Here is a 72089-nt window from a genome sequence, read left to right on the forward strand (position 1 = left end):
CCACCCACAACATAACGAGCCCCGCCCAAATCGTATACGGGCCCCGCCCACCACATAATGGGCCCCACCCACAATAATATATATAAACATACATACACATGCAAGAGTCACAAAGACAACAAACATACACATACATATCATCAAGTATCACAAAGACCACTATCATCCTACACGCATGCTCCAGTGGGTCGACATTGGTGCCTTCGACCGACGAATAGACAAATTGCACTCCCGGAATGCTACTACCACGACTCCTCACACTAAAAATTCCAATTAACCCTAGTAAGTACTCGGGGTAATAACCCATAAAAGGTCTAGACTACCATCCAACATGCTAAGGGGTAAAAGACCATTTTACCATTCCCTTAGTGGGCCTCTCAACCCATGGATCAAGCCCAAAAGACCTAAGGCCCAACAAGGCCCAAGATACCTAAATCCCAACAATGGCCCAATGTAACTGTTGGGTTTTAAGCATTCTAACACTCCTAAGTGTACATGCAACCCTAAATACATTGGATCTATGTTTTCTCTATTATACATGCAAATATGAACTTTCCAAGGTATTCATCCTAACTAGCATAATAACATTGATTCATATGAATATATCAAGTTAGAATTACATACCTCTTTGATGTAGAATGTCTTCATGAAGCTTGAGTGCCTAGTGCCCGAAGTGTGACACCTCAAATGGTTCACACAACACCAAATACACTTGGAATAGATTAGAGAGAAATCCACACTTCATAAAAATCGGCTAGCCCTTTCACATATAATCTAGTGCCGATTTTGTCAACAATAAGATGCTTATATAGTTAGTGACAATTAGGGTAAACGCTAATTGTCATGGCTTTCCATTTCCTTGGATCCATGGGTTCAAATATACCATGGAGCATCCATGGAGTATCTTATGGGTTTTAGCCCAACTTGACAATCCATGAAGCATTAGCCCACTATACAAGTATGGATGATTTACACAATCAACCTATATATTTAATTAGTCTTCTTTTGATCACTTAATTAATCCTAGATTAATTCTTGATCAATACTAATTAAATAATCTTATTAATATATTAGAACTTATAATATATTAACAAACCTTAAGTGTTATTTCTCTCATTATAGTCTATCCAAATGCATGATGCCATGCAACCCAAATGGACCATGTCGAGTCGGGTCAAGTCTTACCAATTATAGTTATGGACTTAGACATTAATCCAACAGTCTCCCACTTGGATAATTCTAAAACTATTATTGCAAGTATGACTTCAAGAAGCGACTGGCAATCGTAGCTCTCAAAAGCTTCTGTCGAACTCTGACCTTTGTCAATGACTTGTCCATTAGATAAGGGGTCATATATTCCTCCATTCTAGATATCATATGGACTGAGACATGGATTATAATCATTTTCTCTGTCCATTTGTTGCTTACCGATTTCCGATTTATGACGACTGACTAATTGAACAAATCAAATTAGTCCAGGCCCGGCCGAGCACTTACATTTGTCATCACTAAATCATCGATGGGCCCACAGATATCGCTTTTATCCCGAAGGTAAAAGGAATGGATAAACTTCGACTCATATGACTTGTTTTACTACTTGTTGAATCATATACAAAGGCACGTTTTACAACATCGAGTTACCGAAAGCATTTTTGTGCAATCAATGTACAACCAACTCATAGTAACAACTCATATCTCTAGGTTTGAAGAATATAAGATATTATCGTCTCATGATCACTCATGATAAAATCAATGAAGTGATTCCAATGAGCGTGGGTTGAATCCAATACTCATAACTTATGAGCACTCATGAGTGTTATAGCCCTTTGTCCAACATCTTAGACCTCTACAAGCCAACGCATGACAATCTTAATTCATTATAATCATTCTCTCTGTCCATTTGTTGTTTCCCGATTTCCGATTTATGACGACTGGCTAATTGAACAAATCAAATTAGTCCAGGCCCGGCCGAGCACTTACATTTGTCATCACTAAATCATCAAGGGGCCCACAAATATCGCTTTTATCCTGAAGGTAAAAGGAATGGATAAACTTCGACTCATATGGCTTGTTCTACTACTTGTTGAATCATACACAAAGGCACGTTTTATAACATCGAGTTACCGAATGTGTTTTCGTGCAATCAATGTACAACCAACTCATAGTAACAACTCATATCTCTAGGTTTAAAGAATATAAGATATTATCGTCTCATGATCACTCGTGATAAAATCCATAAAGTGATTCCAATGAGCGTGGGTTGAATCCAATACTCAGAACTTATGAGCACTCATGAGTGTTGTAGCCCTTTGTCCGACATCTTAGACCTCTACAAGCCAACCCATGACAGTCTTAATTCATATCTACTTCCAACATATGACCGACTGTGGATGGTTTGAATAACTTAGTCATATAGAACAATGACTTAGTTATTCAGGAAGTTAAAACATGCAAAGTGAAACACAATAATAATTGAATCCAATATGGTATCAAAACCTATGAACATAAATAAAACACCTTTTATTTATCACCATATGATTACACATTATTCATTGTATACTGTTTCAGCTATCAACTTTATTCTTGAATTTAAAACAATAGTTGTCCCATGCTCCAAGCATGTACACTATGTTTTCTAAACACTAGTCATGTCATACACCAAGTATGCATACTATGCTTGTCTATGATCTTTACTTTGTGAAATAGATCAATTGAACATAACTCCAATGATCCTCTTTTCACAGTCCCAAATCCTTACTGCAAATGCAAGAATTCCAAATTCATGTCATTTACTGAAATCTATTAGATTCTAAACTTATATGCATTGATCCACTTGTAATGATTATGCACAAAGTCAGAAAGACTTGAAAACAACCATTACAGAGCATTCCAAAGGAGATCAGCTCCTTAGAAACATCCTTTTTGCATTAAGTTTCCTAATCTTACACAGATTGAATAATTTCTAACTTTGAAACATTTCCAGATTCCATTTTGACTATCACTTCTGAACAAGAGTTGCCTCCTTATAGATTATGTCAATATGGTCCTTCCAGAATTATCACTATACTTCCAACTGTCCTTGAGCAACTAATCTTTGGTAAACCTTAGATTGTCTTCGACAATTATTTAATCCTTTTGGTCATATCCAATTCTAGACCTTTTCCCTTCTTAATGCCCCAGGCATTTGGAAATTTTTAGAAAGGATGAATATAGCACATGTAATCGATCCTATATCTGAAGCATATGGGACACGATTCATGATGTCTCACATAAAGACTAAACCAGTCTTTTGCTATAACATTTCCATTTCTATTTGCCAAGTTCTCATAATTCAGATTATGAAAAGGGATGACGTAATCATAATCGAATTTGAGAACGCAAATAATAGACCCATATATAGAATTTCCTTATGTTGAGCCATTCCAACATGAAATTCATATATATATATATATATATATATATATATATATATATATATCCTTGACTAAATACGATTAAAACCTCAATCTAAGCTTTTAGATTTGAGATGAAGTATAATTTCCTCTCCCTTAATTATAGCAAAACAATTCTTTCCCAATTGAAACTTTTTGTTTTCTATAATTAACATTGCTAACTTGTAATACTTATCATAATTATCATGCTCCCACTAACATCATGATTATTAACATAACCCTTATGCTCCCACTAGCTTTGACATGTACTTAGAAATCAACTGGACTTCTAGAAATCAATACTTTATTGACTTTCTTACCAAAGTTCAGATTTCTGATACTAGATTGCTTTGATAAAACTTTATCAATATCATACACCTTATCTTAGATTGCTCACAGGTGTGTCTAAACAATTTTAAGAACTATGAAAAGGGATGCCGTAATCATAGTCTCGATTGTTTAGACCTTTTCTACTTCTCAAAAATCCATGTTAGTGTGTCGGTTAACCACACACGCTCCAGTAACGACTTTGAGAATGCAAATATCACAATCGCTATCTAGCTAAAATCCACTTAGTGAAAGTGTTTCCTCACCATCATTTTCATGAATCGGAGAGAAACCTTATGACAATTAGATTTAATAGTGTATGTGTTCTTATCTATGTGAATTGTCAAAACCATAGTCACATGAAAAGGATAATGACAAATTCAAACTCATATGGACTGAACTCAATCTTAATTTCTTGTCATCTGGCAGCTCAAGGGCATGCCATTGCTTCCAAGTTGTTGTGTAACCAATTGAGAACTCTAAGAACTCATATGCAAAGCCAACTTTAATTGGAATGGGCACAGAATATGTCAACACGATAGGTTATAAACCTCAAGTCGTATGCTAGTGAAGAACTTCAGGTTTTATTCTTGATTAGTTCTTGAGACTTTCAAGACCTTTAAGACTCCCACTGTCCTCTTGACATATAAGACTTTCTTGTCAGATATTCAAGAGATAGTGTGGACTCTAATCAAGACAAACACTTCACACAATTGGACTTAGTTGGTCTTTGTTTTATCCAAAACATCACAACTTACCAATTTCAAATGTACAAGAGTAGAAAGCTTTTACTCTTACATTTGACAAGTGTTTTAAACCTTCTTTAAGACATGTCACTCAAGTTACAATTTTAGAGTATAACTCTAAGAATTGTTTTTGGAACGAAGTATGAATCATCTTCTTGATTTAACCACTTCAATAATTCATAACTCCTCTTCTTAACTATCTGAATCCACTTAGAGGATGAATTATGATAAGGTATCAAAATCATTAAGATGGTCTTAAAACATGATACTAAAGTACTTTCCCATCTTTTCAGATTTGAGAAACTTTTATCTTTCTGCCTAAGTTGATTCTTCTTATTCGCTCTGTCATACATTGGAACCTTTTCCAATGTCTCAGAATTACACTTTAGCTTGTAAGTATAACCATTTTTACTGAGCTATAGTAAATTATGACGAATAGTCTTATCGATCTTTGTGGTGGACTTAACCAGTGCACAAGAATGTGTACTCGATCCCTTAGTCCTTTACTTGACTCACACAAGAATGCCGGCCCTTATTGGAATTGTATCCGGGTTTATTGCGTGATATGTTGTTTATTACATCCTGGTATTTAGGATGGTTGCTATATTAGTGATTGGTTAGATCAGTATCCTGGGTATAGGATGGTTGCCATGATTAGTGATCTGTTAGATCTGTATTCTTAATTGTTTATATGTATGTGCACATGTTTATTGGTTTGAGGGGAAAGGGTCGAGGTAGGTACTGCTGTGTGTAGTAAGCCAAAACACCCTGGGCGGACTGGGTAGACTGTAGGCTCGGGCCGGGCAAGAATCTAGTCAGGCCGAAGGCGCAACGAGCGGTCCGGATAGGTTGTAGGCCCTGCGAGGTGGTCCAGACGTGCCGATGGCTCGGAGAGCGGTCCAGATAGACTGAGGACCGGGATTTGACGCAGTCAGACTGTTGGCACATTATGTATGCTGTATTTGTATTTTGATATGGTTATATTTGAATGGCGTTGGTATTTTGGGGTAACTCACTAAGATTTCAGGATTACAGTTTCAATTTATTGTTTCAGGTACTTTTGGTGATTGCGGGAAGGCGAAGGCATGATCGTACCGCTCCTCCTGCTATTATGATTTTATGATTTGATGCTGGGATACTCAGAAAATTATTATTTTGAAAACAAACTTTGTAAGGTTAAATGATTTTAAATGGTTTGAAAAAGTTCAAATTTGGCATGAATTTCCTGGGTGTTACACCCAAAAAGGCATAAGACCCAATAATGGACCAAAAGTCCTAAAACCCCAAAAGGGTTATTGGTGAGTACGCTAAACATACTAAATACGCCCCACGTACTTACTTCGCCAAAGGGAATCGAGGACTCATGCATGTACGCTCAACGTACGCCCGACGTATGACCTAGATATCCAGAACACCGTTAAGAACTTAATACATTAAGTCCAAACATCCATTTTGTAGATCTGGATCTTGGGGGATGTATTAAATGATAAAGTAACTAACTTGATGCCTTTGCATGGCTCAAAGAGACTCAAACTTTAGATTTAGCATTCTACTTCCATTAAATGATCATTAACTCATGCATGGTTGATCTACACCCGTCAAGATGCAAACTTTATGGAATAGGAACCTCAAAAACATCAAAGGAACATCTCATAACTTATGAAGTAACATTACTCACAAGAACTCATTCATGGGACCAAAATATGCTAAAATATCAACTAGTTCTAGATCTAAGCATAGAATAACCAAGGTCAAGACTTTATACCTTTAGGAAGCCAAGGAAGATAAGTAAAAACCTGGATCTATAAGCTCCTACTTGATCATGCTCCTTCACCAAGCTTCTTCTTCTTCAAGATACACCAAACACACACAAGGACCAAATCTTTCTAGAAACGGGTTAGGGTTTTGAGATAGTGTTTAAAGGGGAAATAAAGGTTGATAATGAGAGAGCCTTGGGACATAATGTGTTTAAATAAGGTGCAAACCCTAAAAGTTAAGGTTTTCCCCTGGCTCACGTACGCCCAGCCTAATAGGGGGTTAACCCCATGTCCAACATCCTTTGAGGTATGCCTAACGTACCTCATTACGCCTAATGTACAATGTCTTCATACAAAATAAATAAACATTTAATAAATAAGACATTTACCTGAAATACCGGGAGTTACACAATCCCTTGTAGAATGGGGTCCCCCACAAGCTTCACATCTATCTTGAATTGTTCCACCCATTTTTTTTATCCTTTTATCCATTGCGTTGAGCTTTTCAATTATTGAACTGATAGCATCTTGACCTCTATCTTTACTTGATTTTCCTCTGGTGAAATCTCCTTTAGGCTGTGATACTATCTTAAATGCTTAGCGAATTCGTCAATCAAAGCTTTATTTGTTGTCGTATCCCTCTTTGTCATGGACCCTTGAGAGTCTAGAAGTTGGCAAGTGCACACATTGAGGTCATCATAAAATATCGAGATTTCTTGTTGCACATTGAAGTCATGTTGAGGGCAATGTGGTAACAATCTCTTGTAATGCTCCCAAGCTTTGTGTAGCGACTCCCCTTATAATTGTTGAAAAGTCTGTATGTTTCTTTAAGCTTCGCCACTTTTGAAAGAAGGGTAAACTGGTTTATAAACTCAGTCTTAAAATCAGCCCATGTCGTCATTGCTTCACCTTCAATGTGACTGGCAAAATTTGAAGCATCACCGCATCTTTACTCATGTTTGGTGCATGGAAATAGTTAGAAATTTCCACCATCTCTTCCATATGCTCATAAGATTCCTCGTGATCCTTCCCATAAAAAGGTAGTTCCTTTATCATGCTAAGAATGTGTCCTGGTAGTTCGAACTTTGTAGTTGTTGGGTCAGATTATTGGTGGATCAAGACCCCATCTGTTGTCATTCCTCATATGTCGCTTATATTATTCCATTGTCATGGTTGTGATGTCCCCCATCTTTCTCTGCTAAGACAAAACTAGAAAACACGTGTAAAACGAACAAAAAAAATCAAATAAACTAGAAAAAACTAAAACCAAAAACAAAACTGCCAGTGCCCATGTCGTGGTAAGATATTACCCCACAAAAGGGATCGATTAACTAGAAGCAATTAAATTATAACTAGAGTAAGTCGTTCTCTGACAACAATGCCAAAAAATTTGATGTGCACAATAGTACCTACTTCTTTTGAATTTATAACCTAACTAACTTAACTAATATATGCACCTATAGTCAGTGTACTTAGTCGGATTATAGAATAGCTTTGGTAAGTCAGGTGTCGAACACAGGGAACGAAATATAATTAATTAATATAACTACTTCTAATTAAGCTAGAAAACAAACTTAAATTGAGGGGTTTTTACTGATTTTGAAAGATCAAAAGAACTTAAATTAAACTATCAAATTACCAACTAAGCAAGCAAATAAACACAAATTTACTTCAAGATTAAAGAGTACTTCTGTTCAGTTCCGATTTCACCTTCTCCTATGGTTGATTTCTAGTGGATGGAATATATTAATTACCAATTTGTTAACTACTATTATGATAAAATATCTATACATACCAGTTCATGAATTACTATGCAATGATCAAACACAAGTTAAACACCAAATCGATAATGAGCACAAATTGGACGATGAGTGATAGTAGTTACTTTCCTATGATCAAGTTAAGCAACCAAGCACAAATTAAGATTAATTATGCTCTCTAACACAATTAAAGTTACTAGCTTTAACTACTTTATCTAAAATGTGATTTATCCTAGCTCTAATTATTTAATTATCATAAACAATTAGATTATAAGTTCATGCAATTAGAATGATCAACTATCATACAAAAGCTGATTATTAAGCAATAAAAACTAAAACTAAAACATGTTAGGGTTTTAATTATCAAACACAATTAAAATCAACATACATCATCCAATAATTGAAATCAACACATAATGATTAGGTTCATCTTCACCAAAAACTAGTATAAGTTTTTTAGCCTTTCATAGTAGCAGAAAAACACACAAAATCCATGCAAATAAGACTAGACATGAGTATTTTTAGCAAACCGAATAGATCTATGTAGAATTCTTCCAAATCTTCTTCAACTCTTGAGCTCCAATTGCTTCTCGATCTTCTTCTAAGTTTTCAAAGGGTTTTAGTCGCAATTCTCCTCAAAAAATCGGCCAGAAGTCTCCCCATTCGACCTAATGATCAAATACATATAGTTGCCTAAAATCTTACCACCACGGCATGGTAACCGTCACCATGTCGTGGTCTTCATGAATATCCTGTATTATCCAAGTTAGCTTATTGGTCAGGAATCTTCCAGTCGCCACGTCGTGGTGGAATATCACCACGTCTTGGTCTTCTGTCTTCGAGCCTTCTTTGTCTTCTTTTTTCCTTAGCCCACATTTTCCTGATTCCAGCTCCACGTTTGCTTCCTTTTTATCCTGAACATGTCTTTGCTACCACAAAACGTATTTCAAACTTAATAAGTACCTTTTTGTCCCAAAATAAACATAATTGTGGTTAAAAGTATTAAGATAGTGTATGAAATATATAGTTAAATATGTACATATCATGGACCACCACTACCCTTCATGCTCCGAGTATTAACCATCTTCAAAGTAAAATAACCAAACTAGTTCAACTTAACATGATACATTCGTCTCGATAATTGGTACATGTCATTTGTTTAAAATTAGCATTTACCCTACTAACTAATATTCTAACTTCTACAACAACTATCTTAAGATAAGCAATCATTAGCAATTTTCACGGTTCAAGTCTAGTATCCTACACTTAAGGACCTAGTTAACTTAAACCACAATGCTAGTATAATTTATAACACCCGGTAATTTAACATAAAGCACAACAAAAAAATTTCACTTTTTAAACAACAAAACACTAGATATACCTTTATATTAAATCACAATATACAAGTAGTTATCAGTGTATACAACAAAATATATCTAGGAATTGAGCCGGGTAAGAATTATTTTTACATCCAAAAAAGCAAATTTATATGGAACTAATAAGTCTGCTATCACTCAATTGTGTCCTTACCTCTATCAATGTTACTTGGCTCTGAAAAACAATTTAATCAACAAAAGGTAACTTTGCAAGCTTTGTGTGTAATTATGTCACTATAGTAACACAAATCTACTCTAATAAATAAAGATCTGTTTACCACATGTCACATTCTTATTTATTTTGACACATATAATTTTGTGGTTGTTTTAAATTAATTTTTATTTCGCATGTTATTTTATGATTTTTCCATTTTATTAAATTCCATATAGTATTTAAATATAATAATAAATACATATCAATTTCATTAATGAACTTTCCTTTTTAATTTTAAAATTACTAAATTAAATTTTCATTAATTTCTTTTTTCTATTTGTCTAAATTATTTGTTTAAATTTAAATAAGAATAAAAAAATTTAACTTTAATTCAGTATTTTTCCCACTTTTCTTATAAATTCAAACTTCTCAAATGTTTAGAATTTTATATTTAATTTTTCTTTTAAATAAACCCATGTAATACATGGGTCTCACACCTAGTAATAATATCTAATATCAATATATACAACAATGACATACATAATACATCTTTTCGGTTACTATATAAATTTTAAGTATTTACAGTTCTAATCAACTATAACTGACCATGTATAGCAATCTCAATTTTAAATTAATACAACTTGACAGTTATATTCCACTATAACTAATTGTGTACACCAACGATAGTTATATTCTCCAACTATATAAAATCTCATTTGCCAACGTGTACGGTGGTTACATTCAACTATAACTATTTGTTGGGAAAATTAGGGTTTACGGTGGAGATCTGGATACCAGCTTGGATCGTGATATCACTTTCCGAACTGATATTTCTACCCTATGCCTGGGTTACAAGAAATTCAGCCTAGGATAATCCAAGCGGACACCTACGTTTCTAGGCATAGAAAACATAAGCTATTATGCTAAAAGGTTTTGTGAATGTGTGATGAAAAACGAGAGCTAAAACTGTGCGTCTTCTGGAAAGGAAGAGTTGTTTATATACTAAACACGATTAGGGTTTCATTAGGGTTGGGCCGTCATTACTTGCTTAAGAAGCAAGTAATATTAATCCGGATTAGGGTTACCAAAAACTAACGAGTTTCGTTAGGGCGGACCCCAGCCAGGGGCTCTGCCCCTTGGACCCCGCTAGGGGCGCTGCTCTCGGACCCCCGACTAGTCGTCGAACCGGCTTCTGACTCGATCTTATACATGCGTGCACTCTGCACAAACCCGTACATGTATTAGAGTACAAATCATGAAACCCCTTAGCTCACATGTTAGTTCCAGTTACTTAAAATGAAATGGTGACACTAAAATCACCAACACTATTTGTGTACAATAATGATAGTAAAATTCAACTATAATTATTCATAACTATTCATGAACAAGTATTAAATTACTTATGCTTGTCCACTGTTAACATTTCTTATACCAAGTTATATTATATGTTATATCATAATATTTGTCCCATATGTTATAGCATAATATTTGTCCCATACAAAAGGAACTTTGTGATTGATTACTCACCGTTGAGTAGTTTGATCACTTGAGGCTTCAACGCTTGTATTCCCGTCTTCAAACTTTTTTTTTTCAAATGTGTTACAAGGATACATATAGCTTGAGTAACATTACTCAATACACCTTCCATATATTCATGAACTTAACTTACATTCTTTGGTCGGGTTGTCAATAATGCAATTTGATGCAAGTGCAGTACAACTTAATACCAAATTTTAAACAACAATTTAAATGCTACTACTACTAATAATATGTATGTTATATTTATTAAAGGCCAATTTTCATATTTTAAATGTAATATCATATATAAAAAAATACATATATAAGTAATAGACAAAATAAACAACGATTCTAAATATTTTAAAACAAATTATAAGTATAATTACAGAATTACCAATCAAATTAAATGGTTATCTTTTAAGGGATAAAAAACTATAACAATATTTAGTTAATTGTTATTTGATGTCCATAATTAAAATATAGCATTTAACTTTTATATATATATATATATATATATATATATATATATATATATATATATATATATATATATATATAAAGCATTTTAGACATTTCTTGAAATTTAAGAGGTACCAAACCTAGTACATCATCATGTACAATAAACTTATGCTTACCATTCAATACACATATTATATTTGTATATTTAGTAGGTTGAAAATCTTAATTGGTATCAAATCTATAACCATTATATCATGGTGTTTGTATATTTAGTAGGTTGAAAATCTTAAATACGGGTGAGATACGTTCCGATGGTTTTCTTCACACCATAGGATTTTCCGGAGAGGTAATGATAAAAAAAATTGAAAAATACATTGTTAAAAAATAAAAGTAAAATGCTATAATAAACAAATAAATAGATAAACATTTGCGTTAATTTTATAAATTAAAATGGTTTCTGGACTACAAAAAACAACTTAAAATAGATTGAAAAAAAACGGATTGAATTTACAACCCAGCAAACTGGTCAAAGTTGTGAAACAAGTTAAGATGTTACGGTAATTAGAAGTTAACATTATAAATGAGTGATTAATTGCAATTTACAAAGAAGTGACATATAAATGGATTTTTCAATGTTTGAGGATTGTAAAAACGAAAAAATTATCAATATTGTAACTTGGTTATACTTAAAGCTTTTTATGGTTTGATCCGATAGAAATAATGAAACTATTCACCGAATTAAATTAATCACTGTCCGAACACTATTTGTCGCCGTCGCTTTGCGCGGGCACACGTCTAGTATCTCTATATATATATATATATATATATATATATATATATATATATATATATATATATATATATATATATATATATATACTATCTTATAAAAGAAATCTCACTCTTTCTAAAAATAGATCGAATATAATAATAATATTTTTTTAAGACGTCCAAACCATTAAGCTGAAAATACAATTAACCACTAATAAAATAATATTAAATTTAAAATGTTCAAATAACTAAGCATAAAATACCATTAACCAATGCATATTTGGAATTTATCTCTTCCTCTTCCTGCCGTTTGACACAACCCTTTTAAATCCCCATAATTTCGTTGATTACATATCACAAGTTTAATTTTGAATTCCGGTTTCTCGGCATCTATCTCTCGAATTTGGCATCATCACTCTATATGGTGCGGCTCAACACTTGGAGAAACCCCCAAAAAAATCGCCAATTTTTCTTCCTTAACCTTACTCTCAATTTCCCAACACGAACCTTTTCTTCCCTTTATGTATCTCGGCATTCCCGTATATCGTCATTTTCTGTTCATGTAAATTGGATGTCTTATATGATGAATGGATAACCAATTAATTTCCAAATTAGATTGAATCATCTGATACATTTGGTTCTAGGGTTCTAGCTTCATCTCATAATGCAATGCTCTCAATCATCCACATGACCACACACTGAAAACCCTACATCCATTGGCTCACTTCTCTTTAAAGTCGATCCCCTATACTGCCTTCAACTACCCATAAATACCCACACATAGACACATAAACACCCTCTGGCATCCACATCTTTAATTTTCAAGCTACAGCTTCAGTAAATCAAAGGCATGTTTGCTTTTTTTAGTTTATTTTCAGTATTCATATAATTGAACACAAATCTCTACTAATCGGTTAATGTGTTTATGAATCAGTGTATGTGAAGAAGTATCAAAAGCTAATGTTTTTTTTCATGGTGGCATCTTCAACTGAGTATACCACCGAACAGATGTCACCACACACCAGCAGGAATGCCCATAGACACATAGGCCCATCATCATCGACCATCTTCGTATTTTCTCTTTGTAACTGCCATTTTCTCTCTACCCTCACCCCCCATTTTAAGGTAATATTTAGAATTTTAGATGTTAGGGAGTTTTATGATTTGGTATTGATTGATTTATGTTAATTAGTATTATGGGTTCAAATTTCCATCCCTAAATGTATGTTAACTTGATTTCTATTAAGTTGGATTATAGGTTCAAATCTTAAGGGCCAATATCTGTTGTTATTGAATAAGGTATGTCCCAATTTCATCATTTAGCTTATGATAACGTGTTTTAAAGAGTATAAACATGATTTCATTTTCTAATAACAAATTACATATATTATTTATTCAATTGAGTTATCTATGTAATTTACTTACAAGTTTAAACCCCAAAAGCTAAAAAGTTGGATATACATTAGGTGATTTTCATCTTGACCTACATCTGGACGATTATGCCCTTGATGATGGTGTCCTCTTTTTTTGGAAAATACTGATGGATTATGGGTTGTGTCTTAACTGGAAGTTACATGATGTTTTTGGTCCTTGGTACAAGTCAAATAATTGGGTGTTTATGGTGCAAACACGATATGGTTAAGTTACAAGTCATTTGGTTGTGAGGTCTCATGGTGCATGCGTGGCATATTCAAAAAAAATTAGTGCAGATTGATTTTAATAGGGAAATAAAATTATAAATTTGTTTCTCCTTTGATATTATTTACTGATGATGTTGATGGATCTTGGTGATAGTAAACATTATATGGTGAATTTTGAGAAAACATAAAATGCCAAGTGAAATTTGGGTACCAAGAGAGGTTGCTTTATGGTGATAAAGATTTCAGATGGTATCTACTTGGTATCTTTCATAAGATAACATTACTTGATTGCTATTTCCAATGCTAATCTTAAACACAGTTGATATTAAAAAGTGTTTTGTCAATTTTTCTTAAAATTATCTATTTATTTTTGTGATGTCCAGAGGACCCCATTGCTAATTTTATATATACTTAATTATTAATTTTAATACTTTGCAAGTTAGGGTTAAATGCAAGAAATAACAACTGACTTTCATTTATTTTTTATTATAGCATCCTACTTTCGTTTATTCTTATTTCATTTATCCTTACCTCAATTATTCTTATGTTTTGGTGTTAAAATAAATGCAAATGCCTACTAATTTTGTGTTATTGGAGAACTAAATGAGGACTCTTCTACATCAGGTCCCGAAGTCAAAGCAGATGCCCTTGTCAGGCCTTTGTCAAGCTCTTTCAGGAACTTCTATTTTTATAGGTTGGTTTGTTAACTTTGATTATGTATGGCTTGCTTTCCAAACTAAATGCATGACAATATATATATATATATATATATATATATATATATATATATATATATATATATATATATATATATATATATATATATTTGTCATTGACTGAAGCTAATCATTTTCCAAATTAAGTGTATTAAACAAAGAATTTACAAGTTTATTTGGTAGCTTTGCTTGATTATTAACGTCAAATTAAGTGGAAACAAATAATTTTATTTTTTAGTAATAGATATGACCTTTGTTTATTTTTTTTAAATAAAATAAAGTACAACCAGTGGCAGATTTAGGGGGGTTCCGGGGTGGCACCGGCAACCCCTAAATTTTCCGGCTGCAGTGGAAAAATTTTCGAAATTTTTAAATTTTTTTTATTTTTTCTACTATCGTGCAATCCCTAATCTTCCCGTGCAACCCCTACTATTAAATCCTGCATCCGCCCCTGAGTACAACTTATAAATTTTGATAGAATAAAGTACTTTTTTTCTTATACAAAATATACTAATAAAAATGTAAGTTAGTATTTTAAAGGTCAATAACCATATTTTTATAAAAATAAATATTTTTTAAAAAGTTTTTCCACTTCAATATTTGAAATATATTTTGGGAATTATACATGAACCGCTTTTTTTTTCTTTCAGAATTTGATAGTGCGTTTTCAATTGTAAATCATAATCTCTTAATAGTGATATTTATCATTTAAATTTTAATGTCATAAAGAATATATCTTTTACTTAATTTGTTGTCTTCGAACAATATTTTCTAAATAGATTCTTCTGGAAATTTGTTTTTTTTATCGTAAACAACTTACATTTATTTCTAACAAACTATAATAACATATTTTTACTTTTAACCCAAAGTAATGTAGTTAATCACTTCTATTTTTACCCTAAATTAACAACGTACATTGTTTTATAATTTTAACCCAAAACAAAATACTTTTATTTTTACCCAAAATAACAATATACTATTAATCTTAACCTAAAATCACAACATACTTTTTATTTTAACTCAAAACAACAACATTCTAATCGTAAGTCGAAACAATTCAAGGGAAAAAACTATCCATTGTGTTACGAGTTTCATCTTATGTAAACTCTACCTTATAGCATATCAATTTGGATGAACTTATTCTGTTATGTTTGCATATTCTGATGGTGGTAAAGAGCATAAAGATGGTTATAACGAAACCGACATCTTCAACTGCATCTTTGATAAATGTCATTTTGATGTTTATTTGAAGTTGATTATGCAAATGTTTTACGATCATTTAATGTATTTTGGATTTTTTTTTATTTCAATCATTTTATTGTATGATGCATCAGTTTTTGTATCTTATTTTAGATTTCATTGAACACATAGATTGCATAGTCGGTACTCAGTATTACTACCCCTCTTGAAATTTATTTATTTGAGTATTTCATTTCAATTTTCTTGATTGTTTTAGTGCAGATTTTCTGTTACGACATTGTTCTTAAAAGAATATTCAATTATAAAGTATTGTTGTAAATAAAATGAAAGTATGAATCAAATAAAATCCTAATGATATGATAATTGTGATAATTTGTAGTTTTTGTTTTTTTTATGTTGTTTAGGGACAAAAAGAAGGCGAAGGCAAATATAGTTGGATTTTTATATGGTTACATAAATTAAATGCAAAGTAATAGTTGGATTTTCAAAATAAATTGTGATAATTTATATGGTTACATAAATTAAATGCAAAGTAATAGTTGGATTTTTCAAAATAAAAATTGTTCTAGCGAATAATATGACATGCTTTAAAAAAACGAAATGTTATACAGAAATTATTCAAAGAAAGAAAACTAATTAACACTTGGAAAGTATTTTCCAAAATGAAACTAATTATCGCCCATTCTTAAAAACCCTATCAACTTTATAATGGTGTTATTTGGGATAACTAGCAGCATATGAGAACAATGTGTCCGACCTTTGTAGAATGCAATTGAATTTCGATACCTTGCATTTTTTTTGAAGATGACATGTTTCCGTATAGAAACTAATCGTTGAAACGAATATAAATGCCAAAGGAAACTATTTGGCGAAAGGAAACAATTTGTTGTCGTAAAACCGACAAATAACAATATGTATATGTTGTGTGTTTCTTGAAATAGAACATGTTTCCGAGTAGAACTAATCGTCAAAGGAAACTAATTACCGAATAAAACTATATTCACCGCCGCCGCTTGTGCGGGCAGATAGCTAGAATGAAGTTTGTTTGCTGGTTCTTTGGCAGCTAAATATTATTTGTTATTTGTTGTATCTATGTCTAAAGTTGGAAATTTTCTTAATTTTTTGGTTAGTTTGTCAAATATATAAAAATATGGAGTCAGAATTGTGGTCGTTTGCTTTTTTTATTTGAAAATGTTAATTATATATGTAATAGGTTACTCATATTTTTCTTAGTGGTTCTCTCTTTGTTCAACAATTATATATTGGTATTGCCATGTTAGGTATATATTGTTATTTTAGTAGATATCATGCCGGTAACAATATAATAAACATCTCCAAAATATTATGTTGAATAACAATATAATAACTTTCTATTTTAAACCAATCTTGCATTTGATTATATAGTTACCAAATTTAATTAAGCTTTGAATAAAAATGATAAAAGTTGTACAATACAATTGGTTTTTTTAATATTTTGATAATTAACAACAAAATGAAAATAAATTTTCAGACAAGTGTTCGGTTCTGAAACTGTCCAACTAAAAGTGATGGATTTGGAGAATCAAGATTCCCCTACCTGGTTCTAATTACTAACTGAAAAATAACTGAAAATAAAAAATAATGGAGTAGGGAGAACTGAGAACCACATCAAATAAAAGGTTCCGGTTCCGGTTTAGTTTCGATTCCTATTAGATTTTTTTGGTCGAAAAACTCATTCGTAGACATCTATATTAAGGAATTTTAAACTAATGAAACATTTTCCTTATAACTACTAATGTCAAAGTTGGATTCTATTATCTTCGACATTTACTTTCTTTTAGGGCATAACATTTTTATAAACGAAACATATCGCCGAAAGAAATTATGCACCCTGCCGTTTTTCGCGGGTCCACCATTAGTGTGAGTATATATATATATATATATATATATATATATATATATATATATATATATATATATATATATATATATTATAATGATTCTTGTTTATTATGATTCAGGTTTTTGTGTAATTAAAATATAGCATCAAATTTGTAAAAATTATTATGTTTCTTGTTTTTGTGTAACCTGTAGGTGTGCATTTTATTCTTTTCTTATTCTTTTAATATTAACCACATGTGTCCATCAAATAATTAGACAGATATCCATCTAAAACGTATAATATAATCTATATAAAACTTTCAAAAACCAAGGGTGTCCATGGACACCCTTAACCTTCACGTAGGATCGCCCTTGACCATAGCATATCGTACAAGTCCCTTAAGCATAACCTGTTAACATATCTTACCACTTTCCTTCAAAATAATCATACTTCATGTATAAGTTTTTTAAAAGCTTCGATTCATCCATTTACAACTTCAATTTCACCATATTATGATTTACCAATTGTAGGGTTCACACTGTTCTTCACCAATACCATATTTAACATGATTTTCTTAACTTAGAATCATCAAATCATGTTTATTGAACACAATTACATCGTCATATCAAAACTTCTTCCTTATCAATCATAATCATATGAACTCCACAATTTTCATCGTATACGAGTTTTCACCATGGAAACTCAATTACATCAATAAAGAGAAGAGTTAACCTTGAGATGAAGTATAAGGAGTTAGAATCTTCCTTTTATTATTAATTCATTGTTTAAACACCAATCCTTCGTGAGAATCTCTTCAAAATCGCTACATAAGCTTTCGAAATGAGGTGTGGGTGTGTTCTAGAGCTAAAGAACGACATTGGGACCTTTTATCCCCTGTTTAGGTGACCTTGAAGGTAAAACACGATCAACCCGTGGTTGTGTTTTTGGGTTACATAATCGTGTGACTCAGGATTAGGCCTATAATAACATCATACTTTATTTAATCATCATTTCTTACTTTGAAATAGAATCACTATCACAAACACACAACATAATTTTAGGAACATACTTCTTATTTGAACATTTAGGCACCTCGTCATACTTACATGATCGTGTATACCGAATACTTATTTAGGCACACACAAACTCAAATTTTGACGCATTTATATCCACACAACCACATCGATGTCAAATACAACTTTGTAATAGATAACCTTCATCAAAACATTCTACATTTTTTTTACTTATAAGAGCATATGGTATGGACAACTTGAAGTGGTGTTATAATAAGAAGCAACAAGATGAGGGGGTGGTGTTTATGGTGTTATAACACCATGTTAAGAGGAGAGAGATAGAGAGCGATAATTTGACAGCCAATAGGTGATCACGTTTCTTCTTGTCATGGAGATAACAAGATGCAACAAGAAGGGGATGTGGTGTTTTTGATGTTATAACGGCGTTATGGGTTGACAACTCAGCCACAACAAAAAGCAACATGACCCACACCGTATGCTCTAATGTGATGAACATAATTGTATTTAATTCTTAAAACACCAAAAGTTACCAAACATAATTTTTTTTTATCTTCTTATATACACCACTAATATTACCAAAAACGAGTGTTACACCGACACCTTTGTTAAATGCGTTTATATCTTGAAGGTGTTAAATGCATTTATATCTTGAAGTATTAGAATGAGGGATGCTCCACAATAGGGTGCAATGAGATGAGGTGACTTGTGGGCAACACCACCCCTCCTTTTTCACCATACAAACATCCCCCTACGACAAGATTTATCCGCTTCTTATGTTTGTACACTATAACTCCATGATGAAATGAAAGTGAGAAACGATTATTTTTTAGGTGAAAGGAAAAAATAAAAGGATGATCATGTAGAATGATGACGTTATAATAATATCTAAATGATGTGGAAAAGTGAGATGTTAGAAATAATGAACGGTCTTATATTTTTAAAAAATGGATGATTTTCATTTTAGATAATACGTTAATATGATACGTTATGAACAATTAATCTTTTAGAAGTTTAAAGGATGGAGAATTGTTTTGAACTTGGAGTGTTTGATCAAAAAAATAAAAAATAAAATAAAAATAAAGAAAATTACACTGAAATAACAACACAACAAAACCTTAAAATGTCTTCATGGGGTCAAAGTCAAACAATACGTCACTTTCTTCCCCATCTCACAATATATATATATAAATTATCCAACACCAACCCAACAAAGACTTCATCAAAGCCCTTAAAATAACAGTGAAAGTTAGAGAGAGAAAGTTTTGTTTTTTCTTTGGAGAGAGAGAAGAAGAGAGAGGGATTCTTCAAACCCTCTCTCATGTCAGAGTAGACTGAACCCACAGAGTCTTCTTTTCTTCCAATTTCGATTATTTCAGGCCAAAAGATCATGAATCCAAGCAAAGTTGAAGAGGGTCTGTTTCATCATCACCTTGATCCGATCGCAGAACCTGAGCCCTTGATTTTGGATCACAGCCACCACGAGGAGGAACCCCCGCCGCCGCTGGAATTCTGTCTACCTCCCTTGTCGGAATTCGACTTGTTTCGTGATGACAATGAGGAAGATTCCATCAGCCGCACATCCTCCGAAGCAGACGGTGCTCTACCAGCTACAAATAATAACGACGTTTCTTCCCAAAAAACAAACCCTAGACCTGAATACGTTAACCCAGAGCCTCACATATCTTCTCAATTTTACACATTTAACATCGAATCTCACTCCTTGATGATCCGTTGTATACTCGAAGGCCGTCTCGCGAATCCCGACGAGATTAAGGCGGCGACGCCTCAAGCGGTTCTCGCTAGCTGGAGGTCAGTCTGGAAAGACCGCAACGAAGACACCGCCTACCTGACGGCATGGAAGCGAATTCAAGAGAAGCTCACTGTCCATAGAGGCCAACACGGTAATGAATTCCTTTGTTCCAAGAACAATTCGAATAATCAATTTGTTTCACATACCAGTCAATGGCAAGAAATCGTCATGAATTTTCATGGCGATGCTGATTTGAAGCACCTAGGGTTGAAAGAAACCATAGAAAGAATCAAACAAGTTTGGACAATAGGTGCTAAGTTCTACGGGATACCTGAATCTTACATTAGGGCTTGTGTAGCTGCTTGTCCTATTTGTTCAGATTCAAACGCCTCTGGTGGGGGCCGATCAAAAAGACGTAGATTTGAGTACACAGAATCATTCGATGTCCCAGCAAAAGATGTACCTAGTAAGCTGCAACAATTGGCAACTAAACATAAGGTTGTTTTATGTATAAGACAAAAGTACATTAGATATAAACCATTCATGGCAGAAGTTAAAGATTACGCATGTCATCGAGCAGGGGAACCCGCATCATCATCTAAAAAATCAAGAATCTTGAAAAGGGAACCTTATGCATCCAAGCGTTGTGGATGTGGGTTTCGAATAAGGGCAATTGTGCCAATTTCTAATTACAATGAGAAAGATAAGACCTTTGTATATCAAGAAGAGGGAATGGCTGTTTTCAAGCTCTATGCTGTTCATTCAGGGCATGAACCTGGTCCATTGGATGGAAATGCAAGAATTATGCATAGAATTGTTGGTCATAAAGGCGGATTGTTAACGGATCAAGATTTGGTTTATGGAATGAGTGATGAAACTGATAATGAAAACTTCATGGGGAAAGATGATAGTGATATGCAACACACGGTTTTGCAGCAAGTAAAGGAGTTAAAGAATGAAGTTGGGCTTCTCGAAGCGAAAATTACCAAAATGCCACCCGAGCTTTTGAGTTCCGTGTCTCAAGAATTGTTTGATGTGATAAACAAAGTTAGAAACGTAGGAGAATATGGATCAAAATCATTAGGGCTAATGTCTGATAATGATTTGGTAGATTGGAGTGGACATCAAAGGATTTATGGAGATGGAAAAGATACGGATTTGATTGAAGATGATGACGACAGTTTTGAACGGACACTTGGCGATGTTGGATCTTGGGACGACACGTGTAAACCCGAAAAATGGCTGAAATGCAATGGATTTGATGAAGATTCCAAACTTACAAAACCCATAAGACATGATGAAACAGAAACAGATAGTCTTGTTGGTTTGCAAGTTGACAGTTTCTACCCTGAGAATCCAAAATGGTATGATTCCCCTTGTGGTTTGGACCCTGGAATGGAATGTGGGAGCAATGGATTCCGACATGGGGAGATTGTGTAGAAAGTGATAACTTAATGATGATGAGTTTAGTAGGTGTTATTTGTGGGTGGGTGTATATTTGTGTACACAGAAGAATGAAGCGGCTTATATGCTTTATTTAGAGGTCTTTGCTGCTTGTGACTATGTAAAGTATAGCCAATTTGGGCTTCTTTGCACATACTTCACTATGACTATATCTTAATTGTGTTGTAAACTTTAATTTAGGACTTCATTTATTACATCAATGAACCTATTATTTTCTTCCAATTCATGTCTTTTTTGGTTTTTGTCCCTTTTTCATATAATTCTCAAGTATGTTGCTATGATCGAAATATTTGGTAAAATACACGTTTCTATTTCTTTCTATTAAACCTTTCAAAGAAGAGTCGTACTCAGGAGGCACGCCTTTTTCTTTTGATACATTATATCATTAACAGTTGAGCCTTCTATAATCTGTTATGGAGAATGGACTTTTTGCCAGGTGGAATAAGAAAAATGTGAGCTGGTTTTGCAAACAACAGAAACCGGAGTCTTTTTTGCTGATTTGTGCATGGAGGCTCTATAAGGTTCCCCCTTAGGGTTATATCTATACATTTTCTCTTTGATTGTTGTTATCTGCAGACCTTTGTATTGTATTGTATGATGCTCACTTAGGATAACATGATGATGATGATCATGGATGATGGGTGTTTTGGACATTTCAAATGAGAGAGGAATGGTTGGGTAACCGAATATCATGAAGATGTTATCTTGTTGAAGAAGTAGAAGTAAATAACTTATTTGATCATGTATATGTATCGCAATGGATTGGATATGATAGATGTCAAGATTAGTCTCTATCTGTATAGAAAAAAAATTAATTTTTGTGTACTTTTTTTTAGTCAAAATAAAGTAGCTTCCAACCAAATAAGTTGGTTTAAAAAACAAATCTACCAACCACCAATTGAGATATCTGGCATATGACTGATTAATAAAATCAGTTAAAAATAAATTATAATCAAATCATGTGACAATCATGCTCTTACTGAATCATAGTTTAGATTAGTTCGTGTCTCAGTTTCACACGCATGCACATGCACACTCACACACAAACAAGCATGCACATGCTCTTACTGAATCTGGCCTCCCTTCAAATCACAGTCGTCGGATGTATTCGATGCAAGGGGCGTTATTGACTCATATTGTGCTTCAGTCTTGTACTTTCTGCTTTGTTTTTTGTATCTTAGTCTAAGCTGTTTCATTTCATGTACATAGTAACATCCTCATCTTCTGATAAAAACGGACTATAGAGTACTTTAGTTCCTGTACCCCTCATGTTTGGTGGATGGTTGTATGTAACCTGAATGTATTGAATGAAATACAAATTTTGAAGCAATTGTATTGAATTGTAAAAATTATCTAGTCATTTGTACAAGTATTTGATGCATAAAGTACTCTACAGTCCCTCAATTGAAAATTCCTGTGAAATCATACTGATATTCATGTTTCCCTCATCTTCAATCTATTTTCAGAAAACCTAATTTCGCCCTCAGTGACCGGACTTCAGGTACGGATCTACCTTCAGTGAGTTCGTCGCCACCTACTAACCTTCAACTAATCTCCGATCGACGCCTACTAATCGTTCAATTGATTTCAATTTGTGCTTACAGATCTCGCCATCCATCTCCTGGCCGTTTGTATGCTAGCTATTATGTTTCTCATTGTGAGGCACTGAGGCCTTATTAAAGTTTTCTCTGCTGTGAGACTTGGTTAAAATTTTGATGGATGTGTGTTATACTAGTTTAATTTGTGTTATTATACTTCAAATTCTGTTTCTTATTGTTAGGCCTGATAAATTTTTTGATTTGTATGCATACAAGATGTATACATATTGTTGGTGATGCTGCTATGGTGTTAACCCCAGTCCCGGTGGACCATTTCTGTAAAAAACGGTCCCTTTGTAGAATTGATTTTTTACAGAAATGGTCCCTGGTAAATTTACAAAATAGGTCCCAATATAGAGAAATAAACTACAGAATTGTCCCTGTGTAAGAAAAAGTTGCAGAAATGGTTCCTATAAGTCACAATAGGTTCTTTTGCAGAATTGTTTTTACAGAAATGGTCCCCTGAAATTTACAGAATACGTCCCTGTGCAGAAAAATAAATTACAAAAATGTCACTGTTTAATAGAAAGTGGCAAAAAATGGTCCCTGTAAGTCACAAGATGAGCTTTTACAGAAACGGTGCCCGGGAAATTTACAAATAGGTCCCTGTGCTGGAAAATAAATTACAAAAATGTCCTAATTAATCAGCTAACCATTTGTCCTTCAATCTTTGATCTGTAGTTTTTGCTATGTTTATGTTTTATATCGGTTTGCTGTGTTACTGCTGCTGTGTGCCTGTATTAAAGGAGCAATATGAGTTTATTGTGTTACTGGTGTTATACTAAACATTTGAATTGCACTTATTTATGTAGTTGCTTTTAAGTTACACTTGTTTGCTTGCTATTGTTTAGGTGCTCCCCAAAAGGCCAGAGGTTATAGCCGAAACTTGCTATTATTGTTATTGACATTCTCAGTGTGAAAGAGATTAAGCGAATACCATATCTGTTGTCTAAGGGATCAAAAAATGGCTGATTTAGAGGTGGGTATATTATGCAATCATATACTTTTTCATTGTAAAAGAAATCGGTTGATATTTTATTATTGTGCATTTTTTATAGGCATGGCCAAAAGGGAAGTGGTTTTGCTTCACAGATTGTAAGAGAATTCATTATGTTTTGCAAAATTTGCTAACTCAAAAACCGGAGAGTGTTGATGATGACCTGTTGACTTTTATGAGGGAGAAGCAAAAGGATAAGGAGGAGGAGGGGGACAAGGACAAAAATGTAATTTCTAAAATGAAATTTGATCTTTTAAGTGAGAAGAATGCTACCCATGCTTACACAAACAATTGAGGTGCTGTTTGCAACCATAAGGTCCATTTATGAAGTTGGAGACTAAAGCTCAGATTTTGGAAAACCATATGGAACATTTATGGAGATTTGTCTTTTTTGCAGGGCCGGTCCAAGCCAATTTGGGGCCCAAGGCGAACATAAAAATGAGGCCCTTTAAAATGAAAAATTATAATTAAATAACCACAATTAATAGTTCATTTATTTCGGTAGCTTTTACCAACATACAAATGTGATCCAAAATGAACTTGTTTATAGATACAATATACAAGACCTTCCATATGGCTTATGATATCTGGAAATAAGACATTCCCATATGCTTTCATGTAACTATGATAAATTGATAAGTATTTTTATCACACCATACAAAGCTTTTTTTAACGGCAAAAGTAAATAAATAAAACCAAAAAAACCAACAAGAAGCAACAAGTTGGAGTACATAGTACAAACAAACTAAATCAGCCAAAATAAAGGTCAATATAAAATAAAATAACAATAGCCAAAGAAAAACCAACCAAACATGGGCAAAAGTGTCAAAATGATTTTTTGGGAAACAACCCAACACGACATGATGTAGAACCAGAATATGTGAGCAGCATCAATCTTATCATTGGGGCAAATCTTTCCAACGCAAATTAAGGGCAAATGGACTTTTTTTTTTTGGTAAAAACATGTATAGTTGGGCAAAATGGATTTGTTTTGGTAAAAACATGTATGGTTGTCCATGTAATGACATAAGAACATTGCAAGGGCAAAATGGACTTTTTTGGTAAAAACATGTATAGTTGGGCAAAATGGATTTATTTTGGTAAAAACATGTATAGTTAATAGTTGTCCATGTAATGACATAAGAACATTGCAAGGGCATAATGGACTTTTTTGGTATAAACATGTATAGTTGGGCAAAATGGATTTGTTTTGGTAAAAACATGTATAGTTGTCCATGTAATGACATAAGAACATTGCAACACCATCTCTTGATAACAAAGTATGATCTTTCAAAACAAAGAACAGACCAAAACTTACAAATACTCTTTTACAAAAAAAAATATTTGAATTTTTGAAGAAGTAAAGAACTAGGATCACATCATAGTCACATAGCTTGAATTTTTATTAGGTTCGAATAATTATCAAAGAACAAAAGAGAAACTTACAAAGTAATCATGGTGTCGGACAACTTGAAATTTTATTATCAAATCGAAAGAGTAGATACAATAGAAACAAGTATCAAAAAAGTTAGATACATGAGCCCGAATCAAATATCGATCGGATATCAGAATCAAATACTTTGGTTAGACTATTTAGAAATTCAAACCAAATGTTGGAATAACAAGTTGTTCAAAAAAATGTTGAATTAACAACATATCCACATATTAAGGTATTGAAAAATGAGAACATAAATAAAAATTGAGAATGAACTTCAAATTTTGAAATGAGAAATCAGAACTTTGAAACCCCTTAATTTGATTATTCAGACATCGGTTATGGTTGGGTTGAAAATCAACCTTCAGAAATCGTTTAACCTGATTATCAGAAATCTAGCTTCAGCTTCCCATTAATTATCAGAAATAGAAAGCGATTCACATTGATTATCAGAAATAACTTCACATTCTCCTTATTGTTTATGAACTCAATTACTTCTTGAGATTGAGAAGACGCTTTGGGAGGAGAGATTTGGAGATTCTCAATTACTTATTGTTTATCAACTTTCAGTTTGTTCCTGTATCTTTTTGTTCAATCTTTATGAAATTTCACAATTTTGAATCCAATGATGACTTGTTGCTGATGCCACAAATTATTGTAACAATTTGATTAAACAATAACCAGATAGTAGTTACAAGATGCAAGAAACATGCATTTTTTAAAAAGTACTAAAACACCATTTTGATGTCATGGTTGTTGAATGGGCTGACGATGAGGTTTTGGAGCTGCACAAAACAAAAGGGGACACATTATCTGATAAAGAAACAACATGAGTCAAAAGGTAAATGGGTAATTAAGAATACATATGTGTACATACCATTAGGGTTTCCAAGTTCATAAAAGTTTCTAAAAAGAGAAACTGCTTCTTCACCCATTATCCCACCCGTGCATTTGTAACTTTTTCTCCCAACATCTTCACCACTATCGGATGTAGTTGTATTTGTATGCAAGGATAATATTGATCCACACCCTCCAAATTTATCATTCGCACAACCATAGTACACCTCTTTTATACCTACATCATGTATAAAAAAATACTACCAGTCTTATTTTGGTCATGTGTAACAAATGCAGCCTATGGTGTGTTAGTTTAAATAAGAGTACCAATAAATGATAAGGCAGATGCACACATTATACATGGTTCACATGTAACATAAAGATAGCATTTTGAGAACATCTCAACAACTTCATGTTTTGTAAGTCCCTTTTCTTTCCATTCCTCAAGCAAACCATCAATAGCTTCCATTTCAGCGTGTCTTGTAGCCTACATTTTAGAGGCCCGTTTGCTAGTGTTAACATAATGGTAAGTTAAACAGAGTTACAAATAGGAAAAAAAAATTGTTACAGAAGTATACATTTCTTGTTTCATTAGTCCGATTTCTTCCACATGATATGACCTTCTCATCCATAACAATAACACAGCTGTTCCATGAAAAAGAAATCCGTTTATATATGTCAAATGTTGGTCAAAGTACCAAAGACTTTGATAACCAGAGAACATAGACAAAAAGAGATATACCCCACAGGCACCTCAAGATTATCAAATGCAATTTTAGCCTGAAAAAAGAAAAAGAAAAAAAGAACAGGTAGTTGTTTGTTGATATATAATAATATTTAAGTAATTGCAGGAAAATTTGAATATACAGATAGTTTGATCTAAGTGTTGGATGATTAATTAAATCAATGCCTACATCACCTTTTGATAATGAGATAATTCGAAATTTGTGTGGCTTGAATCTGTACCATCAAGGGAAATGCATACCTGTTCTAATGCCAGCTTCATAAATGCAACAATTTCTGGCATTTCTTCTCCCATCTTGATATGAACTGAAATAAAATAAACAAGCGTGGAAAAAAAGAGGGAAAAGAGAACTCCTTTAAGTAATTGCAAAGAGTCCAAATAAGCAGTAGATAAATCCAAATCCTATGAATCCATATCATTGGACTAAGCATTTGAGGTTAAGCTAAAACGTTACACTTTTATGAACCACATTTGTAATAAAAATATACGTCGTCAACATCCACGAAACACCAAGAGCAACATTTCACAAGAATGTGAGTGCATATGTCCTTTGTTACACATGCATTGCAAGCAAATGATGTTGTCAATTACCAAAACGAAATGAAGTCATATTGTTTCTTTCATACCTGACGCAAACTTGTAATATTGATGCCGAAGTTCACTTAGACATATCATCAAGCATCTAGAGTGCACAACCAGCTATTGGCTACAGAATTAGTTTCAGAACAGTGAACTGCTCAATTCAAGCCTTCAAGGTCTTGGTGTAGAGCCTCTATGGTTTATAACTTCGTTGGCTATTGGATTATTAAAAGCCAAAACGGCTAAATTGATAACTGGATCGGCCTCCTATGGCCTATGGGGAAGTTCGCAGGAGCGCCAAGCCGCCAATATTTTAATCGCCTTGTGGGTGTATAACAATGACGAGCCGCGAGATGCCTTTATGAATATTATGATGACCTGCATAATGCAACAAAAGATTTGTAGATAAATAAAAGATTCGTAGATAAACAAATTCTGCTACCCAATTAAATAATAATATGTATCGTATTAATATATTAAAATAGGAAAATCTTCAAAAAATGTCTTAAAATTTTAGTCTAATTTATGAAAAAGTTTCAAACTAAATTTTATTTACAAAAAAACATTGAATACCGGTTAAAACTTCGAAAAATCCATTTTCGGCCGGTTTCGCAGATTTTGCCGGTATTCTGTCCTTTTTCGTTAGTTTGCTCAAAATTTTAGGACTTTTCCAAAAATTACATAATAACCAAAATTTTGGGACTTTTTTGAAAATTACCATAAAATTAATAGATATTATTATTAACAAATCACTTTAAACATAAAAAATATTTTTATTATAAAAAAAGAAAATACATTTATTGCTAATTTCTAGGAATAAATTGGTGGTCTGGGTACTTTACTGCTTCCTGACCACTCAAACTCTCTATGTTCTTCATATGCATTGTTGTGAGTATGATGGTGAGATGAACTTAATTAGCATTCCTCTAACGTTGATGTTCCTCTTATGTTGTTTAACCTAACTACCAACTAACATTCATACCTTACATGTTAACAACCATCGGCTAACACACATCTATAAAATGTGGAAAGTGAACCGTGAATGATAATTTATATGGAAACAAGTGAAGGGTTAGTACCTATTTAAATTTTCATTCAAAGTTTACTTTTCACTCTCGATAGATGTGTCTAATTTTATGGTTGTTATCGGGTAATGTTTGGAGGTTAGATGGTAGTTAGGTTAAAGAACATAATGAAAGATCTATATGTCCGTGTAATGATATTTTCTGATAACACGTGATCATATAACATCATGCTTAATAGCAAGTAGACACTTATTGAATGTGTATTAATAAACTAGTTGTGAGACCCGTATATTATACGGGTTGATTAAAACAAAATATTAAATACAAATGATTAAACGGTAAGTTTATTTGAATTTGAAGTTTAAAATAAATAAAAATTATGAAATGTTTTTTTTAATGCTAAAACTAAATTGAAATTATTTCTTAGTTGTCAAACATGTATATTAAACGTGTTAATTATAACAAAATGTTAAACGAAGATTTCAACTGTAAATTTATTTAAAATTGAAATTGAAGTTTGAAATTTGAAATATGAAATTAATATAGTCATTATGGTATCTTTAATTTATAGAAACTAAATTAATGATATATTGAAAAAAAAAATGATATAAATGATAAGTGGAAAATAAATCTCTCAAAATTTTGACAAAATGACATGTGGCATAATGAATGAGAGAATGACATGTTGCAAAATTATTTTCATTTATTAGGGAAGATATTATCAACTCTTGTATTGGTTATGCCTAACAGAGTACTTCTCACTATGACACCCACAACGATACATAGGAAGAACATAGAGACTTTGAAGTGGTCAACAAACAATAGAGAAGTACATAGTCGACCATTCTATTCCTAGAAATTATGTTTATAATAAAAAAAATTATGTTTATAAATGATTTGTTAATAATAATATCCACTAATTCCATAGTAATTTTCAAAAAAGTCCCAATATTTTGGTTATCGGGTAATTTTCAGAAAAGTCCTAATAGTTTGAGCAAACTAACGAAAAATGACAGAATACCGGCTAAATCTACGAAACCGGCCAGAAAGGGTTTTTTCGAAGTTTTAGCCGGTATTTTGTGCTTTTCTGTAAACAAAAAATAGTTCGAGACTTTTTCATAAATTAGACTAAAATTTTAGGATTTTTTTTTTTAAGATTTCCCTAAAATCATTAAAAGAGCATTAATTGTTACACATGTTATTATTTAATTAGGTATAAGGATTTATAGGAACAATATATTTAATTTATCGAAGACCAAAAATACAAAAGAATCCTTGTAGTTGTATTTAGTTTCCTGTTGAGTAAATTACTGAAATCGTCCCTATGGTTTGGTCAAAACTGCACGTTTGGTCCCTAACTTTTTTTTGCACTTGGATCGTCCCTGTGGTTTGATTTTGTTGCGTTTTTCGTCCCTTACATACATAAAGTTAGGGACCAAACCATAGGGACGAAAAACGCAACAAAATCAAACCACAAGGACGATCCGATTGCAAAAAAAATATTAGGGATTAAACGTGTAATTTTGACCAAACCATAGGGACCATTTCAGTAATTTACTCTTTCCTATTTTTGTTTTGCTAATTTGATTCCGATTTTTCCATATTTAGAATCAAATATAATACAATTACTGAGTTACATATATGAATGAAATTAAATTAGATTGAATCTATCCTCATGTTCTTCGTTTTAAGTATATTTCTCAATTAAAAGCTTTTTGGGTTGATCTCGCCTGGCCCAGGACGGGCCCAGATATGAGCCTATTTTCAGGTGTGGGGTGGGGATAGAAATTCACAATATCCGATTAGGATAACCAATTAACCCTTATCAAAATTACTGGTTTGACAAACAAACAAACGAAAACGAAATCTTCTACACTACCAGCGATTGCTATCATTATAACCTGAGTTCTACTTCTATAGATTAATTCTTAAACCTACAAACTCAAACTCAAGCCTATTCTTTCTACCGAAATCGTCTACAGGCGTCAGTCGGTAATATTTGTCAAATATTTTTGCTTTCAGTTTCATTATTTCAATTTCCCTAGGTTTTAATGGTTTATATTCATGTGTTTCAATACTCGTTTGCAGCTCCTCTTGCAGTAATGGTTTTCGTGCTATTTTTTTATTGAAATAAATCATAGCTTTGTTTATTTTTCTTGAAGAACGTTACTATGCAAATTCATACCTTGATGCGTTTATTTCATTAAAAAAAATTGCTGATAAAAGTTTTAGCATATATTTTTTTTCTGGTTTGAAGGCATTTGAGTAATAATTGTGTTTCAAGTCAAAAGCAACTTTGTTTTTAGTTTACAGCTTTGTGATTGAGGAATTGTCATTCTTTGCTTTTTTAGTATTTTAATATCATCTAATAAAAAAGAAAGCAACATTATGTTTTTATTTTACATATATAGTTTTTTTTTTTTCAGGTGTAGCAATGGTTAAGACACCGATTATGACTAGAAACCAGAATCATGATGACAGGAAGAGGTTCAAGACTTGTGAAAGTGGTTGTGTGGCACCTTGGTCAGATGTTAACCATGATGTGCTGTTTTTAGTTATGATGCAACTGGGAGTTGTTGATTTTGTTGCATTCAGTGGAGTTTGCAAGTCATGGAGGTCATTTGCTATCTCTAACAGAAAGAGTCTTATGGCGTGCAGACCACCCATGCACATGAGGATTTCTACTGATAACTTGGAAGACTACTGCTATTTAGAGGACTTTGAAGGAAAAATGCTCAAAACCATACTTCCCCATTCTACTGGAAGGACATGTGTTGGGTTAACTTGTGGTTACTTGATCCTGTTTGGGAGGAAAACCAAAGACTTCTGGCTTGTGAATCCTATCACAAAGCATCAACTTCATTTCCCTGCTTTCCCCTGTTTAGTAGCAGATGGTGATAAATTCAAGGGCATCCTTGTCTTTTCATCTTCAAAGTCTGGGTGGTTGCTTGTTATTATAAAGCCATTCTATCATGAAGTATGGTATTCAATAGCGGGTGAAGGAGTATGGAATCATGTCTCCTCCACTTACCACATCCTTGATATACATTTTCTCAGAGGGAAGATATATACCTTAAACATAGATTATCATATAAGGGAAGTGGGACATCTATGTGAATTGAGACTTGGTCTGGAGCCTAATTTGATGTTGCTCGAAATCAAGAATTTTTCTAAGACAAACTTACTTCCCCTTCCGGAATTTGTAAGTTCGGGTGATAAACTTTTTGTGAAGAGGACATTCTGCGTAGGAGACATGTGTGAACTAGATTTTGGGGAAATGAAATGGGTGTGTTGTGAAAAAGCAAAAGAAGAATATGCATTCTATGGTAACAACATGGGCCATTATACCGTTGTCAAACGAGAGTTGTGGGCTGGCACTAATAAAAGTCGAAAAGGCACGTTCAAAACTGTAGACATGTGGTACTTCCCTCATGATTGTTTGAATGTAAATCTCATAGATGAGTCGTAGACTTGTTACCACTCTTATCTTTGTTTAGACCTTTCCAAATGTTGAAAAGTTTTTCAGAATTTTTGTGATGCACCATGCATTGGTGGATTTGGAATATGCACTTCATCATTTAAATAGATAGATTTTGCTTATCACCTATTACCTCTTTTATTTATTTTTTATTTTTTCTTTATTATTATTATAGATAATAGATACAAACATGACTTTAACCTAGTTTAGTACAGGGAAATTGTCAGGAAAGTCTAAATATTTTCATAAAAGTTACATTTTAGTCCCAATTTTTTTTAACATAAAAGTCTCGATTTTTTCATTTTTGGCACATATTAACAAAAATAAAAGTCTTTTTTTTTTCTTTTAATAGGAAATACCATATTATCATATTTTTACAAATCATCAGGACTTTTATGTTAAAAAAAAACTTGAGATTAAAATGTAACTTTTTTGAAATTATTAAGACTTTCCTGACAATTTCCCTTTAGTATTTTATCAAAACTAGGATATGAATTTGGAAATGCTTAAAAGATAAAGAGCAAAGCGCATAAATCCTTTTGACATCTGCATGGATACAATACTTTTTTGTTTTGAAATCTACATGGATGCAAAATTCATTAAAACTAGCAAAGAATCCGCGACTACGCCGCTTTCGGGTAATATGGGAAAAATCGGCAAACTTTAAAATCTATGTGCTAAAACTTTAAATCACCATAAATAGAGTAGAAAGTCGACAACCCCTAAAATTAGATGTCAAAAGTGTACAACCAAAAGAAGGGACACTGGTGGAGAAAATTCAAAAATGTTATGGCAATAATGTTAAAATTGCCAAAGTTGGAAAAATATGGTTGCAAAATTCAAAAGAAGGTTTTTTGTGTTTTTATGTCAAAATGTAAAAGTTTTGAGTACAATGACAAAATGTGTCAAATTCATTAAAGATTTGTGGCAAAAACACCAAAATATAAAACTTTTAACTGCAAGGACTAAAAGTATCAAATTCATTAAAGACTTAATCAAAACACAAAAATGTAAAAGTTTTGACTTTAGAGACGAAAAGTGTCAAATTCACCAAAAATTTGTGGCAAAAACCTAAAGCCTAAAAAATTACTATCGCTAAGGCCCTTGTGATTTAATATATATAATATAATAATAAGGGTAAAAAATATGCTTCCTTTTTCAAGCTTTACAACTTTGCTTCCAACCTCAACCCTTTCACAAATTCATCCTTGAGATCTAGCTTTAAACATATTGTTGATTTTTTTTAATCTGAGATTTTTAGGGTTCACGTTCACCTATCTATCATATTTTATCAAACAATTTTCCCTTATAGCCGCACATAAATGGCCATTTGGCATCAAAGCGAAAATTCAACAAGTATCTATCACTCAAAATAATATTTATTACGACTAATTCCGAAATTTATAATGCTACATAACATGGCTGTGACAACAAAAGGCTTAACACTTATGTGGTAAACAACAATATCTGATTCTGTGTTCATAAATAACACAATTATAGTAGGCCTAAAATAAGTAGCAGAGTTCACATTATTGACACATTCTAGTAATTTGAGGTAAGGTTTGGTTTCACAGACATTACATTTACTTACCGAAGGTCATGGAGTAGAATGTGTTGATGTTTTTACCATGATTTATATGTGTATATCAACATGGCCTTGAGATCTTAAGACCATTGGCAACTATAAATTGAGATAAACAAATTGAGATATTAGTAGAGGTGGCAAAAATTGACACGACACAAAATCCGACACGAACCCGAAAAGAAATAAACGGAGGGTCATTTTCGAGTTGAAATTCTTAACCCTAATCTTATCTGTTTAATTTTCGTGTCGTGTTATGTTAACCCGTTTATTTATATGCAAAATTTTGAATTATTTAAATAAACTATTATATCCAAAACCAAAACCATAAGTAAAAGAAAACTTTTTGATTGAGTCGATTTGTAATGTGGAAATGACTTAGTCGTCTAAATCAAGACTTCATTTTCAGTTTTTTCGTTTTCTCCCAAACTACACCGTCCCTTTGATCATTCTCTCCTCCTCATGATCTCGTCTTCTGCCTCCCCAACTTATACTATTTCCATTTTATCATCTAAACTTGTTATGACTTTATCTATTCCGTCTTCCAATTATTACTTTTTCTTTTCTGTCTACCAAACTCCAACTCTTTCAACATGTTTAGTATTTTAACCTCAAATGACATGACATATTTCAAGGTATACCCCTAACACGAAACACGACACGAAAATAAACGAGTTGACATGATACGACACGTTAATTAAACGAGTCGGGTTAGAGTCAAACACTTTCAACCCGTTTACTGTTTCGACACTACACGTCATGATTTGCCACGTCTAGATATTAGCAAGATCAATCACTGCATTCTTACCGATTTTACCCATACCACTTTCTTAAAATTTCTATATAGAAATGCATTTTTTACATGTAATTAATGTAATCTTTCGTGTTCACAACTGTAGATAGCAAGACTTGGACATAGTTTATCTCTGCTATTAGGGTATATGTCTCGTATTAATCAATCCCAAAGGTTTGTTTGTGTGAATCCCTGCCTGCTACTCTTACCTTATACATGTGAACTACCATAATCATTGCACTAATTGGTCGAAATGAAACAACGTTGGGATACTTTAGAGTTTTAGACTATTGTACTGTACGTCCATATAGGCTACTAGTACTATCATATGTATCTCTGCTAATGCTAATAAGAAAGACTGCTGTATAACCTCTTTTGGGCTTAAAATGATCATATTACCCCCATTAATAGGTGTTTTTGTTGGTTCCACCACACCCCTCAAAACGCTCCCTACTCACAATCTTGGCTATTTTCGAATTCTCATGATCTTGATTTTTCACTTCATTTTTCAATCGATTATTTGAAAATGACATCTTCACAATTTTCCATTGGGGGAGCCTCGACCAATAATAAAGTTGTCTTTATTCTTAAGCATAATGGAATTGTGTTAAATGATAAATGGCATGATGCAAAAGACACCACACCAAAAAATCATGCTACAAGTTCATGCAAGACACTTAAAGAAAACAACTAACACACGAGTGAAACAAAAATTAGCTCGGCCAGTTTGTTATGGGCATATAACAATAATGACGAGCTGCTAAACACGTTTACAAAAATTACGGTGACCTAGACAATGAAGGAGAAGACTTATAAATAAACATAACTATTAAGACCGTAAAAACAAAAAGACTCATTGTATTTGGTTGACTATTTTTTTTTTCTCTTTGTTGTAGTTATAATAAAAAATAATACAAATATGTTTTGATTGAAGTTAAATACTTCTTGCAAATAATTAGTTTTAGAAAATAAATATGTAGGATTAACGGGTAAACCTGTTTCTTCAATTTGGTTGCATCACTACATGATTTTTTTTGCTAAGAATTCAGTTTAAATATGATCTAGTTTGGAGAAAACTGGTTTGCACAATAACATCCAAAAACGTTTGACTAAAAAGTTGATCCAAATTGTTGTTCACCGCTCACTAGACATCCGAGCTATCCTAAGGCGGTCCACATCGACAGTTCCAAGATTGGTCTCCACTTTTGTATAACAGTCGGCCGGTCTTGAAAAGCTAAAAAACTGGTTAACCAAGGTTGTAGATTACTAATAAGGCTGAAGGGTGTTGGCCGGTCCCAGACCGCAGTTGGTGTCACGTCAACCAAGAACAACGCCCTTAGACCGCGGTCTGGTGCGGTCTTGGCCGCAGTGCGGCTAGGGAATACCACGGTTTTTGATTGGTCCTTGGGTTTTGACTACTTTTGACCGTTGAATGGTCTTTGTGGTTAATTTTTTTTTATAAACTTTACTACACACACACACACACACATATATATATATATATATATATATATATATATATATATATATATATATATATATATATATATATATATATATATATATATATATTACCATTCTACACAACCTTTAACGATATCTCTACTCCTTTTCTCTATTTTTCTTTTAAAAATGTCATCTTCCAAACGACTCAGCAAAGGAAAAACACCAGTAAGAAATATCAACACCCCACTACCTTCATTTGATCAACCGATTTTCTCACCTCCGTATTACCACTACGACGGTATGTTTCCGTATTTTCCACAACGACCAGCGCAACCACAACCATAAACACCACCACTACCACAACCCGACCCGGATTTTAATCCATTTAATTTTTGGTCTCTACCCGAGTTTGTTCAACAAACACAAACACAACCAGAAACGGTCGTTTCTGATTCTGAACCGGAATTCGTTATAGAGACTCAGCCCACTCGAGCAGCAACTAAAAGAAAAGAGAAGGCGGAGGCTAGATGGTGGGAACCTTTGGAAGCGTTAATGTTGGTACAATCTTGGATCGATATTTCAGAAGATGCGACGGTTGGAAAAGACCAAAAGTATGACCGCTTTTGGATTCACGTTTTACACAGGTTCCATAAAGGAATGAACCGTGGAGAATACCGTTCAAAACATCAAGTGTACTCCAAATGGGGGAAGATGAACAAGGAAGTAATGTATGGTATTTGTATTTTTAATTAATGAAATATTATCTTTTTAAAATTATGTTTTTTTATTAAATAAATAAGTTTTATTAAATTAAAATAGTTAACAAAATAACAATAAATAAATAAATAAATAAATAAAAGTGTGGCACCACCCCCTTGGTGTGGCAAGAAACCACACTTGTGTGGTATAATTTGACATGACGCTTATGTGGCGGGGGAGGGAGTGCGGTTTCGGTGGCACCACTCCCTCCAGCCTAAGATACAAGTTAAAACGATCACCGAGGGGCCCCACAAAGTTCAAGCATGGGTGCTTCTTTTCTCGACTCCTTGCATTTCCCATATTTATTAATCATTTGCTTAAACACCATTGAGTGACAATTATTGTTTAATATTCATGTTTTGAGAATAAATATATTAATGGCATTTTGCTCATTTAGATATAGGATCACCAAGTGTTGGTTGATAGTATTTGCATGTACCCTACAGATAAATTAAAATTGTGGTGGATTAATGACATTTTGCTCCTTCAGATATAGGTTTAGATAAATCCTGATAGAGAATTTAAATATTAGAATACGTGGGTTAAATTGTCGCTCAGAAATTTGGATTTACACCATGAGTAAATCACTTCCAAGGCCTGGTTACCAACTTTTAATTTACTTGAAGCATTGTGCTTATGGGTTTAAATGACAATTGAGTTCATGATGCAGATGTGATCATCAATGAATTTGAGGCAAAGTCTAAAGACTTAAACCGATCTTGGAATATCTAAAACCCATAACATTTTCACATGTATTTGAGAAAAACATTATTATTATTTTTTTTTTGTTGGCTCTGACAACAAAAGGGACATAGAGTTATCACTCTAGCCCTTTTAACGATTTTCATGGTTAGCTCTGTTAATTTTTTTGCAAAATCAGTCCTAAAAGTTCAAATTTGGTCCTTGTAGTTGCAAAATTTTACACAACATGTCCGAAACTCGGTTTTATGTGTTTTCAACTTCTTTATTTTCATTTATTTTTTTTTATTTTTTAATCAAAGCTAAACTTGCTTTTATATTTTTTTAATTTTTTTATATTTTTTATATTTTCGTTCTTTTTTTTTGTTTTTTAATGTATTTTTTTATTTTTTAACTTCTTTTTTTTCGTTTTTTATATTCATTTATTTTCATATATTTATTTTCGTTTTTTATGTTTTTTCTTTATTTTCTTTTTTTCGTTTTTTTAGAAAACCAAAAAAAATTCGAACACCAAAAAATATAATATACTCTAATATATTCATACACTTTACATTTTCTAAAAAATATCAAAAGAAATTATCAAATTGACAAAAAAACAAAACATAACAAAAATACGAAAAAAAAAAAAACGAAAAATATATTCATACACTTTAAACTTTTTGATAAATATCAAAAGAAGTTATTTTTTTTTTAAATAACGTCTTTTATATCATTTATTTCCATTGATCATTTCTTTTTAGAAATTAATTGTCATCGTACAATGAGTGAGATGGCAAACGGGCAACAAGCTGTGCCGCTAAGCCTTTTTGAATGGTAACGCTAATTCTTTTAAAGACTACATCCGAAGATCTAGGGATATAACATTACTATGTAAGATTCTTTGTACTCTTTTAAGAAGTTCTACCGCATCCGGGGCGAGGAAACCAAACGTATCAAATGCAAATGGTATGAACACGTGTTGATTTTCCAGGCACGATCTCTCATGTTTGCTGACTTTGCCTGTGGCTGCTTTTAAAGCAGCATGTCCCGCTGTGAAACCCCCAGCCCTCAGGCCCACGAGAGGGGATACCCCTGTAATATCCACACATGCGTGTTTCCCTCCGACCCATCCAAAAATCAAAATGTCAGCCGGTCTGAGGGTTGACCTTCCTTCTGTTGGATCAGTCAAGAAATTAACAGGTGCCTCTTTCTTAGTGGAAACCCCGGCACGCTTAAATATGTCAAACAAAACATCCCTAACCATATCGTGCCTGTATTTGAACCCCGGGAGTTCTTTACAGTGAACTGCATGCTCTCCAAAAGAGTCCAAACATGCCTTGTGACACACAGGACATATCTCGTCAGCTGGGAAAATGGGAATCATGAGTCGATATTTGAGAATAGTACGATACTCCATGGGAGACATGTGTTGGCCAAGCCAATCTATAGGAATAGTCAGAAGAAAATCTTGAGCATGTGGTGCACGTAAGCACTGAAAAAACGCTTTCTGCCGAGCCGTCATGTCGAAATGCACGTCCATATCTTGGACAATTTTACGAAAAAAGGCACTCGCCAGTGTATTCTGGGATTTAGGGGGGGGGGGGGGCGGTGTCTTTAGTAGTAAAATTGTTAAGGTCAAAATCTGGAAGCTTGTTGCGAAGGGATGCCAAGGCACAATCATAATCAGAATCCATACCATCTATACCGCTATCCCGTAAAATGTGGTCTTGCAATATCCAAGATTGGGCCCTTCAGGCAACAAAAGCATAAGATGTAGCCTCTACTGCCGAGTATAAACCCAAACCCCCAAACCTAATGGGTAAGGAAGCAATTTGCCATTGTATGTCACCAAAGAAAGGCCCCCCACATACCACAATGTCCTTAATCGCCCCGCGCAATCCATTATCAAAGATAAAAAAAACAAAACATAAAAAAATGATAAAAAAACGGTAAATTATAAAAACAAGTTTAGTTTTGATTAAAAAAATAAAAAATAAATAAAATAGAGAAGTTAAAAAAACATAAAACCGAGTTTAAGACATGTGGTGCAATTTTTTGCGAACTACAAGACCAAATTTGAACTTTTAGGATTGATTTTGCAAAAAAATTAACAGAGTTAACCATGAAAAATCGTTAAATGAGCTAGAGTTGTAACTCTATGTCCCATTTGTGGCCAGAGCCAACCAAAAAAATAATAAGACTTTTCTCAAAAATGCATGAAAATGTTGTGATAACTGCATTGGCCTTTAGGGAGGAGGGAGTCATTCCCTCCCAACCCATTTAACCCACTTCACATCGTTTTTTTCTCTCTTTTTTTCTTTATTTTTCTCAACTCACAACACATGAAAATCCTATCTTTTTCATTCCACTCAACTCACTCAATTAAAAAAAATACAAAACAACCAAGGTACAAGTCTTAAAACACATGGTATAAGAGAAAATGAGAGAGAAAAAGTAAAGAGAGAGACGATGAAGCGGGTTAGGGAAACCAATTAAACAACCCACCACTCCCAACCCACTGAAGAGGGAGTGGTATCTTGGAGGTACCGGTGATAGCTCTATTGCTAATTAAAACTTGTACCTTAGTTTTTCTGTATTTTTTTTAATTGAGTGGGTTGAGTGAGTCGAAAAAGATAGGATTTCCGTGTGTTATGAGTTGGAAAAGATGAAGAAAAAAAAAGAAAGAAAAATTGATGTGGTACACTACTAGAAAACTGGGCGGTTTCTGACGGCCATATCCGTCGGAAATTCGTCGCTAAATACGATTTCCGACGGAATACCGACGGAATTCGGTCTGTCGTAAAAAGCCCCATGGGTAATTTTTACCGACGGAATACCGACGAATCTTGGGATGGATTTTCGACGGATTTCGACGGTCATTTGTTCAACTTGTTTGACCAAATTAACCACGCAATATTGACAGAGTTCCGACGAACACTATTCGTGACGGATTTCCTACGGACATTTATTAGTAACAGAGTTCCGACGGTCACCTTTTGCGACGAATTTCCAACGGAATACTCAGTTCCGGAATACCAACGTAATATTCAATGACGGCTTACCAACGGAATTGTTATTGAAGGTTTACCGATGGATTCTTCTTAGTGACGGATTACCAACAGATACTCTTACTTTTCATGACAGACTTTTCTGTCACTACTCCATCGGTAAAAATATTTTTTTAATAATTAGAAAATTAAAAAAAAAACAATTTTTTTCCACACAAATGCAGAAAGTAAACTAAAGTGAATACATAAAAATAAAATACAATCATAAAGTCACAAAATACAATTACACCACATACGATTACCATATTTGTTTAAACGTCTAACAATAAACTAGTTAATATTCCAAAATACGTAATTAAACATCATACTCGCATGTGATTACCAATTGTTTGAACATAACTAAAAAGTGTCACAAAATACGATTACCAATTGTTTAGATTAGAAACATAAACTATATTCCTTGTGGCGGATTTCAAGAGAAATGTTTTGCTTGGAAAAAGCTACCATTTATGCTCCAATCAGGGCATGCTTTTTCGCATCTCCTCCATTTCCAATTGCCTTTGTGCTTCCCGTGCGTCCCTTTGTGTTTCAGTTTCACGCATGCTTGCCATTTTATTACGCAATCTTTCTACCTAAAAATGGTAAGACAAACTAAATTTTTAAATCATTATAGAAATGTACTTATAATAACAACATACTTTATTTTTTTTATCTATTATAGCAATCAAGGTACTCAATATAACAACTTACTTTTTGTCCATTATAGCAATGTACTCATAATAACACAATATAATTGGTGTAGTTAGTATTAAAAGAAAAGTAGAATAGTAAGATTTATAACTTTATTTACTTACCAGTTTCCTGCACTGTTTAGCATTTACATTTACCATTAGCATCGGGGGTGTTGCGTCACTTGTTGTGAGGTAGAAAGGGAAAGGATAAGGTCTCATGGCTGGACAAAAAACCTAAATATGTAGCAAGAATGACAACAACATGGGGTTTTTTCATGGCAAAAGGATATGTGAAAACAAGAAGTGAAAAGAATGAAGAAGTATCTTGACATTAAATTGCATGAGATTTAGGATCAAATACATGGTCTCATGGTTGTCTTTTTCATCATTGTAACATCCTGAGGTTTTGCAAGTATTTTCGAATCTTTCCCTCATTATTATCATTGCCATTTTTAATCCTTGGAATTGGAAGGATATAGCCATGAGATGCCCTAATGGCAAATAAAACAATTTTGGACAAGGAGGAGTAGGTTGTGCGTGTGTGAGCTAAAAGTGTCCTTATGAGCTCATAACCCTCTATCATTTCAGCCTCCATAGCTTTAAGCCATTTTCCCCAAATCCTAACCCCTCTCTTGAGTGTGTGAGCTAAAAGTGTGTGTTTTGGGTAGTTGAAGAAGAAGGAATTGCATCAATGAGTTGGAGAAGTGAGGCAAGCTTAAAGACCTGAGGTTTGTGCTCTAGAAGCTCCAGGAGGTAAAAAGGTCCTGCCTTTATGCTTATATGATATAGATCTTGCCTTAATAGCTTTATGATACCATTCTTGTCCCAAAAAGTCCCAAGTTTGTACATGATGTGTTTTGGACGTGTTACACTGTTCTTTCATACCCTAGAAAGGGTTCTAAATGATAAACATGATGTCCCAATGGCTAGAAGTTTCCCATGCATGTAGTAGAAGGGTTTTAATGGATTAAGTCCATGTATTGAGGGCTTTTTGGACGTCTAAAGTCTTAAAGTTTGAGACTTTATGGTTCTTAGGTTCATTTAGTCAATGGATCTGGAATTTGGGCTTAAGTTCTTAAGCTATTAAGCACTTATTAATGTTTTGGTAAAGCTCGCGTATGCCCCGTGTAAGCTATTGTACGCCCATCGTACTGAGTCAACCACCCCAATGGTGGTCAACGTAAGACGGAGTACGCCCAGCGTACGCCCTTTGTTTGGCTTTTGCGATTGGGGTTTCGGATTGGGCCACCTTTGAGTCATTATGGTTTGGGCCTTTGTTGGACTTTCTAAATAAAATTATTTTGGGCCAAATATGGAAATGGACCTTAGGGTGAGGCCCAATTAAAGAGTTAGGCCCAATTTGGAAAATTGGGCCAATAATGGGCCTTATGTACATGGACCTTTTGGATCTTGGATTTGGAATTGGGCCTTGGCCCACATTAGAGATATTTCCGGATAGTTCGGGATTTTCGGTGAGACAGCGGTCGGAGACTTTCAGTCCAGTTCAACACGACTTATGAGGTGAGTTTTCCTCACTATACTAACAATGTCGAAGGCACCAATGTCTGCCCTTTTGGATTGTATCCTGATTATAGGATGATGATATGTTTAGTGATCTATTAGATCTGTATCCTGGTTATAGGATGATGATACGTTTAGTGATCTGTTTAGATCGGTATCCTGGTATATAGGATAATGCTATGAATAGTGTTGGATATAGTGTCTAAGTCCATAACTTTATTTGGTATGAACTTGACCCGACCCGGCATGGTCCATTTGGGTTGCATGGCATTGCAATACTTGGATAGACAAAATGAGAGAATAAGGCACTTATGATTATTAATATATTATAAGTTCTAATATATTAATAATAGTGTTATTTAATTAGTCTTGATCAAATATTAATTTAAGTATTAATTTGGTGATCAAGTTGAAACTAATTAAATATATGGGGTTGATTATGACAATCATCTAAACTTTTATAGTAGATTAAATGATCCATGGTTTATGGGTTATGGATATAACTATTTGGAGCTCCATGGATAGTTACAAACCCATGGGTCATGAGAATGGAAGAGTCATGACAATTATGAGTCTTCATGATGAAACCCTAATTGTGACACCACTATAAAAGGGACCCCATGGCTAGGAAAATCGGGCACTAGTGTTACTAGAGAGGGCATAGCCGATTTTGAAGTGTAGAAGTATTCTCTCAAGTTATTCCAAGTTTTGTGGTGTTGTGTGAAGCATTTGAGGCACAACATTTGCGGTGCTAGGCTCACAAAGTCTTAAAGGAATCCAAGCAACGTCAAGGTATGTATTTCTACTAGTTTTATATTTTATTTATTCCCCATGCCGTGCTAGTTAGGAAATAACCTTGAAAAATAAATTTGCATGTATATAGAGAAAACATGGATTCAAGGTTATTAGGGTTGCATGTACACTTAGGAAGTGTTAGAATGCTCAAAACCCATCAGTAGTATCAGAGCCTAGGATTGTTTTCTGTATACTTGATGCAAAACTGCTTGAAAATCGAAAAATATGCTCACTAACGACTGGACTCGCCGAGTCCATGAACAAATTCATCCTACTCGTTGAGTAGGATAATACACTCGACGAGTAGGAGCGTGTTGGGCAGCTTTCGTGTTTTGTTGCTGGAAACAGATTAAAATCATTATCCAAATATGTTTTGGACTTGTAAAATCTATTTTTCAAAATGATAATGATTATGTTAACCCATTTTTGCATGACTTTTATGAATTTTCAAGTATTGTATATGTTTATATGATTTCTTAAAATTGCTTGACATGAATTTGTGTTCTTATGAGTTTTTAGAAGATCATCGGAATTATGTGTGACCTACATTTGTGTTTAATTCATGATCTTAATGGCAATGATGGTGTCCATAACTTGTCCTCAAGTTATGGATGACCAAAAGTCACTTCTTTAAATTGTTATTAAAGAACTAAAGAGGTTTCATAAAATGAAGAGTCTTCATTTTTATGAACCATTAAAACTCATAAGTTACATATTGAAGAGACTTGGAATAGTTTCAAATCTTGCCCTCAAGTTTTGGAATTTGAAAAGTCTTACACTTTAGTACTTTAATTCCAAATTAAACCTTAGATTTTTAAAAGGTTTAAAAATCAACACTTATACTATTATTATAATTTTATTATATAGATATGTATAAGAATATGTCATTCTTACCGTTAGTAGGCCTCATTCATGAAACCGGTCTATAAGGGGGGGGGGGGTATAAGGTTGTTGCCTATAAAATGATGACTTAATAGGTGTCCACTCTCACCCACCGCTTCCTTGATCGGTGGAGGGTCGTTAGCCGAACGGGTAGGATACGAATTTAAATTATCATTAAAAGTATAATGAATTATAAAGTAACTATACATTATAAATTCCCAATCTTAGTTACTTTAGGAAAATGTGAATTTGGTGCTAGCCCATAAAATTACACTTTGTACCTTACCAAGTCGTTAGTGGAGCGTGTGTGGTTAACCGGCATACTAACATGGACTAGTAAGAGTGGCAAAGGGTAACTTGACTTTATTATAGATCGGTGGAGTGTGTGTGGTTAACCGACACATCGATTAGGTAATATTGTTGAGGGTACCAAGTCAATTTGTATGGTTATTCACACCTTGTTTGTGATCCTCGGCATCCTAGTTACAAACTTGAGAGCGCACAATCGAGATTCAAACATGCCATTTAAAAGTTCAATGTATCTCAAAAGATCTAGGAGTTTCAAATCCAATTAAAACTTAATTATATTTCGTTTTTCATGGTGGAAATTGGTAAATCGTCATTTACCTATCTTTAACTATTTTATAGTTTGGATTACGGCATCCCTCTTCCAGTTATAAATAGGTTATTGGGTCTTAGCCTTAATATTTCATATTGGGTGTTATATTAAGGACTTTAAATCAACTAACTTGAATTTCTCCCATTATAGATGTCTGGTTTAGACAGCTATGGTCTTCCCAAATCTTTAGGAAAAAACTTCCTAATGAAGATGATATCCCGAATGGAAATCAAGGTGAAATATCAATCCCTTTTTTGTGCATTAGTGGGACTGAAAATCATACTTCACTTCCTTCACCTACTCCAATAAATCTCCCTATCCCACAAGTTTCAAGACATGATAAGTTCTAAGTCACTCAATCCCTATTGGCAAACAAAGTCTATATGTGCTTAGGTCTTGGAGATTAAGTCACATATTGACAAGCCGAGAGAGTCGGGTGTCGAAGTCTCAAGGCAGCTGGCTGTTGGCTTGGTCACTCCCTGATGACAAATCACGACATGACCCTTAATGATCTTACCTATTTGCTTGATGATGCTGAATCAGCAATGATTTGGAGCATTGGTAAAGCAAAATATGATTGGAAGATCAACTTCCCAAACTTCCATGGATATTGACAATGGTAACATTGGAAGTACAGAAAAGCTTTCTCTTCCCAATTGAAAGGGATTGGCCGTAGTCAACTCGGTTGACAAAATGGTAAAGAGAAAGGCTAAGTCTGTGATAGTCCCGTGTACCGTTTCCAAAGAGTCCATATGTTTCTATTGCCAAAGGAAGGGCATTGGTTGCGAAGCTGCCTAATTTACCTAAAAGTCCATAAGGATAGTAAAGTCAAATGTTTGACTCTACTTCAGGTAAAGTCCATCGTTTAACTCTATTAAGTTTCTATTATGAGATTCTTATTTCATGATGTGACTGGGTCACATATTGATGTTTAAGAATCAAAGAAGAGTGAAGAAACTTAAAGGAAGTATATGCTGATTCTGATCGTGAAGATGAATTTCGATCGCATGGTTCGGTGATCAGAATTTTGAGTTGTTACTTAAGAGTTAAATATATTGCTTAGGAATAGATAACAACAGGTTTTCCATATGGATTGTAAGGATAAGTTTTTCGCAAAGTTTTAAAATAAAAGAAAATGGTTTTGATTTTATTTATTTTAAGTATCCTTACAATGGCATTTGTGAAAAAGGTTGTTGCTTATATGTTTCCATTGATAAGCAATATGGGTAAATGGATTTGATTCTTTCATTAGTGGTAGTGTCATAATTTACCAAATAAGGAAAGATTCTCATCACCCAAGTTTCAGTTGGATAGAAACTTGGAATCATGCAAGTTGTATTGTGTGATGAATGAGAATTTTCATCTTTGGTAAATTAAGACTAATTCCTTGTTCACATTCGCATGTGAGTCAAGCAAAGGACTAAGAGATTGGGTACCCTTGGTTGTGTGTTGGTCAGGTCCACCATAAAGGTTGATAAGATTATTCATTATGATTTACTAAAGTTTAGTAAATATGGTTATGCTTAAGAGTTTAAGTGTAATTCTGAAACATTGGAAAAGTTTCAATGTATGGCAGAATGAATAAGAAGAATCAAATAAGGCAGAAAGATAAAAGTTTCTCCAATATGAAGAGATGGGAGAGTACTTGTGTATTTTGTTTTATGATTATCTTAGTGATTATGGAACCATATTACAATTGATCCTCTAAGGACACCTTAGTGTGTTCGTTGCATGAGGAGAGGAATCGTGAATTGTTGAAATGGTTAAATCAAAAGATAATTCATATTTCGTTCCAAAACCAAATCCTGGAGTTATACTCCAAGATTGTAACTTGAGTGACATAGTCTTTAGAAAGTTCATAACACTTATCAAATGTAGAGTAAGATGTGTCCTACTCTTGTACATTTGAGGTTGGTTAGTTGTGATGTTTTGGATAAAACAAAGACCAACTAAGCTCAATTATGGGAAGTGTTTAACTTGATAAGAATCTTCACTAGCTCTTGAATATTTATTTTGTCAAGGAATGGTTCTTGACAAAGAGAATCATATATGTCAAGAGGTCAGTGGGAGTCTTAAAAAGATCTTAAGATAGGTTCAAGAACTAATCAAGAGATTTGTTAATCACTAGCCCACGTGAGGTTTGTAACCTATCATGTTGACATATTCTGTGCTCATCCCAGTTAAGGTTGGCTTTGCATTGGAGTTCTGAGAGTTCTCGACTGTTTGCATAACAACCTGGAAGCAATGGTAGGCCCTTGTGTTGTCGGGTGGCAAGAAATTAAGATTGCACAAGTTCAGTCCATATGAATTTGGAAGTGTCACTAACCTGGTCCTGTGATTATGGTTTTGACAAAATTCACATGGAAAAGAACACATACACCATAAAATCTAAGTGTCATAAGGTTTATTTTTGATTCATGAAAATAATGGTGAGGAACCGCTTCCACTAAGAAGATTTTAAGTAGATAGCGGTTGTGATATTTGCATTCTCATATAGTTAGTGGAGCGTGTGTGGTTAACCGGCACACTAACTAGTGAGAATTGAAAAAGGTCTAGACAAACATGTGAGCTATCTAAGGAAAGGTGCATGTTTTTGATAAAGTCTTATCAAAGCAATCTAGTATCAGAAATATGAACTTTGGTAAGAAAGTCAATAAAGTATTGATTTCTAGAAGTCCAGTTGATTTCTGAGTACATGTCAAAGCTAGTGGGAGCATAAAGTGTTATGCTGGTAATCATTATGCTAGTGGGAGCATGATGATTATGTTAAGTATTGCAAGTTAGCAATGTTAATTATAGAAAACAAAAGTTTCAATTTGCTTTGAAAAGTTGTTTTGCTATAATTAAGGGAGAGGATTTTATACTTCACTCCAATTCTACAAGCTTAGATTGATATTTTAATCTACTTTAGTCAAGAATATATATATATGAATGTTATGCTGGAATGGTTCAACATAAGGAAATTCTATATATGTTGCGTTCTCAAAATTCGATTATGATTACGGCATACCTCTTCATAGTTCGAATTGTGAGAACATGACAAATAAAAAATTTATAGCATGAATCGTGTCCCATATGCTTCAGATATAGGATCGATTGCATGTACTATAATATTCATCCATTCTAAATTTTCCTAATGCTTAGGGCATTAAGAAGGGAAAAGGGATTAGAACTGGATATGACTAAAATGATTAAGCAATTGTCGAGGACAGTTTGAGGTTTACCAAAGATTGGTTACTCATGGACAATTGGAAGTATAGAGTTAGGACCATATTGACATATTTTGAAAAGAGGCAACTCTTGTTCAAAAGTGATGGTCAAAATGGGAATATGGAATTGTTTCCATAGGTGGAAGTTACTCTTTGAATCTGGGTAAGATTAGAGAACTTAATGTAAGAAGGAATATGGAATTGTTTCCATAGGTGGAAGTTACTCTTTGAATATGCGTAAGATTAGAGAACTTAATGCAAGAAGGATGTTCAAAGGAATGTACTTTGAATTTGAGACTTCATTTCCATGGAATTGTTTTCCATTGGAATGCTTTGTAATGTCTGTTGCCAAGTCTTTGTGACTTCTTTGCATAGTCATTACAAGGGGATCATTGCATATAAGTTTAGAATCTAACAGATTACAGTAAATGGCAAGAGTTTGGTATTCTTGCATTTACAACAAGGACTGGAATTGTGAAATGAGCATCATTGGAATATTGTCAATTGATCTATTTCACAAAGAGAGGACCATATGTAAACATAGTATGCATACTTAGAGTATGGCATATTGTTGTTTGGAAAACCATAGTGTACATGCTTGGAGCATGGGACAACTAATGTTTTAATTCAAGCATAAAGTTGATTAATCGAAACATAAATAATGAGTAATCAATATGGTGCTTAAATAAAAGGTGTTTTATTTACACTCAAAGTGTTGGGGCCATATAATATTAGTATTATTCTTGTGTTTCACTTTGCATGTTTTGACTTCCAGAATAATTATGTTATGGTATATATCATATTATTCAAACCATCCACAGTCAGTCATATGTTGGAAGTAGATATGAATCAAGACTGTCATGAATTTGGCTTATATGATTTGTCTAAAGTGATTTAGACAATGCAATGGTTGCTACAACATTCATGAGTACTCATAAGGGATGAGTATTGGATTCAACCCACGCTCACTTGCATCACTTCATGGAATTTATCTCGAGTGATCGTGAGACGGTAATATCATATAAATCTTCAAACCTAGAGATATGAGTTGTTGACTATGAGTTGGTTATTCATTGATTGTACGAAAACGCATTGGTAACTCGATGTTATAAAATGTGCCTTTATGAATAATTCAACAAGTAGTTAGTACAAGCATATCAGTCGAAGTTTATATGTTCCTTCTAGAAATAGAAGCGATATATGGGCCCCTCGATGATTTGGTTTTGACCTATGTACCGGGCCCGGTCAGAACCTAATTGATGTGTTCAATTTAGTTCTATGTCAAAACAAATCGAAGATCGAGAAACAAATGTTGGACAATAAGTAAGACCATGTTCCATGTGTTTGTCCGGCTGATATCATGAGAGCAGAGGATTATATGATCACTTATCTTAAATGGCGTATCATCATCATCTCAGTTCCGAGAGACTTTGAAAGAGCTACGATTGCTAGTCGGATTTTGAAGTCATATTTTCAAATATAGTTATTAGACTTATCCAAGTGGGAGACTGTTGGATATAGTGTCTAAGTCCATAACTTTATTTGGTATGAACTTGACCCGACCCGGCATGGTCCATTTGGGTTGCATGGCATTGCAATACTTGGATAGACAAAATGAGAGAATAAGGCACTTATGATTATTAATATATTATAAGTTCTAATATATTAATAATAGTGTTATTTAATTAGTCTTGATCAAATATTAATTTAAGTATTAATTTGGTGATCAAGTTGAAACTAATTAAATATATGGGGTTGATTATGACAATCATCTAAACTTTTATAGTAGATTAAATGATCCATGGTTTATGGGTTATGGATATAACTATTTGGAGCTCCATGGATAGTTACAAACCCATGGGTCATGAGAATGGAAGAGTCATGACAATTATGAGTCTTCATGATGAAACCCTAATTGTGACACCACTATAAAAGGGACCCCATGGCTAGGAAAATCGGGCACTAGTGTTACTAGAGAGGGCATAGCCGATTTTGAAGTGTAGAAGTATTCTCTCAAGTTATTCCAAGTTTTGTGGTGTTGTGTGAAGCATTTGAGGCACAACATTTGCGGTGCTAGGCTCACAAAGTCTTAAAGGAATCCAAGCAACGTCAAGGTATGTATTTCTACTAGTTTTATATTTTATTTATTCCCCATGCCATGCTAGTTAGGAAATAACCTTGAAAAATAAATTTGCATATATATAGAGAAAACATAGATTCAAGGTTATTAGGGTTGCATGTACACTTAGGAAGTGTTAGAATGCTCAAAACCCATCAAATAGTGATCGGTAGATCTATATGATTGTCTGTACATGCTAGCTAGCATATGATATTTATGTGTTGATTGTGTGATGGCGGGTTGGTTGAGGCGGTCCAACTTTATGCTCTAGGCCAACAGACCTAGGGCGGCCCAGATAGACTTAAGGCCCATCAGGGCGTACCAGTCAGACCGAAGGCCCGAAGAACGGTCCAGATAGGTTGAAGGCGTGGTAGGGCGGAGCATACATGCTGAAGGTTTTGAGAGTGGACCAGATAGACTGAAGGCCCGGTGAGGGCGGTCCAGTCATACTGAAGGCTCTATATGCATACTGTTTGCTCTGATATTGTTCTGGTTTGTATGGTGTTGGTATTTTGGGGGAAATTACTAAGCTTCAGGTTTACAATTTTGGATTTTGTTTCAAGTACTTCGAATGATCACGGGAAGGTGAAGGCTTGATCATGCACCTCCTCACATTTTATGATTTTGATTTCTGGGATACTCTGATATGAAACTATTTTGAAAACATTTTGTAATAAGTAATGGCTTTTGGATGCTTGAAAAAGTTCTAATTTTTATGAATTTTATGGATGTTACAATCATCAACAAGGCTGTTTTCAAGCATAAATATAAAGGGAAAGAACACGCAACGCAAATAGAATACGCATGGAAATTAGAAACAACAATGTATTTAGAACTCGTGATAAGGCTTGTGACTTGTGAGTGGGTATAAGGCTGATTTAGTGCACAAGAACTTAACAAAAAGAAAAACAAAAGCCTACGATCAAGTGGGTTGTTATTTGTTAAGGACTTAATCACGTAGTGAATAGAAGTAGAAGCTTACCAGGTCGCGACGTGCTATCTTTGTTTTTGCTTCAGTTTGATTCAAGATTACACAAAGATGGTGGAGGGAGGCGATAATAGAGGCGAAGATGGTGGAGAATGGCTTCTGGAACAGGGCAACGGTGATGCAGTGGCTGATTCCGGAGCGGTGACAGCCATGTGGATTGGTGGTGGATCTGAATCGATAATTGTGATGGCGATGGCAGATTATAAACAAGGACAACCAAAAATCAAAATAAACCCAAAATAAAATGCTCTATTTAACAAACTGAGCCCAAAATCAAAACAAAGCCTAAATTGAAATGAATCCTAACCCAAAATGAAACCTAAATGGAATTAAACCAAAAAAAACTTACTTGGATATATCAAATCGATTCTCAGCAATGACATGGGTGAACGAAAAAAGCAGTCACAGATACTCTGAGTGTCTAGCAGTCTCTAAGACCGTTGCCGAGCTGCGAAGTCTGTAAATAGATACAACATACTTGGTCCATGATTCCCACGTTCCAGTCACAACTAAAAGTTGTTAATAGAAATAGACACTCTGAGTGTCGCACACGCACCTTGGTGAGGGGGACGAGACCCGCAACCAACACCAGGTGGGGAGTTATATTTCTATGTCCGCTGGATGGGAACTTTGAGTGACTAGTCATCGGTGCACACTTCACAAGTCCCCTGTAAATGCTTTACAGACCGGGCTTTGCTCTGCGAGTTTGCTGTTGGCGCACTCTGAGTGTCGCGACGCTGGAGCGATTATCTAAAAAGACAACTCGATCAAATAGTTAGTATTTTCTTTAAATCATAAACCAATTGATTTTCTTCCAGGGCTCTTTCGAAATGTTTCACGAGTAATAGTAGTATACTACTCTTCTCCCTCCTTTTTTTCTTGAAAAGTTGAGTTGGTCGGACCGTATCTTCTAAAATCGGACTTAGCTTGACTAAATTGGAGCACACTAGCACTGAGTTGTTGATTTTTCCTTGTAAAAAGTAGCCCATATTTTATATTGTTGATGTAGCCCAACAATTTGAAAAAACCCATCTAGAATATCATATCCCCCATGCCGTAGGTGTAACACCCGAAATCAGAAAGGTCAAGAAAGGAAACGAAAACCATAAGTTAAAGAGGGTCGACTCGTCGAGTCCAGGGAGGAACTCGGCGAGTCGGAGCGGGATCCGAGTGTAAAGTAAGTGACCGACTCGGCGAGTCGGCAAGTGGACTCGACGAGTCTGGTCTGGGTTGGGAAACCCTAATTTCGGGACTTGGTACCTTATTTAAGCATCTTATTCTCTTCCCTAGGGCTCATTTGTGGACCTTATAGTCCAGAACCCCAAACCCTAGCCACCATAACCATTTTTGGAGAAAGATCTACCCTTGGTGAAGTAATTTGGAGCTTGGAAGAGAAGAGATTCATAGTGGTGCAAGAGGAGGCCTTGGATCCAGAGTTGGTGGAACTTTGTAGAGCATTTGGAGGTAATGAATCATTATCCTTGGCTTTCTCCTTTCTAGATCCATCTTTCATGGAGTTTTAGGGTTTCTCTGAGAGTATGTGATGAGAAGTGGGTGCACAAGTTAGATTTGGAGTTGAAACTCCAGATTTGAGCTCTATTTGGACCAAAGATGCAGAAAGCCCTGTTAGTTGCTATGCAAAAGCCATTCCCCATGAGTTAAGTTCCTTTCTAGCTTGGTTTTGGTATTATGAGACAAGAAGCACGTAAAGGTAGCAACTTTATGTTGCTAATGGACCTATAGGAACCCAGATCTATTGTTTGGAGCAAAGGAGTAGCTCTGTGACTCGAGATCATGAGAATACACGAAAGGAATCGGCGAGTTTGGGAGATGACTCGGCGATTCGGGCTAGATACCAGACTTAAATTGCGTAGCAACTCGGCGAGTCACATGGGTGGGCAGGAACTCGACGAGTTGGAAGAACAACTCGGCGAGTCTGTTGAAGATTGCCTTGGACTCGGCAAGCCTATTCTTGGACTCGGCGAGTCATGTCGCGAAACCCCAAACCCTTCTAGTTAAGACTCAGATCAGTGAGTTGAGTGAAGACTCAGTGAGTTGTACAGGACCGAACTCGGAAATTAGTAGACTCGGCGAGTCATGGTCTGACTCGGCGAGTCGAGTCGCGAATGAAAGGGGTTTCTGAGCTTATGAACTCGGCAAGTCAGTAGGCTGACTCGGCGAGTAGGGTCAACCTGGAAGGTTGACTGTCACCAGGACTTTGACTTTGACCAGAGTTGACTTAGTTAACTTTTGGAGGACTGTCAGACTAAGTGTCATATTGATATTGGTAGCTCGGAGAGCTAGAGGAGCAGCGACTCAAAGGGTTGTCGGTTAGCAGCCAAAGGGTTATCAGCAAAGCTCAGCAGTTCAGGTGAGTTTCCTTCCAGTAGGAATGGGTCTACGACCACAATGCCGACCCGTTTAGTTAACAGTAGTTCCGGACTTCAGTCCGATGCGGTAGTTCAGTATGCTTGGTGTCTTTGTGATACATACATGGTATGAGTTATTTGTTCCGGACTATGGTCCGATGCAGTATGCAGTATATGTGTTCATGTTATATGCTATGATTATGTTATGCTATGTTCAGTTAGTTCCGGACCTCGGTCCAATGCAGTAGTTAGGGTGCTTGATGTCTTCGTGATTCAAGCATGTTTTGTGTTATGTGTTCCGGACTCTGTTTTGATGCAGTATGCAGTATATGTGTTCATGCTAGTTGACATGTTATGCTATGTTATGATTCAGTGAGTTCCGGACTTCGGTCCGATGCAGTTAGTTCCGGACTTCGGTCTGATGCAGGGGATAAGGTCCCAGTTAGTTCCGGACTTCGGTCCGATGTAGTTAGTTCCGGACTTCAGTCCGATGCAGTTTCCGGACTTCGGTCCGATGCAGAGGGCAAGGCCCTAGTCAGTTTCCAGACTGCGGTCCGATGCAGTTTCCGGACTTCGGTCCGATGCGGTGGGCAAGACCCAATATTTGTTTATATGTTATTGTATGGTATGTGGTAGTTTGGGGGAGCTCACTAAGCTTCGTGCTTACAGTTTCAGTTTTGGTTTCAGGTACTCAGTTTTCAAAAGAGGAGCTCGGGAAGATTGCAGTGCACACACAATTTGTTCAGCCTGGGATGTTTATACTCTGGTATACTTGACAGTTGTTATGATATTTTGAGATACATTGCTTATGATTTTTATATGAGGTTTATCGACTATGGTTTTTATTATTCAATTAAACGAAATTTTCAGACTGTGTTTTTGGGATGTTACAATAGGAGGAGCCCAAATGGGTTACAACCTAAAATCAATTTTGTTTTGTTAGGCCTTGCAGTTAACTTAGCCTAAATGCGTATCCTCTTCTATGTTCTTTTTTTTTTTTGAAAATGTCGCATGGTCCAAGTTGTAGTGCATCTTCTAAAATTAGGCTTGCTAAGTGAATTCGCAACACTTGGGTGTCGACTGATAGGCTAATTTATTTTTGCAAAAAATTGGGCCATTTGCTGCTTACTGAGACAGCCCAATTAAAATTTCAATGAATTACTCGGCCCACTTGTAGCTTATGAGTCCAACGCGAGAAATAGTAGCCCAATTACAAGGTGTGAGCCCACTTAACAATTAATTAACCCAACTGTTTACTTCTGTGATCGTGTACCATGTGATGAGCCATTCGTTCCCCATCTACTTTAGGTTCAGTCTTCCAGGGTATCCCACAGTTTCACGACTTCCAAAAGAGAAACGCCGAAGATCATTGACCGTAGCGAGACCGTCGACGATTTAGGGCTATTGAAAGTCGCTGAAGGCGTTCGTTGGTGCCAGCGGTGATGATTTTGGTGGTGTCGCAGCCTCAGCAGGCGGCGATTAATTAGGCTTTTGGGGCCGACGATCTCTGAAACGATGGTAGAGAGAGAGCAAGAGCTCCGATTGCGGCAGCAGCGCTGGTGTGCCAGATGGCCGGCAGTGACGAAGCGATGCTTCAGTTCCAACGGTGAAGGTAGTTTGAATCGGAGATAATTGGAGATTGCGACTGTGCTCTACTCGCCAGGGTCTAAGGTGCCAGGTGATGGAGATTGGAGTAGTGAGAGAGAGCGGTGCTGAAATTAGACGTTTGCAGGTGGGTGTCGGTGGCAGCGGTGGTTTCTGATATGCTGGTTCATCGGTGACGTGGGTTTGGGGTCAAAGGGTAGTGAAAGGTAAGTTCCGCTGTCGGGAATTCTTCCTTGGGTGCCAATCGTCGGTGGCACTGGTTTGTTAAGTCCACAATTGGAGGCGCTTGGGGTGCTGGTTTGAAGGTTGGGAGCGACCGAAGCTGCTATCGTTAGGGTTGCTGTTGGATGGTGGCTCTTTGGCTTCATTTACTGGTAGCAATAGTGTAGAACGTGGAGGATGGAGGCGGTGATGGTTCGTTTCTGATCACCGGGTCAATGGAGAAAATGAGCAAATCAGGTGGGGCCCACCCGATGATGTTTTATTCCTTCGAATTTTGTCCTTTCTCGTGTTGGTTTGTAGGTTTTTTTTGAGACGCGTGGGCCCGCTTTTGCTTGTTTGCTAGTAAGGGGTGTAAACGAGTCGAGCCCGAGCCTGACCAAACTCGAGCTCGGCTCGTTTAATTTGAGAAAACTCGAGTTCGAGCTCGATTCGAGCCTAAAAATGAAGCTCGAGCTTGGCTCATGAACAATTTAGTGGGCTCGCGAGCCTAAACGAGCCTATATATATATATATATATATATACACACACACAGAGAGAGAGAGAGGGGGGCTCGTTTAAGCTCGTTTAGGCTCGCGAGCCCCATTAATTGAAGCTCGGCTCGAGCTCGTTTAGTAAACGAGCCTCATATCTAGGCTCGAGCTTGGCTCGGGCTCGTTTAATTCAATCTCGAGTCGAGCTTTTAATGAGTCGATCCCGAGTAGCTCACGAGTAGCTCGACTCACTTACACCCCTTGCTAGTTTTGCTTCTTTGAATTTTGTGGCGTAGACTGTACACCCATGCTCCCCCCCCCCCCTTATTTTTTGTCGTTTGTAGGGTTAGGGATGACAGCTCATTTTTGTAATATTTTTTACAATAAACTATAAATATGAGCTGTAAAATTTTCTCTATTTGCGTTTGCAGTTGCTTTTGTATACATCTTATCACTTCTTTGTGTAGAAGTCACTTTTTGTCCTTTTTTTTGAAAACAATTTACTGAAATGGTAACTAAAATATAAAGGTAACTTTAAGATAGGTTAAAAATAAATAAATGGTGGGTGAAAAGCATACGAAATTCTCAAATGAGAGTTCTGGAAGTTTAAGAACATAAAAAAAGTTCATTTATTTTTACTTCAAGTTTTTAGACAACTTGAGTGAACTTGAAAATCGTAAACTAAATGAGAGTTTCGGAAAAATACATGGACTGAAAGTGGGTTAAGATCCATCAAGACTTCTCCTCCCTTCTTTTTAGTGAAGATTTTTATAAAATGTACAAACCATATGACTGTATGTACAAATAGTTGTTGCAGTGGATAAAAATATACATGAAAATCCACAACTTGGGAAAGGTTTTCTGATGATATATGAACAAAAGATGAGGTAAAACTGATAAAAAGCTTCTTTTCTTCTCATCTTGTTGAAAATTTTTTAAAAAAAACCCAAAATAAAAACAGAAACAAATCTAATTTTTTTTTTGTAAACTTGAAGAATATTTGAGTGAAGAAAATCATGTAGATCCATAGATCTGAACTAAAAACGAAGTGGATTTACAGATCTGAAAGATTTGTGAGGCAAATTTGGACTGATCTTGGAAAAAACCAAGAAAATCTGAACAAATGATGGGATGAAACTCATAGAGAACTATTTTTCTTCTCAACTTACTAAGAAAAACCCTAAAATATAAACAAAAACAGATCTAACAAGGTTTTTTCTCAAAAACTTTCTTTTCTTCTTTAGCTTGCTCAACAAGCTATCAAGATGTGAGCAAGAGCAGATCTGAAAAAAAAATCGTTTTCCTTCTTTAAGCTTTGAAGGAAACATTAAATAAACAACTTCAAAGAAGTTTTGCAAAGAAAATCACAAACTGAAGGTGATTTCTTCATAACATATACAGAAAATGAAGTAAATATTTACCAAAAAGTTCTTCAACTCTCAAGTTGCTTCCATAAAACACCAAGATATGAACAAAAATGGAGGAAAGCTCGTAAAAACCTCCTTTATCCTCGAAAAAATAAGTAAAAACGAGTCTGAACTGGTGTTTTTAAACTTGAGAGGTGATTAAGTGAACAAAACACGTATAGATCTGGAGATCTAAGCTAAAAACATTGATAGCTTTAAAATGTCTTTGCAAGATTTATAAATGTTCAGATGAGTTAAGAACTCAACAGATCTTGAGATCTAAGCTTCAAGATGAAATTAGATCTACAGATCTGAACTTAAGAACGAAAATAGATCTATAGACCTGAACTGAAAATGGGGTAGATCTTGAGATCTAAATAGTGGTTGAACAGATCTGAAGAGATCTTGTCAAGAACCAAATTGATCTGAACAGATCTTGGCAAAAGCCAAACTGATCTGAACCAAATGATGTTAAACATGAACAGATCTGAGCAATCCTGAGCTGAAGCACAACAGATCTGAACAGATCTGGGAGAAAAAAGAGGTTGAAACCAACTGAGGCTTTTTCTACTTGCTCGGGTCCGGGATGACGCCAAATGATGCGACTTCGGCTCCGACCACCTTCTCTGAGAGAGTGCTTCTACGCCGGAGACGGATCTGCGAGGTCACAACAAACAAGGTCGTTAGAGCCGCCCCAGCGACTATGCCCCGGGAGCGGACTCCGACGGTCAAGTTAGATCAGCTGGAAGATCTGAGATGGTCCTCCATAGCTGGAGGGAACCATCTTGGTGCTGGTGGTTTATGATGGCTGACGGCGGCGGGTGGCAGCTGAACCACCCGGACGGAGTATAGTGTGGTGGCTGAACCATGGGGAAGAGTGAAAAGGTCTAGCGGAAAAGTCCTCCTTCATGGAGGAGACACTATTCTATTTATAGGGGCAATTAGGTCTAGGGGAATTAGGTCAGGCTTTGGGCCAGCCCAATTCAAGCCCAATTAGTAAGGAGCTGGGCAGGGCCGCCCGGAGGCGCCGGGCGGGGCTGGCGAGCGCGCCCCAGGCAAAGCTGGAGGGCGCACACCAGGAAAGGATGGCAAGGGAGTGTCAGGCGAGGGAGTGTTGGGCCGGGCCGGCAGGAGAGTCCCCAGTAGGACTAGCAAAGGAGTCCCCAGGCCGGGCCAACAGGAGAGTCCCCAGCAAGGCTAGTAAGGGAACGTTAGGCAGGGCTGGCAGGAGCGCACCAGGCCAGGCTGGCGCGCTAGAGCAGTCTAGGCCATGCTAATGGACCATATATCATCACCTACGATACCTCCGAAGAGGCAGGTGGAGTTTAGGATCGACCTAGTCCATGATGTGGCTCAGATAGCTAAGGAACCATATCAGTTGGCTCCTCCTGAGATGCAGGAGTTGTCTGCACAGCTACAGGAACTGTTAAACAAGGGATTCATTAGGCCGAGCAGTTCACCCTGGGGAGCCCTGATCCTGTTTGTGAAGAAGAAGGACGGGTCGCATTGGATGTGTATAGACTACCGGGAGCTGAACAAGGTAACAGTGAAGAACCGTTACCCACTCCCGAGGATTGATGATATCTTCGACTAGCTATAGGGGCATCTTGGTTTTCCAAGATAGACTTGCGTTCAGACTACCATCAGACAAGGGTCTGAGATGAGGATGTACAAAAGACTGCATTCCGGACTCGCTATGGCCACTACGAGTTTGTGGTGGTGCCCTTCGGGCTCACCAATGCTCCTGCCGCGTTCGTGGACCTCATGAACCGCATATGCAGACCGATGCTGGATCAATCTGTGATAGTTTTCATTGATGATATCTTGGTTTACTCCAAGACGTAGGAGCAGCATGAAGAGCACTTGCGAGAGGTTTTGGATACCCTGAGGAGGAAGAGCTTGTACACTAAGTTCTCCAAGTGTGACTTCTGGTTGCGCGAGGTGCAGTTTCTTGGGCACCTTGTCAACCAAAACGGTATTTTGGTTGACCCGGCCAAAGTAGAGGCCGTGATGAGATGGGAGGTTCCGAAGTCTCCATCCGAGATTTGGAGTTTCTTGGGATTGGCGGGCTATTACCGGAGATTCATTAAGGACTTCTCCAAGATAGTCGTAGCCTTGACCCGGTTGACGAAGAAAGTCATGGTTTTTCGCTGGGGGGCTGAGCAACAGGTTGCGTTTGAGACATTGAGACAGAGGCTATGCGAGGCACCAATCCTAGCCCTGCAGAGGGCGTGGAGGATTTTGTAGTTTACTACGACGCATCCATTTCAGGTTTGGACGCAGTGTTGATGCAGATGGGACATGTTATCGCCTACGCCTAGAGGTAGCTGAAGCCTCACGAGGCGAACTACCCGACGCACGATCTGGAGTTGGGGAATGTTGTTTTCGCCCTCAACATTTGGCGGCATTTCTTCTATGGGGTCCGATGTACCATATACACAGACCACAAGAGCTTGAGGTGCCTCATGGATCAGCCGAATCTGAACATGAGGCAGCATCGGTGGCTAGATGTGGTGAAGGATTACGATTGTGAGATCCTCTACCACCCAGGGAAGACCAACGTTGTGGCCGATGCACTTAGCCGCAAGGCAGCCCCGATCAAAGACATTTTCTTGAGGATGAAGGTGGTGACTCCGCTCTTAGAGCAGATCCGAGAGGCTCAGGTTAAGGGTATGAAGGAGGAGTGCAAGAAGTGTGAGCGGATCATAGGCCAGGTGGCCTCATTTGACTATGACAGCCGCGGGTTGCTGACCCTGCATGGGAGGGTCTGGGTTCCGTACTGGGGCGGAGCACGAAATTTTTTGATGGATGAGGCCCACAAATCCAGGTTTTCTATCCATCCTGGGGCGATGAAGATGTACAGAGATCTTCGTCCTGATTACTGGTGGCCCTGCATGAAGCGGGATGTAGCCTGGTAGGTCGAGAGATGCCTGACCTGCAGGAAGGTTGAGGCCGAGCACCAAAGGCCTCACGGCAAGACACAGCCATTGGATATCCTTATGTGGAAATGGGAAGATATTACTATGGATTTCATCACGAAGCTTCCCAGGACCGCACGGGGAGTGGATTCGATTTGGGTCATCCTGGATCGATTGACCAAGAGCGTCCATTTCATTCCGATCTAGGGGAGCATTTCGGCCGAGAAGCTGGTCGGCATCTACATTCACAACACGGAGTGCCAGTCTCCATGATTTCTAAAAGAGACGTGCGGTTCACTTCCAGATTCTGAAAGAAGTTTCACGACGAGTTGGGTACTCATCTGCACTTCAGCACCACTTTTCACCCACAAACGGATGGTCAGAGCGAGCGGACCATCCAGACCTTGGAGGATATGCTACGGGCATGCGTTTTAGTTTCCTTTGGCATAATTTTCCTACAATAATAGCTACCACACGAGTATTAACCGTCCTCCCTTCGAGATGTCACGAGGAGTACCGAAGTGGTACTCAAGATGACGGAGAGGATCCAGCAGGTCCGGAGCAGGATTCAAACTGCTCAGAGTCGGCAGAAAAGTTATGCCAACAAGCGTCGTTCAGACCTATAGGTCCAGGTCAGGGATATTGTCCTCTTGAAGGTGTCACCTTGGAAAGGTGTCATCTGGTTGAGGAAGCGGGGAAAGTTGGGCCCCAGGTACATTGGACCTTTCTGGGTTGCAGCTCGGGTAGACAAGGTGGCGTATAGGCTGGATCTGCCAGCCGAGCTTAGCCAGATTCACAGTACCTTTCACGTCTCCCAACTATAGAAGTGCTTAGTAGACGGATTTGCAGTGGTGCTCTAAAGGATATTCAGGTGGATGGCAGCCTAAACTACATTGAGCGACTAGTAGCTATCCTCGACAGGAAGTCGAAGGATCTCAGGAACAAGAGGGTTGAACTGGTGAAGGTGCAATGACAACACCGCAAGGGCTCAAAATGGACTTGGGAGCCGGAGGACGAGATGAGAGAGCACTACCCCGATCTTTTTCTAGATGCAGTATCAGACTTCGAGGATGAAGTCTAAAATAAGTGGGGGAGAGTTGCAACGCCCGATTCCTGCTTGAGAAAAAAGAGGAAGTTTGGGAGATCAATAGAAAGCTAGTAGATCCATAGGTTTTAGCACATTCCCAACTCAATTGAGCAGTTTGAGAGGAGTTGATCCCAACATCGAGGACAGTTCAGAAACTTTACGACATTGAGGTGAGTTACCATCCAGTAGAAGTGGGTCGAAGGCGCCAAGGCTGGCCCACTAGTAAGATTTATAGTAAAGATAATTGTCTTCATGATAATTGTTTGGTATGTTGTTGTCTGTTATGATTATGTGCTAGCCTGATATGATGATATATGATAATAGGGGGAATAGTCCCCATAGCCGGTCGATAGGACCAAGGGGTAGGTCGGGCACCCCGGTTTTCCTGACAGCATGATTATGTTATGCTTTTATATGGTAGTAGTAGGGGTGAAATAGTCACCGTAACCAGTTGTGATAAACCAGAGGGATAGGTCGGACACTCCGGTATGTCTGACAGGGGTAGGTTAGGCACCCCGGTATACCTAGCAGGGGTACGTTGAGCACCCCAGTATGCTCACCAGGGTAGGTAGGACACCCAAATATGCTTAGAAGTATGTGTTATGTATGGTATGTGGTATGGTGAGGGAACTTACTAAGCTTTGTGCTTACAATTTTCAGTTTTGTTTTTGAATACCTCTTCATCAAGGGGAAGGAGTTGGCATAGTAGCAGCGCATCACACACATAGGATTTCCACATTATTAGATTCTTGAGATTGCACTCTGACATTATTATTATTTCATGAGATACTTTTGAGACATGTTATTATGGTTTTACGATATGGTGTGACACGATGATGTTTTCTTATACATGTTTTTTCTAAATCGTTATATATTGAAATGAAATTTTTGGCCTTGAAAATTGGGATGTTACAAGTTGGTATCAGAACCTTGGTTTGAGGAATTCGGACAAACTTTCGGGAGTGTCTGAACTCAAATCGAGGGTTTGAAAGATTTTCACAAAAATAGTTTTTCCAAAAGTTAAAGTAAAGAGTTTTGAGAAAGATCAAGGTGTGTGATGTGTGCAACCGGCCTAGCTCAAGTAAGTTTTCCCCAAGATACCCTTGCATTTTATGTTATGATATGATATGATTATGAGAACTACATGCTAGATTAGGGCTAAGGATCTAGGAAGGATGCCTTTTATGCCTACTGTATGTGTATGAGAACCGCATGCTAGAATAGGGCTAAGGATCTAGGAAGATGCCTGATATGCCTGTTGTATGTGCTTTTTGAGCTGCCTGATAGTACTGATCAGTCACTAATATGATAGCCTGGATAGGGTATGCTTGGTTTGGGTTACTCAATGCCCGAACGATGCTTGATTTGTGCTATTAGGAGTTCTAACTATCTTTAGTTAACTAGTAAACAAATACATTACATTACATATTGTGAGGACTAAATAATTTCAGAAGGTTAGGTCTATCCCAATTTCGCAGCTCTTTTTTGAGTCCATCCGTTGTAAGGTAAGACCTCTCATTCGAAGAATTATTTGTCTTAGTGATATGTAATGTTATTCGTGAGCTAGTTAGGTAAAGTAGCATGGACTTCTTACGCAGCTGATGGCGGAGAGTGAGTGGGAGAGTTGCCCTAGGGTAAGCCTAGGATAAGATTACCACAGAATGCGGCAGTAGTAGAATGGACTTGGTGAAGCCGAAGAAATATGGTATGCTGTTGTCTGTTATGATTATGTGCTAGCCTGATATGATGTTATGTGATAATATGGGGAATAGTCCCCATAGCCGGTCAATAGGACCAAGAGGTAGGTCGGGCACCCCGGTATGCCTAACAGTATGATTATGTTATGCTTTTATATGGTAGTAGTAGGGATGAAATAGTCCCCGTAACCGGTTGTGATAAACCGGAGGGGTAGGTCGGACACCCCGGTATGTTTGATAGGGGCAGGTTAGGCACCCCGGTATACCTAGCAGGGGTGGCTTGAGCACTCTGGTATGCTCAGTAGGGTAGGATGGGCACCCATATATGCCTAGCAGTATGTGTTATGTATGGTATGTGGTATGATGGGGGAACTTACTAAGCTTTGTGCTTATAGTTTTCAGTTTTGTTTTCGGGTACCTCTTCATCGAAGGGGAAGGAGATGTCATGGTAGCAGCGCATCACACACAAACGATTTCCACATTATGAGATTCTTGGGATTGCACTCTGACATTATTACTATTTCATGAGATGATTTTGAGACATGTTATTATGGTTTTACGATATGATGTGACACGATGATGTTTTCTTATAAATGTTTTTTCTAAATCGTTATATATCGAAATGAAATTTTTGGCCTTGAAAATTGGGATGTTACACAAATTTTAGTTAGGATGTTGAGAGAAATAAAGAGATATGCCTGTATTAGTATTTAAGTACCTTTTCTATATTTATGCTGTAATATATGTTTGGATATGAATGATGACATCCTTAGAGTTTTTAATATAATGAAATAACTTCTATTATCTCAAAATTTTTTGTCTAAGTGAGAATTTATGCATCTCAAATTATTATATTGTAAAGACAAAGTTTTAACCGGTTCTGAAAATTAGGGGATGTCACACCGTCGTTGTTGCCTTAACCCATGTTCGTGCCAAATGTTTTATTTTGTGCCACTTTTGTTTGAGGACTCCAAATGCCTGTTCCACATCCTTCCTTGCAAATTCATGTGCTAACTTAAACAATTTTCGGTTTTCTTCGGTCGTATATGAATATGACTTGACAAATGTAGTGTACCCTGTATATATCCCATCACCAAGGTAATACCCATAGTTATATTCATTTCCATTCACAACGTATGGCATGTTTGGTGTTTTACCCTGTAAAATTTCGTTAAATAACGGAGACACTCCAAGCACATTCATGTCATTGTTTAAACCTGTCATACCAAAGAATACATGCGAAAACCATAGGTTATGTGAAACAACTATGGTCCTTTCGAGATACATCAGGTACTATTGAAGGTCTCTCCCTGGAAGGTGATGATCCGTTTTAGGAAGCGGGGAAAACTAAATCCACAATACATCGGGCCATTCGAGATTCTATCCCGAATTGGTCCGATGGATTATAAGTTGCAGCTACCTGTGGAGCTCAGCAACGTACACCCCGTGTTCCACGTGTCGAATATGAACAAGCGCTTCGTGAAACCCTTGTCGTTCCTCTGGATGAGATCAAAGTAAACGAGAATCTTCTGTTCATCGAAGAGCCGGTTGAGATAATGGACATGGAAGTGAAGCGTACAAAACAAAACCACATTCCGATTGTGAAGGTTCGATGGAACGCTAAGCGTGGACAGAAATTCACATGGGAATGCAAAGACCAGATGAAGAAGAAGTACCTTCACCTATTCTCTAATTATCATTCAAAAGAATTTTGAGACGAAATTTCCTCTAACGGGGGGATGATGTCACAACTGGCATTTTGGGCTAGGAAATTATGTCTGTATGTGATCAACTCTTGATGTATCTTGTAGCTTCAAGTTTAAGGTTATACATATTATTCATTCAAAAACCATTATTCGAATCAAAACTCATTCATCTGCACTATGTTCACTCTACTTTGGGTTGTAACCCTAATTTCCTAGTTTAAACCTCATTTTGGGCTAGGAATCATTTATTGGGCCTAATGGGCCAATAAACCCACAACCTAATTATTTTGAATTAAGAATACACATTTGGGCCTTAATTGGACCCACATTCTCTAAGTAATTAATTTTAGGCCACAAAACCTCTTTATGGGCCTTAATGGGCCGTAAACATTATTATGAACATCATTGGGCCGAAAAACCCATTTCCTTTGCCATTTTGGGCCGTAAACACGTATGTGGACCCAATGGGCTGAAAATTTCTTACTGGGCTGCATGCTTTCAATAGCTATCAAGTTCCAGCCCAATGTTTAATCTTTTCTCTTGCCCTCTCTCATTCTTAGTTTTAAAACAAAAAGGGAAAATAAGAGGATAATTAGGGTGTTGCCACCTCACTAATGTTTAGTGGTAATCCAAGCAACAAATTTCATATTTCTAAAGCTCTAACCCTTCATGTAATAACCATTCCATTCTCTCTCTTTCTCTTTTCTTAACTCTCGGCCAAGGTGCATCCCACCACCCTCATATTCTTTCATTACAACTACACCAAAACTCTCTCTAGAACTCCAAGAGTACACCCATCCTTTCTCTTCAAATTTCGTGGGTGCTTGTGTGGAAATCAAGAAATCTTCATAAAAGATCATCATTCTTGGTAAGCTACTTTCTAATCAAGGTGTTCAACTTCATTTTATGTTAAGCCTTTCACTCATAAACACTCCATTTCATGATCTACGTTTCTTAGAACCCCATAAGTTCGAGATCTACTCAAAGGAGCTTGCTAGGACCAGAATCTCCTCTCATTTCTTCACCAAAAACCGACCCATCAACCCAAAGTGAGTTCATACCCTCTATTTTCGGTTTTATTATGTTTTGGGGGAGGATACAAGTTGTTATGTGTTAGATCTATGTGTTTATGCTTGTATATGTATGTTTTATATTATGTGTTGTGATTTATACTATGAGAACTTGTTGAACCATTATAAAACTTGAAACATGGTGATATTTGCAAACTAAAATCATTACATAGAACTTAATATGAAGTGAAAGGGGCATTTATGACAAATAAACAAAAAGGTGAATCCTTTAGGGCATTCACGATTTTTCAAGGACCAAAGAGTCATTTTATATAAAAATGGGTCTTAAGGATATTTATGGTTTTAAAAAGGGCCAAAAGTGTTAATTTTCACAAAATGGGCTTAAAACTGGGCCTTCACGGTTTCATGGGTCTAATTTGTAAGCTTTTGACTTTTGTGGACTAAATTGTCATTTTAAACAAATTTGAGCCAAAAATGTAAAATTTCGGTTAAATGGGCTGAAAATGTCAATTTTGTTAAACTTGGGCCGAAAAAGTAAATTTCTATACATTTGGTCTGAAAATGTCAATTTTCATAAAAATTTGGACGAAATGTTATTTCTAACAAGAGTACGCTAAAATGTTATTTTAATTGAAGTAAGCCCTAAAACATAAACTTTTGGTCTTAAAGGACCTAAAGCGTCATTTTTACCAAAATATGTGTCTTAATTGTAAATTTTCGGTTTTATGGACAAAAATGTCTTTTTACAAAAGTGGGCATTTTATGTCATTTTGGTAAATAATTGAGCTTAAATGATCAACATAATAACAAACGGAACAAACACGTCATTTACACTTTTAATTGGGTCTTGAATATACCTTACATGCTTATTGGGCCTTAGTGGCCATTTGCATGCTTAATTGGGCTTGTAATACATACTGCATGTCTATTGGGCCTTTATGGTCCAATTTCATGCTCATTGGGCCTAGAATATACATTACATATTATTTGGGCCTTTGTGAAATTAAAACAGTCACGAAAACATTATTCGCCGCGTTACTTAGTGTAATACAATATTCGCGTAAATTCAATTAAGACTCTTGTGAGACATTCCATTCACTCGTACCTATCTAGTGTACAACCGTAAGCCTATAGTTATAAACAGAGTCTCCTGGAGGGAGAGCGGGAGTTTGTGTATAGATCTATACAGGGTTGAACCCCCCCCCCCCCCCCCAAAACACCTGAGTTGTTCGCTACAGTTACACTAGGCAAATCTAGGGTGACAAACCTTACCTTAAACAATTCGGCATCTGAAAAACGTTAAGGCAGACGAATCAGTCATTATCAAGTATGGTTATAACGACTCACATAGAGATTAACTCCACGTAAAATTTACAGAATACATATACAGTTTTGATTATACAAAAACATACATACATACACTAGAATCCGGTCTTAGGGTTTTAAGACCACAACACTTTTATAAACAGAAAAATATCGGATTTTCTGGGAAAAACATTACAAATATATAGTATCTTCTACTTACAACAAAAAACATAGGATTTTCTAGAATACTCTTTTTATACATTTTCAAAACAGAAACACACATGTTATACACAAGATTTTACACAAAACTTTCAAACCATTTTAAAGAAAATATCGGATTTTTGGTGTTTACACAGTGATACAAGACTTTTCTGACAACATGCTTATGAACTCACCAACATTATATATGTTGACGTTTTCAAAATAACTTGTATTCTCAGGAAATCGTTAAGCAGGTGGACATCAAGAACATATGGATTTCTGTTGCATTTTATTGCTATCATACACTTTATATTTTTGGGATGTAACTATTATAACCAAGTACAATGATGTAAACTCAGTACTGTTGTAATATTGTATGTGTGATGATGATGTTGTCTCGTTTCAATTATATACATTGTGATGATATTACAAGATGAAGTCACCCAACCCCCGAGCATTTCCGTCGTTTCTCCGATTCGGGGGTGTGATAAACTGTCTCTAATATAACAATCGACACCCCATGATCACCTCGCATTGATTTGACCTAGCCATGCATTAGGACAATTTGTCCACTCCCAATGTGTACAATCAAGGCTACCAAGCATCCCTGGAAACCATGTTTAGCTTGATGCATGACATACAACTGTTCAACATCACTTCTAGTCAAATGTTGCAAGTATATATCACCGTAAAGCTCTATAACACACTCATAAAAAAGATATGCACATTCTCGATCCGTCCTCTCAGACATTTTCAAACACTCAGAGATACGTCTGCAACTATGGTGTATGCCAATTGTTTAAGAGCGACTGTGCATTTTTGTGTTGTAGTAAAACCACGTTTACCTCTAACATCTAATATCAATGGGAAAAACTCATAATTATTTTCCAAATCTCTAGCTATACCTAAGATTAAATTTCTACTAATATGAAAACGTTCTTCGAATTTCGATAGATAGTATAAATTATCACGGGCAAAGTAATCACGTACCAAAAGTTCGTTTGCCAAGATACGATCCCAATTGATCCAATTTCTACGTTTCTTCTTGACATTTGAACTTTCGCCTCTCGGACGTACCATGTCGTGTGCTGCAGACCACAATGTGTGAAAATCAACTCGTCATCAGAATCATTATCATCGGATGAAAAAGAAATTGAACCTAAAAAGTTATCCATATTATTGAAAGTGTGTTTGTTAGATGTAAAAATATATGTAAAGCGCATGTATATGTAAAGAGATTAATTTTGAATTTGTGTGTTTTTTAAATTGATATATATATATATATATATATATATATATATATATATATATATATATGGATACAAGAAAAAGGAAAAAACGGTCAAATATGTGACCGTTGTTGCTACTTCTTTCTTATTCCTAATCTTCCTCCGTCTTCATAGAGACTCCACACCCAAGCCATCGAACCATGGGGCCGTGTTCATGCATCTCTTGGCTTGCCAGTTTGGAACTCACGTGTGAGTTACTATCCCATACCGGATAGCAGGGGCGAAACTACATGAGGCGATGGGGTACTACAACATCCCCACAAAAATTGTTTTATATATATAGAAAATATATTTGTAAATATGGTTTATGTTATTGTACCTCCAACTAAAAGGATTGTACCATGTTTTTTAATGCCTGAGACATGATAACTATATAAAATATATATTGAGAATGTTTGTACTCGTATCAAAATTTTTGGTTCCGCCACCGCCGGATAGCCTTACATTGGTACGGTGAAAGACTAAAAAGGACATGATCGATGCGAAGACCGGTCCAATGAGCAATTTTGTTCAATACATGAGGGCCCAAATTATATATATATATATATATATATATATATATATATATATATATATATATATATATATATATATATATATATATATATATATATATATAGAGTTAGGATTAAATATGAATCACAATTATTGTGTGAATATGTGACAAAATTATAACCATTAGATTAAAAATAATGAAGAGATCTGATTGTAAGGAACATGGTATTAACATGGACTAACAATTATTATATAATTACCCTTAATTAATTGTAGAGAAAACTAAGATATTTTATTAAGAGAAATAAATGAAAATTACATACATTTTAGGCAACTAAGTCACATTAATTACTAAAAAACTAAATTTAAATAAATACAAATTAATATTTTTAAATGCTTTGAAAATTCAGTTTCTATTCTTATAATTATCATTATGAAAAAATACATTTTTATTAAAGATCGATTTGAAGGTCTCGAAGGATGTAATTCAACTTTATTCTTATCATTCTCATTCTGGAAGAATAAGTAGTAAATTATAAGTTCATATATCTTATTCTTTAAGAGTAATAGTTACATTCTTCAAAAAAAAAAAAAAAAAAAAACCTTTCATGAAGACTAAAAAATTAAATAGAAATGGACAAATTCTTGAAGAATAATATAAGATTTTGAAAAATAATAGAATACATTCGTAAAGAAAAATACAATAAAACAACCCTCTTAAAGTATTGTACGTGCATTCTTTAAGAATATGATATAATAAATTCTGTATATTGAAAATTCTATAAGAACGCTTTCATGTTTTTTGATTGATTTTGTATATTAAATGTGTGCATTCTTTAAGAATACAAATTAATTGTTTTGAAATTTAACTTTTTAGGTCACTTTCTTGGAGATTGATTTATCCGTTTTCCATGTGACAATTAAATTTTCATTCTTGAAGAATAATTGTTCTCACATAGTCTTTCTTTTTTGACCTGCAACTTTTGCTCAGGAAAATCTTGGTATGTGTTGAACTTTTGGAATCAAAATCGTCAAATTCAAAAGTGGATAAAGATATGAAGTTTGTAACCGAAACCATTATTTAAGGAAATACACGACTTCATTTTTTGGTTAGTAAAATAATTATATGTAAACTTCCAAAATTAACTTTTATTTGTTTTATTAATCATTTATTATTTTTCTAAATTCTCATTGGTTCATACATTTACACAATAATTAAGGTTTATATATGAACCTAACTCTCTCTCTCTCTCTCTCTATATATATATATATATATATATATATATATATATATATATATATATATATATATATATATATATATCATTATATACTTATAAATGAAACATTTTTTCTTTCACCATATTCATTTGAAACTCCCATGACTTTTCAATTTCTTTATAATAATAATTATAATTTGGTAAATTGGGTTAAATAAATATTAAACCTAAAGTGTAATCATACATAAACCAAATTTTAATATTGAAATAATATCTTTACTTCTACTTATAAAATTATGTTTTTTTAACTTTTAACATATTATACTTAATTTATTAATTTTAATATATTGTTGGATGTAAACCCTTATCATTGTAAATGTATAATTTTGGAACAATTTGTATAAGATACTTCAATTATTAATTAAAATATAACATTACATGGTCAACTTAAATATAAATTGTAGTTTAACTTAAACAATCCAAAGAATATTTTATAAATAGTCAAAAGTGATAAATTGTAGTGTCTCTCTAATAATGATTATAAGTTGGTTAAGAAGGTTAAATAAATATCAAACCTAAAGTATAATATAAATAGACTAAATTTCAATTTTAAAATAATATATTTACTTCTATTTATAAAGTTATGTGTTTAAATTTTAACATATTATACTTAATTTATTAGATTTAAAATGTTGTTGTATATAAACCATTATCAGTTTAAAGTTACATCTTTTGAACAGTTTTGACAAAATACTTAAATTGTTGATTTAAATATAACATTACAGTGTCAACTTAAATATAAATTTCAGTTTCGCTAAAAAAACCAAAAAATATTTTGTAAATAGTTAAAAGTGATAAATGCAAAAACTAAATTGTAATATCAATTTAACTAAAATATTTCCTAAATATATTTTTATAATCATTAAATATTTTCAAATAAGTAGCTTAAAACAACTTACAATAACAATAGTTAAAAATAACTCTATATAAATGATTATATTGTTACCTTTAAAATCAAAATATAATGTTTGATATTTTAAATAATCTAGAAATTAAAATATTAAGCAAACAATTTTTAATAATTAGTTAACAATAACAACAACTATAAATAACATAAAATCATATATTATATTTATTTTTATTCATGTGTAACTCATGGATAGAAATCATTCAAACGATTGAGATTATGAAGTTATAATAGATGTATATATTATCATATAATTACAAATAATCAATATATTATACCAATTTAGCATACGAATTATTATATCGAATTTAA

At 35.2% G+C, this 72089-nt stretch overlaps 3 protein-coding genes and 1 long non-coding RNA gene across 6 annotated transcripts; 3 read left to right on the forward strand and 1 right to left on the reverse strand.

The window, feature by feature from the left end:
- The first annotated feature begins 19970 nt into the window (after positions 1 to 19970).
- On the forward strand, positions 19971 to 22186 carry LOC145101787 (uncharacterized). The gene has a single exon (XM_079039057.1). It carries the CDS (start codon positions 20138 to 20140, stop codon positions 21938 to 21940), a length of 1803 nt encoding a protein of 600 aa, XP_078895183.1. The 5' UTR covers positions 19971 to 20137; the 3' UTR covers positions 21941 to 22186.
- A 784-nt stretch (positions 22187 to 22970) lies between these two features.
- On the forward strand, positions 22971 to 25192 carry LOC145101788 (uncharacterized). Of its 3 annotated transcripts, XR_013705819.1 has the most exons (5): positions 22973 to 23465; positions 23569 to 23657; positions 24414 to 24541; positions 24621 to 24855; positions 24957 to 25192. It is a non-coding gene; the product is annotated as an uncharacterized LOC145101788 (long non-coding RNA). The 3 variants fall into 3 exon arrangements; XR_013705818.1 differs by lacking the exon at positions 24957 to 25192 and having other exon boundaries at positions 22971 to 23465; positions 23569 to 23621; positions 24621 to 24918; XR_013705817.1 differs by lacking the exon at positions 24957 to 25192 and having other exon boundaries at positions 22972 to 23465; positions 24621 to 24918.
- A 1372-nt stretch (positions 25193 to 26564) lies between these two features.
- Positions 26565 to 28525, reverse strand: LOC145101789 (tRNA-specific adenosine deaminase TAD2-like). Its single transcript, XM_079039058.1, has 7 exons — positions 28203 to 28525; positions 27817 to 27881; positions 27574 to 27611; positions 27410 to 27476; positions 27159 to 27318; positions 26872 to 27069; positions 26565 to 26779 (listed from the first exon to the last, which is right to left on the reverse strand). The coding sequence occupies exons 1-7, from the start codon at positions 28249 to 28251 to the stop codon at positions 26742 to 26744; spliced, it is 615 nt and encodes a 204-aa protein (XP_078895184.1). The 5' UTR covers positions 28252 to 28525; the 3' UTR covers positions 26565 to 26741.
- A 2487-nt stretch (positions 28526 to 31012) lies between these two features.
- Positions 31013 to 32765, forward strand: LOC145101790 (uncharacterized). Its single transcript, XM_079039059.1, has 2 exons — positions 31013 to 31172; positions 31607 to 32765. Exon 2 carries the CDS (start codon positions 31615 to 31617, stop codon positions 32647 to 32649), a length of 1035 nt encoding a protein of 344 aa, XP_078895185.1. The 5' UTR covers positions 31013 to 31172; positions 31607 to 31614; the 3' UTR covers positions 32650 to 32765.
- Positions 32766 to 72089: the final 39324 nt, after the last annotated feature.

The sequence above is a fragment of the Lactuca serriola genome, chromosome 4 (genome assembly GCF_051521515.1).
Source record: "Lactuca serriola cultivar US96UC23 chromosome 4, Lser_US96UC23_V15, whole genome shotgun sequence".
Lineage (NCBI taxonomy): Eukaryota > Viridiplantae > Streptophyta > Magnoliopsida > Asterales > Asteraceae > Lactuca > Lactuca serriola.

Excerpts from the sequence above, each read along its gene's own strand:
- LOC145101787 (XM_079039057.1), top strand. The coding sequence starts at position 20,138 with ATGAATCCAAGCAAAGTTGAAGAGGGTCTGTTTCATCATCACCTTGAT.
- LOC145101790 (XM_079039059.1), top strand. The coding sequence starts at position 31,615 with ATGGTTAAGACACCGATTATGACTAGAAACCAGAATCATGATGACAGG.
- LOC145101789 (XM_079039058.1), bottom strand. The coding sequence starts at position 28,251 with ATGATATGTCTAAGTGAACTTCGGCATCAATATTACAAGTTTGCGTCA. Across the intron at positions 27,070-27,158 it reads ATCTGCCTTATCATTTATTG|GTATAAAAGAGGTGTACTAT; the intron begins GTACTCTTATTT and ends TACATGATGTAG. Across the intron at positions 26,780-26,871 it reads TGAACTTGGAAACCCTAATG|CTCCAAAACCTCATCGTCAG; the intron begins GTATGTACACAT and ends TGTTTTGTGCAG.